Source organism: Panthera leo, chromosome D2, assembly GCF_018350215.1.
Source record: "Panthera leo isolate Ple1 chromosome D2, P.leo_Ple1_pat1.1, whole genome shotgun sequence".
Taxonomy (NCBI): Eukaryota; Metazoa; Chordata; class Mammalia; order Carnivora; family Felidae; genus Panthera; species Panthera leo.
Window position 1 is genome coordinate 49,254,479 of NC_056689.1, and position 60,948 is coordinate 49,315,426.

At 53.4% G+C, this 60,948-nt stretch overlaps 1 protein-coding gene and 1 long non-coding RNA gene across 2 annotated transcripts; one reads left to right on the forward strand and one right to left on the reverse strand.

The window, feature by feature from the left end:
- The first annotated feature begins 21,953 nt into the window (after positions 1-21,953).
- On the forward strand, positions 21,954-55,550 carry RASGEF1A (RasGEF domain family member 1A). Its single transcript, XM_042908640.1, has 13 exons — positions 21,954-22,094; positions 44,850-45,050; positions 47,535-47,657; positions 49,793-49,930; positions 50,798-51,019; positions 51,570-51,644; positions 51,987-52,079; positions 52,539-52,641; positions 52,729-52,808; positions 53,553-53,744; positions 54,552-54,675; positions 55,096-55,168; positions 55,474-55,550. The coding sequence occupies exons 1-13, from the start codon at positions 22,077-22,079 to the stop codon at positions 55,496-55,498; spliced, it is 1,467 nt and encodes a 488-aa protein (XP_042764574.1). The 5' UTR covers positions 21,954-22,076; the 3' UTR covers positions 55,499-55,550.
- On the reverse strand, positions 54,651-56,524 carry LOC122202306. The gene is made up of 3 exons (XR_006194583.1): positions 56,439-56,524; positions 55,468-55,616; positions 54,651-55,128 (listed from the first exon to the last, which is right to left on the reverse strand). It is a non-coding gene; the product is annotated as an uncharacterized LOC122202306 (long non-coding RNA).
- Between the last annotated feature and the right edge of the window lie 4,424 nt (positions 56,525-60,948).

The following is a 60,948-nucleotide window of genomic DNA, read 5'->3' on the forward strand; positions in this document are numbered from 1 at the left end:
TCCATAATCTTCCCTTTCTCGTTCTGTGCACTGCTACCTCCCCAGGGCAAGCCACCCTCCCAAGCATCAAGAGTTACGTGCTCCACCGACTCTGTGGACTCAACTTCATTCTTTTGCATGTGGCTATTCAGTTGTCTCAGCACCATTTGTTGAAAAGACTATTCTTTTTCCAATGAATTGCCCTGCCACCCTTGTCGAAAATCAATTGAACATAGATATATGGGTTTGTTTTTGGATTCTCAACCTGTTCTCTTGGTCTATATGCCTATCTTTGTGCCAGTATCACACTGACTTGATTACTTTAGCTTTGCATTAAGTTTTTAATGGGGGAAGTGTGAGTCTTCCAACTTTTTTCTTCTTTTTAAAGATTGCTTTAGCTGTTCAAGATCCCTTGCATTTCCATGCGAATTTTAGGAACAAGTTATCAATTTCTGCAAAAACCAAAACAAAACAAAACAACAACAATAACAAAACCCCAGCAGCTAGAATTGTCAAAGTGATCACATTGACTCTGAAGATCACTTTGGGGAGTGTTGTCGTCTTAATATTATCTTCCAGTTCATGAACATGGGATGTCCTTCTATTTATTTAAGACTAAATCAATCTCTTCCAAATATGTGCTATAGTTTTCAGTGTACAAGTCTTGCACTGCTTTTGTTAAATTTACTCCTAAGTATTTTATTCTTTTTGATGCTATTGTGGATGGAATTGTTTACATTTATCTTAAAGCATTTAAAAATCTTCCTTGTGATTTCTTCTTTTCCCTGTGGTTATTTAGGAGCATATTGTGTAATTTCTACATATTTGTGAATTTCCCAGTTTTTTAAATGTTATTGACCTCTGCTATTCCATTGTGGTTACAGAACATACTTTGTATGATTTCAGCTCTTTTAAATTTATTAAGACTTGTTTTATGGCCTAACATATTGTCTGTTTTGGAGACTATTCCGTGCATATTTGAGGAGAATATATATTCTTTTGTCTGGTTGATTTATAGTATTGTTCAAGTTTTCTGTTTCCTTACTGATCTACTGTTTAGTTGTTTTATTCATTACTGAAAGCAAGGTATTGAAGTTGAATACTAGTTTTGCTTAAGTGTCTATTTTCCCCCTCAGTTCTATCAGTTTTTCCTTCTTAAATTTTGGGGCTCTGTTGTTAGGTGCATATATTTATAATTATTATATCCTCTTATGGATTGACCCTTTTATCATTATATAATCTCCTTTTTCATTGCTAGTAACAATTTTTTAGCAGTCTTAGAAATATCTATTTTATATGTCTTCATACACAGCTGTACATTTATTACAGAATTACTATCACATCCAAAAACTGATACAACACAGTTCAACATAGTGAGTAAATAGCAATCTTAGAAATAGCTTCTTAATATGGATGCTTTTTTTTTTTTCACCATGAGTCTTAAAACAATGCTGTGGTTGGTTAGAGATTGGCATAACATCTATATACCAAAATAAAATAAAAGTGTTCTCAACTTTCTGAGCAAGTGGCACTCTAGAAACCTCTTTTATATTAGTGACTTTTAACACATCTCTACATGCACTACAGACCTGTAAGCACATCTCTTCACAGAAATAAAACTGTTCTCATCTTGACAAGCCTGGAACATACTTAGAAATGTCTTTTTTTTTTTTTTTTAACTTGTCTGTTTAATCAGTTTTTCTGTATACAATACCAACTGGCAACACATACACCTAATTAAATTACACCCTTCTGAATTTTCTGAGATAGTGGCATTCTTAGAAACATATTTTGCATATGTATTTAAATACTTTTCTAACATGTATTATAGAAACACACTTATTGAAATACTATTCTCAACTTGCCAAGCATGAAAGAATCATACAAACATCTTTTTTTCACATATCTAGTAACGATTTTTTCTTAAAGTCTATTCTGTCTCATAAATTCTATGTTGTCTGATATAGCCTTTCTAGCTTTCTTTTGGTTATTGTTTACACAGAATATCTTTGCCATTCTTTCACTTTCAACCTATTTGTCTTTGAATGTAAAGTGTGCCTCTTGTAGGAAGCACATTATTGAATTATGTTTTTAAAACCCATTTTGCCAATCTCTGACTTTTAACTGGAATGTTTAATTCATTTACATTTAATGTAATTACTAGTAAGATAGGGTTTGCTATTTGTTTTTCATTTTCAAATTTGTCATTTTTGTTCTTCCGTTCCTCCCTTGTTGCCTTCTTTTGTGTTGAATAGATATTTTGTAGTACCATTTTAATTCTCATGTCATTGCTTTTATTATCTATTTTTGAGTTTTTACCTTAGTTGTTGCTTGGAAGATTACCATTATCATCTTAATTTATAACAATGTACTTCAGATTAATACTAACATAATGTCAGTAGCATATAAAAACTTTGCTTTTCTGCAGCTCTGTTACCTTTCTTCTCCTTTGTGCTCTTATTGTCATAAAATTTACATATTTAGATTTGTGTACTCATCAACTAGTATTTATAATTATTGACTGCTGCAGTTTTCTTTTAATTCAGAGTTATAAGCATCAAGTACACTTATACTGTCTTCTATATTTACCTATATAGTTACTATTACTAGTGCTCTTTGTTTTTGCATATAGATTTGAGATTCTAGTAGTTATTGTAGGTTAGTTATCCAAGTGATGAGTTCTCTGTTTTTATTTATCTGGACAATTTCTCCTTCATTTTTGAAAGATAATTGTACTGCATAAAGATTTGTTGGTTGATATCTTTTTTCTTTCAGTACTTTATATACGTTATCCCACTGCTTTCTGCCCTCCATGGTTTCTGATGGGAAACCTACTTGGAGTTTGTTGAGCTTTATGGATGTGTAGATTAATGTTTTTAATCAAATCTGGGAAGTTTCAGCCACTGATACTTCCAATATTCTTACTGCTCCACCCCCCCTCCCACCCGCCGGCTCACTTTCTGGGACTCCCATTATACATATGTTGGTATGCATGATGGTATCTGAGGCTCTTTTTATTTTTCTTAATGTTTTAGTTTCTGTTCCTCAGACTAGATGACATCTATTGACCTATCTTCAGGTTCACTGATTCTTTCTTTCTTTTGCTTTTTTTATCTGTTCAAATCTGCTGTTGACCCCTTCTAGTTAAATTTTTTATTTTAGTTGTTATAGTTTTCAATATAAAAATTTATATTATATATGTATATATATAAATAAATAATTATATATATAATTATATATTATATATTATATATTATATATAATTATATATATATACATATATATAATTTGAAATCTTTTATTGATATTCTCCATTTGGTGAAACTGTTTCCATACTTTTCCTTAATTATTTAGACATGGTTTCTTTAATTTCTTTTTTTAATTCTTTTTTCCCTAGTTTTATTGAGATATACTTGACATATAAATTGTATAATTTTAAGATGTACAACATAATGATTTGATATATGTATATATTTCAAAGTGATTGCCACAATAAGTTTAGTTAACATCTATCACTTCACATAATTGCAAAATCTTTTCCTTGTGGTAAGAACTTTTAAGATACTCTCTTAGCAACTTTTGAATATGCTATACAGTATTGTTAATTAAACTTTTTTAAATGTTTATTTACTTTTTGAGAGAGAGAGAGAGAAACAGAGCAAGAGTAGGGGAGGGGTAGAGAGAGACAGAGACACAGAATCCAAAGCAGGCTCCAGGCTCTGAGCTGTCAGCACGGAGCCCGACATGGGGCTCAAACTCATGAACCATGAGATCATGACCTGAGCTGAAGCTGAACGCTCAACCAGCTGAGCCATCCAAGTGCCCCAGTATTGTTAATTATATTCATCATGTGGTACATTACGTCCTCAGAACTTATTTTGTTTTAAGTTTATTTTGAGAGAGAGAGAGAGAGCATGAGCAGGGGAGAGGCAGAGAGAGAGGGAGCAAGAGAACCCCAAGCAAGCTCCACACTGCCAGCATGGAGGCCAACACAGGGCTCAAACCCATGAACCAGGAGGTCATGACCTGAGCTGAAGTCGGTGGCTCAACCAACTGAGCCAGGCGCCCCAGAATTTGTTTATTTACTGGGAATTTGTAACTTTTGACCACTTTCACCTGATACCCCAGCCCCCCCCCACCTCCTGCCTTTGGAAACCCCAAACCTGATCTCTGTTTCTATGAGTTTGGTTGTTTTAAATTCCACATAAAAGTGAGATTGTATACTCTTTTTCTTTCTCTGCATGACTTATTTCACTTAGCATAATGCTTTCAAGTTCCATCCATGTTGTTGCAAATGTCAAAATTTCTTTCTTTTTTTATGGCTGAATATTATTCTATTCACATTTTCTTTATTCATTCAGTGACGGCCATGTAAGTTGTTTCCACATCTTGGCTGTTGTAAATAATGCTGCCGGATACACGGGTGCAGGTATCACTTTGGCGTAATGTTTTTGTTTCCTTTGAATATATACTCAGAAGTGGAATTGCTGGGTCATATGGTAGTTCTAGTTTGAATTTCTTGAGGAACCTCCATCCTGGCTTTCATATTGGCTACACGAACTTACACTCCCACCAAAAGTGTGTAAGGGTTCCCTTTTCTCTACATCCTCGCCAACATTTGTTACCTCTCATCTTTTTGATGGTAGCCATTCTAACAGGTGTGAGGTGATCTCATTGTGAATTTGATTTGCATTTTCCCAGTGATTAGTGATATTGAGTACCTTTTCATACACCTGTTGGCTGTTTGAATATCTTCTTTGGGAAAGTGTCTATTCAGGTCCTTTGCCCATCTTAGATTGGATTGTTTGTGTTTTACATATGTACGTATGTAAGTATGTGTTTATTTAGCTATTCAGTAGTATGAGTTTCTTATATATTTTGGACATTAACCCCTTATCAGATGTGTGCTTTGCAAATATTTTTACTCATTCTGTAAGTTGCCTTACTTAATTTCTTTGAATACATTTTAAATGGCCTATTTAAAGTTTTTGTTTAATAAATCAAATGTCTGGGGGTGCCTGGCTAGCTCAGTTGAAAAAACATGTGACTCTCCGTCTTGGGATTATGAGTTCGAGTGCCATTTTAGAGGTAGGGATTACTTAAAAAAAAAAAAAAAAAGAAGTCAGGTGTGCCTGGGTAGCGTAGTTGATTAAGCTTCTGACTCTTGATCTTGTCTCACAGTTTTGTGAGTTCAAGCCCTGCATCAGGCTCTGTGATGATGGTGTGGAGCCTGCTTGGGATTCTGTCTCTCCTTCTTTCTGACTCTCCCCTGCTTGTTCTCGCTCTCTCTCTCAAAACAAGTAAACTTAAAAAAAAAAAAGTCCAATGTCTGGAATTCCCCAGGGACAGTTGTTAGTGGATGCTTTTTTGCCCATGGGCCATATTTTCTTGTACATCTTGTACTTTTTTGTTGCAAACTGGATATTCTAAATAATTTAATGTGGCGCCTGTGGAAATCAGATTCTCACTGGTCTTCAGGGTTTACTGCTATTGCTGTTCGTTGAAGTCACTGTTGTTTCTTCAGTGACTTTTCTGAGTTAATTCTGGAGAGTGGCCACTATAGTTTCTTTTTGGTTAGCTTGGTTATCATTTAATGATTGGACAGAGATTTCTTTATGTGCCTGGAACTAATAAGTCTCCCAGTCTCTACCCAAGGCCTCTGTGTGCACGTTGGGGAACACCTTCAACTCACAGCCAGGCAGCTGACGGCTCTGCTGTAGCCTTCACTTCCTGCTTGCACAGAGCCTCAAAGTCAGCCGGAGTGAGAGCAGAGGGCCTCCCCAGGGCTTACCTAAGCATGATGCGCGCATGCCTGGACCTGCATGTGGCCTTCTGGATTCCCAGGAATACATTGCAACTCCTTAAAGCCCCTATGGTCCTCTCATTACTGAGCTTTGTCTTTTAAGCTTTTGAGTTAGTCTACTGTTTGCTCCAACTACTCTTCACTGCCTCAGGCAGCTGTGAAGTTAAATGCCTGTAATTGTTTCTGACAGTCATCCCAGGGGAATAGGCTTTTTGTACAGAGTGAGGTCTGAGGTCAAATGCAGACGTCCTCGCAAATGGGATCTTCCAGGGAACCACCAGTGGGGTCAAATAATGACGGTTTTCTGGGAATGAGGCGCTGTTCTGCACTCCCCAGAGGCTTCCAGGCTGCTGATTTTCATGACAAGTGTGGGGTCTTGTTTTTCAAGGCATAGGGAGCTAATGAGTGGAGGATGTGACTAAGGCAAATTAAACGCCACAAAGCTTACAATTCTTAGTGAGATTCAGTCGTTTTTTTGTGAATAAATGCTTCCTGGTTTTCTCCAAGCCCCTGATTAATTTACAGAGTTCTAAAAATGTTGATTCTGATCATTTTGGCTGGTTTTCCTAGGTTTTATGAGGAGAGAATTCTCAAAGGTGCTTACTCTACAGTTTCACTGACACTTGGCCATCCTTTGAGAGCACTTCTGTGATGTCTCTTTAATTTAAAAGGCACATCATCTTTGATCTGACACATCCCATCTTAGGAGTTTATCAGATATGGTCACATTTTTTAATGAAGACCCTTGACCAAGGATGCTACATGTGGGAATTTTGTGGTGACCACACCCCACTTGAATGCCTTTTGCTAGGGGATCTATCATGCATGTGACAGCCCAGCCACCCGACAGAACGTCCTGCAACTAATACAGAACCTGAGGAGTTGCCCAGAGAAAAGAGCAGGTTGAAAACATTCCCTGAAGTGGGAGCCCTGTGGTCCAGAAAAAGAACCCTGTATGCCCATGTAAATGATTTCATGAACACAGTGATTCTGGAAGGTGACACAAAGACACTGTTAACAGCGGATGTCTCTGGGGACGGCCTGGAGCCTGGGGTGAGAGAGGACTTACTTTTTCTTGTATAGCCTTCTGTACGGTTGGTGCTGGCTGGAAGAATGAAGAACACTTCTCTGCAGGCCACGCCCACCACTCTCCCTCCCACAGGGTCCTCAGGACGGGTGCGGGTCCCCAGAGGGGAAAGGGCATGCACTCTGGTCTCAGCTCTCTGACTTCACTGGGTCTCCTCTGAAGGAGGAGTCCCAGTCCTGTCCAGTCCTGGCCCTGGGCCACCACACAGATAGGGAGGGCTAGGAACTGGGGGCGCTGGTCAGGGGATCACAGCTGTCTGGGGCAAGAGGAAAGGGTACAACAGCATCCTTCCAAGAGCCAGTGATTCTGAGACAGAGAGAGAGCCCTACCAGGAACGTTTGTGTCTGCGCGGGAGTAGGCTTGTGCACACAGAGGTCACCTCATGTCCAGTTGGCACCGAGTCCCTTTCTACCAGCCTGGGGCATTATTCTCTCCCGCGCAAGATAGACTCTGGCTGTGCACAGACACTCATCGGCAGACAGCCGCAGCCCTCCCCGGGGAGGAGGCAACAACTCCCAGAGGCTCACGACCTGCTCACACACCTGTCAGTCCAACCAGCCTCCCTCTGGACGCTCCTTCAGGGTCCCCCAGTGCTCCTCCCCTGCTCAGATGCCCAAGTGGCTGTCAGGGTCTCCCTTTCCATCACAGACAGGCTCTCACCACCCAAACAGAGAGGGCTAGGGGAGAGCCCCCGGGACCTTCACGGTGGCCCCAAGCCTCTTCAGGGTTGCAGAACCTTTGAAGGACTATTTGTAGGTGTGCAGACAGGACAACGGGCAAGGAAATCAGAGGAGGGACCCAAACTCTTCCTCAAACCTATAATAAAGTATAAGTAAACTGTCAAAAAATGCAATGTAACTATCCAAAATATTTGAAGTGAGTGAAGTAAACAGAGAAGCTCAAGCGTAGGAGACCATATGTTCTACTGTGGTTAAAACCTTTTCTGAACGTGGAGCTCAAATGTACCTGCATCAGGCCCCAGCACACCTCTGCCTGTTCAGCCTCTGCTCCCCCCACGGCCCCCCCTCCCCACCCAGCTCAGGGGCTGCATTGGGTCCAGATTGCTGCCCACAGTGCACGAGGGGTGGGTCTCCATGTGCCTTTGCCAAGGGATTCTAGAAGCCTGCATTCTCCTCCAAGAGAGTGACTGTGGCAGACCTGGGTCATGTGTGTACAGGGAAATGTCTTAGTGGCTGGGGGTTAAGCATGCGGGCGAGGTCCCCAAGGACTCCTGTGGGGCTGGGTGGGGCCAGGCACCCTGGCCCTGGTATCGGGCGTCTGGGCTTGGGACCAGGCTGAGGCTCAGCTGTGAGCAGTTACATCTTATTAAAATGGAGGTGGGGTGTCTGGGTGGCTCAGTTGGTTAAGCATCTGGCTCTTGATTTCAGCTCAGGTCATGATCTCATGGTTCGTGAGATCAAGGCCCGAGTCCGGCTCTGCACTGACAGCAAAGAGTCTACTTGGGATTCTCTTTCTCCTTCTCTCTCTGCCCTTCCCCTCTCTGTCTCTGTCTCTCTTAAGACAAATAAATAAACTTTAAAAGAAAGGGGTGGGGAAAGGAGGCAGAGACCATTAGGATGGGGTGTGAATCAGGGTTGAGAATCCTTGCTTCTTCCTCACATCTCAAAATCCACAGTTATGGATGGCAGGAAGGGAGCTTGGGACTACATATTCCTTCTTTCTCTTGGAATCAAGGGAACCACTGTGTTCCCATATCTGTGTCATCCCTCACTCCCAGAAAGATGTCCCAAGATTACTGAGAGTCCCTGCCTCTCTCCTCTGGACCCCAAGCCAGGGTCTGCCTGTTCCCTGAACCCTTCCTCGCACCCACAGGGACTGGCCCCTGGGCTGCTGGCATTTTCTTCTTGGACGGAGTCCAAATGCTTTGCACTATGACTTTGGAAATGCAAGCATGGCTTTTGTGGACTTTGGCTATCTCAATATTTCAAAAATGCTTTTGCAAGAAGAACAAACAGACATTGGAATCCATAAAGAGTTCCTCCTGGCACAAGATGAAGGGACAAGGGGCCAGCCCAGCAACCGTAGAACCCTGGGACAGGTGGCTGCGTGGCCCAGGGATCTGTATTCAAGCAGTGGACTGCACCCCCCAAAGCTGGTCTAAGGCCCCAGGCTTGTTGTGGAGCCTTGGGCGAGCCCTGCCCCTGTGTGAGCCTCCGTTTCCCCAACTGGACTGGTAACCTCTCAAGGCCCTGCAGCTGGCCCCCTCTGATTCTGCAGGATGACGTCTGAAGGCTGGGAAGCAGAAAGGTGGAGCTGGCACTCCAGGCAGGTCCGATGAGCCTGGCAGGGGTGGCTGAGATGCTTGGGCGCTGGCCCGCTACCCTCTCCATGCTGAAGTCTCCCAGGGGACAGCACACCCACTTCACACGCTTGTGGTTTCCAGGTGGGAAGGTTTGGCTGTGCTAATGCTGCTGCCGCGTCCGCTGCCTGGCCCTCCGTCGTTAGGGCCCCCAGTAGGGCCCTCTCTGCATCCCCGGCCTCTGGTTCCAGGGTAGCAGCACTCGTGGGCCGCAGGCCCAGTCCCTCTTCCCTGCCTGCTAGGTGTCCACGGTGCCCTGTTCTGGTGTCCACGCTGACCCCACCGTGAAGATGGCCGGCCTGGGCCCTCCGAGGGGAAGGCGTGGTGCTGCCTTCATCTCCTGTGCCCTCTCTGTCCTCAGTTTCCCTGCCTGGGGCCGGGGCTGGGCCGGGTGGAGGCTGAGGTTGCCTGCCCTCTGGGCCCCCTCGGGCCAGCCAGGTGGGGGTCATCCTGGGTATCGTTCCCAGAGAGGCCCCGGTCACTGTGAGAGCCAGACCCCACACCCTCCATGCTCCGTGGGGACAGCCCCGGAGGCCCGAAAAGAGCTGTACAACTGTAAAGTGCTGTTCTCCTCACAAACACATCTAGGTCAGGCTCCTCATGTGGTTGTTCCAGGAACAGGGGGACTTGCCACGTCTTAGGGATGCCCAGAGAAGGTGTGGTAGGGCCAGATCAGAGGGCTGGGCCCTCTCCTCTCCACAAGGTCACCTGGCTACTGCCCACAGTCCCAGAGGAGGCTGCCAGAGAGCTCACATTTGAGATCCCCTCGTGTGTGTGTGTGCGTGTGTGTGTGTGTGTGTGTGTGTGTGCGTGTGTGGTGAGGGTGGGGTGATGCTCAGGTCCAGCCTGGCCTGGGGGACTCCGAGCTGTCAGCAAATGAGGAGAGGACTCCTTCTGTCTTAGGGGGCCCTTAGTTTCCCCCCGTGCATGGCCAGCCCCCAGCCTCCTTCCCAGACCCCTCATGCTCCTGGAGTCCCTCCTGGCTCCCAGTCCCTGGGGACTCCTGGTCTGCTTTTCCACTTCGCCCTTCCCCTTGGATGGAGCCTCCGGCCATTGTGTGGACCAGTGCTTGGAGCTGACCCTGACCTGTCATGCCCTGTGGCCTTGCCCCCTTGCTCTGCCTCCTCCATCCTTCCCCACTACAGTCTCTCTGTCCCCACCTCCTACCGGCGGTCTCCTCCCACAGTCTCCCTGACCCCACACCCTTCTTGAGCTGTCCTCCAACTTCTTCTTTGCACTTCTAGAAGGAGCAGCCTACATGGGCCACTCCTATTTCTTCTGGTTCTGCACACACTCACAGTCCGGGCCCCCTCCCTTTTTCACCTAGAACAGTCTTCCTGGCTCATCCCTCACTGTCCCTGCCATCCACCCTTGGCACCTGGCTCATGCAGTCCCTCCATTTCAAATGTTTACTTATTTATTTTGGGGGGGGGGGAAGGCAGAGGGAGAGAGAGAGGGAGAGAGAATTCCAAGCAGGCTCCGCGCTGTCACCACAGAGCCCGATATGGGGCTCGATCTCACAAATGAGACCATGACCTGAGCTGAAATCTGGAGTCAGATGCTTAACTGACGGAGCCACCCAGGCGCCCCTCCTTTCCCCCTTTTAAGAAATAAAGGCTTGATCAGAAAAGTCAGCCCTCCACTGCAGGGGATCCTCACGACCCCTGGAGGAGGGCAGGGGCTAGGTCTGGCCTCAGCCCTGGAGGACAGACACCAAAGACACCGTAATGACGCCAAATGACGGGCAGCCCTTATGCTGCACACAGATGGCTAGGCTGGGTCTAAACAGCGAAGCTTCCATCCAGCTGAAAAATAGCTGCTGCCAGGTCAGCCCCAAATGGGTTAAAGCTGACACCTCGGCTGTCCTGGGGCCACTCGGGGCCTCAGGTGGGAGTGTCAGAACCCTGCCAGGCTTTCCATAACAGAAGACGCGAGAGCTTCCCAGCTAGCATGGCCCCCCACCCCACCCCGGCCCCAGACTCAGCCACTCTGCTGAGCTTCTGGGGAATTGCCAGGACAGCCATAAGTGTCCAGGTGTCTCTCTTATAGGCTCCCACACTGGTTTTTCCATGTATTGGATGCACCGAGCTCTTTCTAGCTTTGGGGCCTTTGCACCTGCTGCCCGGCATGCCCCCTGGTACCTTTACAGAACGGCTCCAATCCAGCGTCAGGATCTCTGCCCCAGGCTCTCCTCCCAGGGAGGCCTCCTATGACCCACAGGCTCTGTGTTATTGCCTTTCTTGTCACCAGCTCTATCTTGTTCATTTGTTTACATGTTTACCATGCCCTGCTCCCATGGCCCCGAGAATAAACCCTGAGAGCGGTGACCTCGTCTCTGAGAACTCGGCACAAGGAAATGTTCGTTAACTTTCTAAAAATGAGTAAGTGAAGGGGCACCTGGGTGGCTCAGTTGGTTAAGCATCTGATTCTTGGTTTTGGCTCGGGTCATGATCTCACAAACCGGGAGATCGAGCCCCGAGTCGGGCTCTGTGCTGTCAGCAGAGGTAAGAATCAAGCAGACACGTCCCCAGGACGGTGAAAACCTGCGTGTGTAGAGAGGAGGGCTCTTGTCAGGCTGGCTCAGAGGCCCACTTGCCTGCCCCCGATCAGCTCCCACAGCGTGTCCCTGCCTGCCACAAGTAGAACCTTCTGGTTGGCCAGCTGGAAGGAGAAGCTAGCGGGATGTGTGGATGCAGTGATGATCACTGCTGAGCACACACGCCCAGGGGCGAGGCGGCGTGCCAAACTCTTCCAGGTTCTTTATGACAGAGAGGACAGACTGCCCCTCCGGAGACCCATGAGTCTAGATGGTGCTGCTCCCATGCAGCCGTGCTGCCCGATGCAGCCTTTCCTGATACCCAGCCAGGATGCTCCCCACCCCTGTCCGCCCTGGGCACCCTCCAAGCCTTGGTTATACCCCGGCTGGCTGAAGGAAGTCTCCCTTCTCCAGGAGCCTGTCAGGGAGCGAGCTTGAGCTTCGAGTCTCGGTTTTAGAAAAAGAACTCGCGTTGTGTTCAGCTGATGACAGAGCCGTTCATATTCTCTGGAGAAAATTTGGGAAGCACTTAACGAGGATATATGAAGAGAAGAGGAGCAGTGGCCAGTGTGGGCACACACCCTGATTAACCTTTCAGGGTGTGTGTGCCAGTCTGTTTTATAAGCACACGCGCACACATGTGCACATGTGTGCTCACACAACCCATGTGCACACTCGTGCACAAAGCATACGCGTGCAAATACATGCACATGCACGTCCCCACAAAGTCACGTGCACGAGTGTGCACAAACACACATGTGGATGTGTTGTGCTTTAAACCCGGCCCGCTGTCGAGAAGTGGCTTTTCTCATGTGAGGTGCCTTGTGGAAGCCCATCTCCGTCATCCACTTCTGTCCTTTTCCTACCCTGGCCTTCCCCGTCACATGGGCTAACACTCTGTATTACCTTTAACATTAATTTTGCAGATTTCACCGGTGAAAATTGATTACTCAGGGCCTTTTGTTGCCATGAAGCAATTTGCTCCTTGTTGATGGGTTTTCCTGCTTCTTCATGTGCGGGAGCCTGAGCCCCTCCCCCTCTTTGGGGATGGGAGGTTGAGGCTCCCTGCAGGGTGCACAAGGACATTCATGCCTTGTCCTCGTCTCACGGGGTGCTGGCCTGTTTTCAAGGCAGTCCTCCGTGTAGATGATGGGGTGGGTGTTGAGAGCTTTGCGGGGGGCGGGGGGGAAGGTCTCACTCTTTCCCTGACACCCCCTGCCCTCGCCACGCCCACAGATACTTTCATTAGGCTCCTTATGAGTGCGTGGTTTATGTCATGACCTATTTCATCTGGGGAGGTCACCTTCCCCAGCCCCTGCCTGCCTCGGTAACCCAGCACCCTCCTCCCGGACCTCCCCACCCTCACCCCCAGCCCCCTGAATCTCCCTGGGTTCTGCTGCCCTGTATCCCTGCCCTCTTCTCTGTGAATGACTTCTGGCTGTCCCCTCTGTGCATTGCTCCTCAGTCCCATGGCCCTGGTCTCCAATCCAGGTTCTGATGCTGTCTCTAGGAGCAGCCAGTGCCCACTGACCCCTGGAGGCGGGATCTCTGGGGACTGGGCCTGGCGGGTGCCTCTTCTGCAAGTTCTGCGAGGATTTGTTCGGGTCTAAGAGCATCTGTCTGGAGGGACCTCCCAGCCCTGCATTCCTGCCTTTTCTCCTGTCCCTGCGTCTGCGACAACTCCTTGGTAACCTGCCGTTGGGTCCTGGGATGGGGAGGGCTGGGGTGGACCTCAGGCCTGCAGAGCTAGCGGAGGGGGAAGAGCTGCGGGAGATATCTCATCCTCTTGGCCTCCAGGAGGTGGAAGCAAACAGACAGATTCTTGGAAGCCTTGTGTGAAAAGACATTAGGAATCCTCTGTGGCGCCGTAAGGCATTTCCCAAAGGAATGCATTTGTGCAGGTACAGATTCTGAGTCTCAGAAGATTGAAGAGGGATGCACATTAACAGTTTCCTGCCTGCCAGGGCCCTCCTCCCGGGCAGCGCTGACCCAGGAGGCTGGACTTGGTGGCGGCAGACACCGGGTCAGGGCCAGTGCTGCAGACCCTCACTGGGACCAGGGCTGGGTGGGCAGGCATCCCAGAGTGTCCCACCAGCATGGTGGGGCATTGGAAGGGCCTTCCTCAGCTGCCCCAGGGTCTCCTGGAACATTTGGGTGGAAGCAGTTCTGCGGCCAAATACCTTTGAGAAATGCTCTATCCGCTGCTAATCCAGAACACGGCTGCCACACAAGGGTGACAGGCCCAGGGGCGAGCGGGCTGAGAGCCAGCTCGCTTTCTGCTTATGACCCTGCCCTCCTGGAGCAAGCGGTGCTTTTTTGTAATTCTCACAAAGGCATGGCAAGGACTAGAATTTCCAGCCCTTCTTGGATCTACAAGACACTGAGAAGCCCTGTGTAGAGAGCCCAGTGTCGCCTGGTGTTGACCCTGGAACCCTGCTCTCCCGCAGCCCAGCAGGGAGCACTGCCGGGGGGAGAGGGGGGGCACAAGAGTCTCGGGAGATAGGCTGGCCCCCTGTTGGCAGCACCCCGCTTTGCAGCCTGGAGCAGGTCCCAGCTTTGCCCTGGGCCCCATCTTCTCACCTGTGAGTCGTGCAGAGGCTGTGTCCAAACTGCGTTGCTTTATGGGTTGGTGCAAACCCAGATAGCAGCTCCCCCGAGGGGCCCCTGCTCCGTGCCGTCATCATGGTGACTGACAGGGCTGGGGCAGGTGTGACGGCGAGGTCAGATGAAGAGGGTGGGAGTGACGCCCCGTGACAGATGCAGAGGACAGTGGTCTGGGCCGTCCCGCACTCACGCTCCCCCGGGCCTTCTGTTGCGGATGGATTCCCAGCTCCTGCATTGGAACAGGGCGCATCTCTGGGCCTCTGCTGCCTCCCTGGAGGATGGAGTAAGGGGAAACGCTAGACCAAGTGGCCCCTCCCTCTGCCCTTGCGCCTTCCCCCCACCTTGTCCTGCTTTGGTGTTCACCAGATGCCCCCCTCCCACTGGGCCAATTGTGCCGTCCACACGTCCTGCCCTCACTGCCCTCCCCGGGGGCACTCGTAGAGCCTTCTCGGCCCAAGGGCTGTATGAGAACCGGGGTCCACCCAAATCAGATTTGGCTCTTAGCTCCATCTGGTGAGAAAGAAAGAACGTCATGTTCAGTCAGAGTTGGCGGGGGGGACGGACTGAGGCTCACGGAAGCTGTGACCTGATCAAGGACTGTCTGCTAATGACATCACAGTCCGTGGGCAGCTCGCCATGAGTCCCGGGTACTTCCGACTTCCTCACCGCCCAGAGACAAACCACTGTCCCGGACGGAGTGGCCTGTTCTCTCCCCCAAGGCCAGAGGACTGCCCAGCCCGAAGTCCCGCAGCTCTGGAGGGCCCATCCTCAGGGTCTCTGTCCCTGCCAGCCCCAGGACGCTGCAGGATCCAGAATTCTCACCTCAGACCCGACCTCCCTGTGACGGCTCCAGGGTCAGCTTTCTGGCAGCATGGCTGCCAAACCTAGAGGCTGTATCCCCTCAGCAAAGGAAATGTTCTCTGACGACAACCACCGCCCATTATGGAACCAGGCCCCTCAACGTCAGGGGTGGCCTCTCGGCGGGGCTGAACATCCAGGCCGGAGGAATGGACGCTCTTGGGGTGCAGCTGGCAGGTAGGGCCTTGCCGCTCTGGCCTGGCGGGAACCCGACGGCGGAGAGCAGACGGCTTCCTCTGCAGCTCCTGCCACCGCTGGCACTGGTCAAGGGGGCACGTCTGGGCTTCCTTTCGGGGGTGCTTCTATCCCCGCCTTTCCTCAGGGACGTGTTCTCGCTCCTGTGTTCTCAGGAGATAAATGGTAGCCGCTGGTGTCACGCAGAGACAGGAGAACCACCTCATTCCGTAAGCTGGCCCGGCCAGCGAGTGTCACCCAAAGGGAAGCCTGGCTGGTAAGAAATTAATCTATTTCTTCATGAGCAGGAATCTTGAGTATGACCCCTCAGAGGTCTTTTGTGGGATGAGGGAAAGGGCCAGCGTGTGGCCTCTAACAGGCCTCTAGTCCTGTGGTGGCTCACTCCACCTCTGCCTGGGGATCCGATCTGTGTGGCAGGCTGTGGTCTGTGCTCCGCCCATCGCTGCCAGCCAGGACTCGGGGAGACTCAGTGCGAAGGGACAGCGGGACCCGGGGAGCATGCCCAGGCTGGGGGCACTGCTGGGAACTGACTCCCACCCCTTCCCTGGGAGGACAGGACCCACAGGTGCTCACAGCCAGGCCTGCCTCTTTCCCTCCCTCCTTCCGCAGATGGCCTGGGTCCCACCGAGGTACCTCACCGGGATGGAGAGAGGACCCTCCTACCTGTGTTTTCTCCTTCTCCGGAAGCGGAGGCCAGGCTAGGAGCACAGACTGTTCTTAGCCACCCCAGCCCTCTCTCCAAAGGGCGAGTGCTCTCTCTTTGCAGGAGCAGGGTCCCCTCCGGAGAACCAGGATCTCTGTGTCCCCCCAGCCTCTGCCCTAGGGGCCCCCAGGCCCTTCCCAGCCCCCAGGCCCCCTGGGGAGTTGCGCCCTCCAGATGCAGACCCAGGACACTGGCAGAGTGGATCGGAGGGTGAGTGGGAGCCAGGCCGAGTGGAGGGAGGTGCACCAGGGCCTCTAGCCCTTGGGGGCCTTTCAGTGGCAAGGGTTCTCTGGGCCCTTCCAGGTAACAAACATCCTGTTTCCCCAAAGTGGGTGTTGAGGTAGAGAGGTGTACAGAGGTGAGGAAGCCCCCGGGGACCCCAGCACCACCCCAAGGGTGATGCCCATCCCTGGCATCAGGTCCCCACGTAGCTCGCCTCACCCCTCTGAACTCCTGCCATCATGGATCCCTGTGCGTGGGGAGGGGGCAGGGGCAAGGGCAGGCATGCAGCCGGCAGGAAGGGCTGGGCAGAGGGGAGGGGATGGGAGCCCTGGGTTACAGTTAGTTACATGCTGGGTTACACACGTACTGCACTGTTAGTAACACAGCCTCAGGGCAGGTGGGCAGCTCTCCCTCAATCTGCTATCAGGTCAGGACCAAGGGGAGGGCCACAGTCCAAGGACAAAGGCAGGCTGTAGGGAGGGGCCTGGGAGGTTCCTGCCTGGGGTAGGGGTGGGGTGTCATTTATTTAGGCAGAGCCGTTACCTCTGTTTGAGGGGACATCAGAAGGGTTAGCTGTCCTCCCCAACCATACCCCCACACCTTTTGCTTCAGTGGTGCCTAAATCCATTAGTGATTTGTTTGCTTAGAATATTATTCTTCAAAAGGGAGTGTTAATGGGATGGTTTTAGGGAAATGCAGAGGTCTGAGTGGCTTCCCCAGGGGACATCAAATAGTGCCCAACCTGTCCAGGTTCCTTGGGGATAGGGTCAGCAGCTGAAGAGAATTGGCACTCCCTTCCCCTCCCGGGGTGTTGGGCACAACTGCCATGGAGCTTATGGGTGTGTTTGCGTCTGAACTCCACAGGGAGACCAGTGGCCACTCTAAGAGAGCTGACGGGTCCACAGGTCACACTGTGTCATGCGGGTTCCTGTTAAATGCTCTTAGCAAGGGCTTCTGAGTGTAGACAGCCCAGGCCATCTCCCAGGGGAGGCATAGAGCCTCTGCACAGTGTGAGCCCTTGGAACTAGAAGTTTCTAGAAGTTTCTGGAAGTGCTTGGTTTGTTTTGCTTTGTGTTTTACCAACCACCCTGGTAGTTGAGTGTCACGAACCCTGCTTTGTAACTGAGAGAGTCACATGCCTTGCCCCCCCTCACGCTGAGGATTGGAGCTGGAGCTCTGCCTGTACAGCTGCCCTGGAGGATGAAGGGGCAGGGGGAGGGGAGTCAGTGCAGGAAGCAGAGCCCGACCTTCGTCTGTTCCCTCACTCTCAGTGCTTGCTCCTGCGTGATCCCACAGGTGTCATACAGACTTGTACCCGCGCCTACTGGCAGCTGGGCCTCCCCCAATGCTGGAGCCCAAGCCTTTGAGGTCTTAGCCTCTGCAAGGTCTTTGTGTCCTTATCAACAATCCCGTGGAGGCACTTGGGATCCTGCTTCCTCTGTTCTGCAAGATCAGCCCACCCAATTTAGGCCACCTTTCATCTTCCCAAACCAACATCCCTTTGAAAAGAAGGGAGCAAGTGTTTTCAACAGAGGGGCCTTTGGTCTTGGGCAGATGAGGAGAGGGAGGCCAAGGCCCCAGTGTCCCTGAAATGCACCTTCTCTCAAGTCAGCTTCTTTCGGGTGTGACCCACAGTAGACTCAGAAGGTCCCTGAGCTCAGGTGGCTTCTGCCTGACCTGCATTTATTATTTTTCTCTTTCTCAACTTTTGCAACATAAATAATTTGGAAGTAGAATGTACATACAGAAAAGCGCATGAGTCATAAGTGTGCGGCTCTGGTGAGTTTTCGTGGGATGAAGACATGGGTGACTGGCACCAGCCCCAGCAGCCCCCTCGGAGCTTGATATGCATGGGATCCTGATTAGATGTTCTTTCGTGCCTCGATTTTTTAGCTGCACGTGATGTGGTGGGACTGGTCCTTGTGGGTGGTTGACTTTGTCAAGCTCTTTGCCGGGGGGGGGGGGGGGGGGGGGGGGGGGGCTCCGCCGGATGAGTACGCCACAGCTCACTTGGAGGGCAGCCTGCTTCGCAGTTGGGAGCCATCGTGAACAGCGCTGCTCTAAACGCTCCTGGATGTGCCTTTGGTGTGAGTGTGTAAGCATTTCTGGTGGGGCTACACGCAGGGAGGAAGTCCTGGGCCTGCGTGCGCCTGGCTTTCCCAGGCGCTATCGGACCGTCTTCCCATGTGGCTCTACCTGGTCTTGCTGCTGCTGCCAGTGACTGGGAGTTTCCATTGGGTCACGGTCTCACCGGCACTTGGCCTTTTCTGTCCTTTCACTTGAGCCATTCTGGTGGGTATACGGTAATGTCACACTGTGGTTTTTATGTTCCTTCCCCGATGACGAGTGTAGTGGAGTGTCATTTCCTTTTTCTTACGTTCATCACCATTTTGGAGATCCTTTCTCGTGAAATGCTTCTTCGACTCTCTCGCCCGTTTTTTAAAAATTGGGTCTCTTGACTTTTTTTTGATTTGTATGAGTTCTTTATATATTCTGGGTACAAGGCCCGTGCTGGATATCTACATCTACATCTGCACATACATACACAGTCATACACAGAGACACATTTATTCAACGGATCAGGGCCAGGTGCCCCCATGCACAAACGTCACAGTCACTGGGGCACAGCAGTGAGTAAAACAGACAAAGGCTCTGAACTCACGGAGCCCGAATTCTCTCCCTAGAGGAGACTAACAAATAAGGAAGTGGAAAGGATGTGTGGACTACAGTAAAGTGAGGAGAAAAGTTCAGTGGGGGAGGAGGTGCGGGGGTGGAGGTTAAACACTGTAAATATGTCACCGAGGAGGTGACGTGTCTGTAAGGACCTACAGGAAGAGCACTGCAGGCAGAGGGAGGGCGGGCAGGCCTGTGGGGACCGGTACAGAGTGAGCGAGTGGTGAGTGGAAGGTGGCAGGTCTCAGATGGGGGCAGGTCACCAGGTCACCGGGACTCTGGCTTGCATTTCATGGGGGTTCTGGGCAGGAGAGGACTGGACCTGACTCAGGATTTAACAAGTCCCTTCGCCTTGGGCCACTGTGCTGAGCAAGCGTGGGTGGAAGCGGGGACACTGATTAGGAACCTGTTGCAGTGGGCTCCTGTCCAGCTGTCCCATCTGTCCCAGTTGTCAGCACTTGTGAGCACGTCCAGGGTCAGCATCATCCCAGACTCAGGCTGCCCTGCTCTTTGCTCTGCCATCCTCGGAGCAGCCTCTCATGGTCCCAGGATTGACGTGCTCTTCTTGGCCTCATGTCCGGCCCACATCCACATCATCTGGGGCCTCTCTTCTGTGTGCTTTGTCTTTCCAGAAGCCTCTGGCAAAGGTCTACTGGCCACACCGCACCTGGCTCATGCTCCACGTTTAAAGCCAAATCTGGCAAGGTAACAAGATCCTTCTGTCAGTCCCCACAAGCCCTCCCTACAAGATCTTGCTCCCTGCATCCAGCCCCGCCCACAGCTTCAAGCAAGGGAACACTCCAGCAGGCATCAGCCCTGGCATGCCCATCTCCCTGCCTCTTTGGGCACCAGGAAGGATATAAATGCAGCCCAGGCACACACAGAATGCTGATGTCACACCTGTGAGCAAAGGAGAAAGTGTCCTCTGTGTCTGCAAGGACATTCCCATTGTGGAGACAATGGGCAGAGGGGCCCTCCTTCCTCCCGGGGAAGCATCTACTTTATTGAGGTCCTTGGGGATGCAGGTGAAATCTGTGAGTGAGCACCTAGGGGAAATGGCTCTGTGACTATAAGAAGGTGCCGTGGGGCTGGGTATCAGCTCAGCCACCTCCTCTGGGCTGTACCATCTAGAGCAGCAGAGGAGAAGGCCTGCTCTGGGTGCAGGTGGCAGCAGGGGTGTTAACTGCCCACATGGACATCCTGAGACAATACCATGGCCAGCTTAGGGCCCAGATGTCAGGCAGGGTTGTGGGCTAGAGCTGAGGGCCACAGGGTGCCTGGCAGGCTTCCCCAGGGCGAGAACCTAGGCCTCACCCTCTTGGTGCTCTGAAGCCATCTGAAGGGGTGAGGTGGCCAGACAGGCCCAGGACCTAAAAGCCCAGGCTGGTGCTTGTGCCACAAGTCCCCTGCAGAGGCCACCATGAACTCCGTATCCTCCAGCTGGCCTGAAATGGGATGCAGAAGCATCAGGGGGAAAGGACGGTGTGAAAGCTTGGAGGGCTGCTGCGCCAGTGGTCTGTGGTCCTGGCCTTCGCTGCCTGGTGCTCCTCCCCGCCCCCATTGCCCGCCCACAGGAGCCGCACCAGGCTGTAGTTACCGTGCAGGTGCTAGAGCAGTGGGTGCTGGGCTCCAGTCCTAGCGGAGAAAATGAGGGGGCGGTGGGCAGAGCTCCAAGAGAAAGACACCTGTTTCCAAACTCTTGCACTCACCGAGTGGACCCTGCACAGCCCCTAATTAAACAAGACAGAAATAACTGTCCACCGACACTCAGCCTGGTGGCCAATCTTGGGACTGCTAAGAGAGCAGGCAAAGAAGAAGGGGTAGTGGGAGGAGAGATGGCTGTCTCACTGGGCAGAGGGTAGACATCCAGGGACTGGTCTGGACACAGACAGGGTCACCTCTGCCCATCTGTGCCCCCGGGCTTCCTCATGAGCCCTGTTGGGCTTGTGTCAGCCTCTCTCTGAGCATCCCCTCCTCCTCTCTATAACGTGCAAGCTGAGAATGTCCCTGTTCCTCTCTAGTGGTGACTCCCTCAGAGTCCCACCCCAGCTTGGTCTCCCAACTCAGCCTCTGGGCTCTCCAGTTCCAGATCTCCCAGGAAGGGTGCTCTCTGCTCAGTCCATCTTTTCCATACAGATTCTGAGAGCCTGGGTTGGGGTCCACGGCAGGCACACGGTGGAGGGGGTGACCTGTCACCTGACAGGATTTCTTCCGAACGCTGTGGCTTCTGGGGGTGGAATGACGCCTGAATCTGCCATGTGCCAGGCCCAACCCTAAACCGTGTTTCAGATTAGTCCTCCCACAAAAGCAGCTGCCGTGTCCCCTGTGTTCACGCAAGGAAATGGAAGAACAGAGTTACGTGTGCCGCTTGGGGCCAGAGTGAGCGCCCCGTCAGGGGAAGCACTCAAGCCAAGTGCTGGCCGAGCACCTGCCGTAGCTCTGTAGTGAATATCTACGATGAGGTGAGGTCGCAAAGGTCGCGGAGAGGCTCAAAGGGAGGAGATGGGGTTCCAGTGGGGCCTCCCGGGAGCGGGATCTCACCAACACTGCTCGCGTCCCGCACGGAGTCTGGACCCACAGAGCACCGCTTCGCGCGGTGGCACACCGGCGCCACCCAGCACCGACGCGCTGGTGCGGCCGCCCGACTGATGCCTCGCTCCGCGCCCGAAACCCAGCGCCGGGCCCGCGCGAGCTGCCCTCGCCGCGCCCCTCGCGGTGCCCCTACCCCTGTCCCTTCCCCACCACCCTCCCAGCGGCGACCCGCCGCTCAGGCCCTCTCCCCTTCCCCGCCCCGCCGCGCCGCGCCACGCCCCACTCCCGACGCCCCCGCCCTCCCGGCCCCGCCCGCGGCCCAGGTTCCGCCCCGTTTTTGGCCGGGCCAAGAGGTCCTCGGCCCCACCCAGCCCCTCCGCTTTCCCCGCCCCTGGCCCCGCCCCGCCCCGCCCCTCGGGAGGCTGCGAGCCGGAGGGCAGCGGGTATGGAGAAGCCCGCGGGCGGGGTCGGGGGGCGGGAGCTTCCCGGGCGCTCGAGGAGAGGAGCGGCCGCACGCGGGGCGCTTGCAGCGCCAGGGCACGGCGCGCGGTGTAGGGAGCCAGGATGTTTCTGGAGCCCCAGGTAGGGATGCGGCACGTGGCAGGTGCGGGGCAGCGGGTCGCGAGGCGGCGACGTGGGTGAGCACGCAAGGCAACCCCTTGGTTGCAGCAAGACCGGGGGCAGGGGGTTCTTGCGCCGCCGAGAGCTCGGGAAGAGGCGCTGACCTTCGGCAACTAGTGAGACCATCCGGAACATCTGTGGCCTGGCTCGGCTCAGAAGGAGGCTGCCCTTGGGAACCACTCCCTCTGCGTGTCCGCAGTGGGGCACCTGCTGCCAGGTGGGCGGCGCCCAGGGCTCGGAACCCATGGGTGGCTCAGGCTGCCGCTGCCCTCTTTCAGGTATGGCTTGCTGATGCCAATGGTCATCTATGGCTGGGGGGTTCCTGCAAACCTAGTGGGGGCCCCTGTGGTGTGAACAGGGCCAGAGAGGCAGGAGACAGCACCCCCTGGCAGCAAGGCAAGGAGCGGGATGGCTGCCCTGGGACTGGCAGGCAGGCTTGTTAGAGCCAGGACGACCCTGGATCCTTTCCCAGGCTTGACGGGCACAGAACCACCTGTTTGCCCTGGAGGAGGTGGGGGAGAGGAGGAGGTCTGTGATGAAGTGGGTACGTGGGAGGTGTGTCTGTGTGTGTGCCATGTGTGGGCGAGAGTGAGAGTATGCGAAAATGCAGGCATGTTTATATATGGGGAGTGAGAGCGGGAGAGGAGGAGGGAGAGGTGTGTATGCGGGCAGGGTTGTGCCTGTGTGGGCACATGAATGCCTGCGTATTTAAGGAGACTGAGCTGGGGCTGGGGGAGGGGCTTCAAGGAGCATGGGCTCCAAGGTGAGGGGCAGCTTCCTTTCTGGATGGCTCAGGTAGGGAACTGAGACTTAATCCTGAGCATGAGGCAATGTGATGCATTTCTGTGGCTCTTTGTTGGAAGCCACCCTTTGAGATGGACTGGCGGTGTGATTCAGGTACAGGGTGCTGTCGCTGTCCCAAGCCCCCTCAGCGTGTAGCTGACCGCACAGACCTGGGAGCTCAGGCCCAGTGTGGGTGAGGGCACGGAAGAGGGCCTCAGCTGAGCTGGCTGGCCCTGGCTGTGCCAAAGATACGGGACTCATTTGTTGCTTCGTTAATTCACCTATTTGGTGAATTGATTAAACACTTGTGTGCGGGTACTGTGAATTCAGCAGGGGAACAAACACACGACAGTCACTGTCCTCATAGAGCTCACCTTCTAGCGCTTGAGGATGGGGAGAAAGCCCCGTCAATAAATGCAATGTGAGTGGCACCTGGCTGGCTCGGTTAGAAGAGTGTGCAACTCTTGATCTCGGGGTCATGGGTTCAAGCCCCGTGTTCGGGTGTAGAGATTTCTTAAAAAAAATAAACTTAGGAAAAACTTAAATACAATATGGAATGTTGCATGGTGGCTAAGTGATAAAGAGAAAAAGTGAAGCAAGAAAGAGGAATAGGATCTAGGGCGGGAACATCAGTCAGAATAGTTTAGGTTATCTGCAGAAACAAACAAAAAAAAACCCACGGAATCTAGTGGCTTTTAACAACACAATGCAAATTGGACTCTGCTCCAAGCCTTCTTCACTCAAGGCCTCAGGCTGACAGGTTCCGTGGCAGAGGGGGAGACGGTCTCCGGCACTAGTATTTTAATGCCCCAGCACAGACCGCCACCTGTCACTTCTCCTTGCTGCTCTTGAGCCGGACGAGTCATGTGGCCTCACTCAGTCTCACTAGGACCAATAGTGACAAGCCTGCTTGGCCTGGCAGGTAGGGCCCAGTGTAGGGACCACCACTGAGGGGGTGCTGTGTGTACCTTGGGTAGGACAGTTAGGGGAGGTCTCTGCATGTGTGACGTGTGCATGAGGACCTGACAGAGGGCAGGGAAGGAGGTAGATGGCAATGGGAGTGGAGGGGCACACCAGGACAACACCAGGCGGGGCTTTGAAGAGGCCTGTGTGTCCAGAGGCCGACAAGAGGCTGGATGTCAGGAGCAGAGCAGGTGAGAGGGAGAGGACAGTGGGGCCAGCACAGTGGCCCAGGAGCTCAGACCAGGGAGGCAGGGGTGGGGGAGAGAAGGGCCGATCCGGACACACTCTGAATTAGAGCAAGAGGCCTTGCTCGTGGCTGAGATGTGGTGCTGGAGACGGGGAGAGGCAGGCTGACTCCAGGAAGGAGGGCATTGGTCTCAGCGAAAGGTGGGAAGGGATGCAGGTGGAATGGTGGGGGGTGGGCAAGAGGCAGCAACAGTTTGACATCCCCTGGGGAGAGGTCACCTAGCAATGGGGTGGGCAGGCGAGAGAGAGAGAGCGCGTGGGCAGAGGTCTGGCGCAGAGTGCTAATTTGGAGCCCCAGCTTGCCCTACCCTGTGGGTCCCTTGCTGCCCCCTGGCCACACTGCTACCCCTGTGCCTGCTGGCTCAGGACAGCCTGGTCCTGGGCCCATGCTGCCCCAGGCACCACACCACCGTCTTGCTGGGCCTGCCTGCTGGGCCGGGGACCCTTTGTGTGAACTTCACCAGGGGCAGCAGGACGGACTGAGGGAGCTGCAGAATCTTGTGTTGACCTGGCTGCTGTGGGCCAGGGGGCTGGCCAGGGTGCAAGAGCACTGGGTTCAGCACTGCTGGCAGGTCCTGTACCCACCAAGCACAGGACCACAGTGGTGCTGTCTTCAAGGGCTGGGCGGTACGGAGGGCTGCTGGGGGGAATGGGTAGGGTTTTGCTCAGGAATGACGCAGCCTGTGTTGGAGCTGTATCTGTGGAAGCTGTCTGCACCCTCCGTACCTCGGGGCTTCTTGGACCTCACCCTCCAGGGCAGCCACTGGTGAGTGAGCAGAGGAGGGCTGTGTCGGTCAGGAGAGCAGTTGTATCTCCTTGCTCTTCTCCTAAGCTGCTGGAAAACCTCTGGTCATCCTTGGAAGCCCCTCTCAAAATCACCTCCTCCAGGAAGCCCTCCTTAACCTCTTTCTACAGAGTTAGTCCCCCGACCCTTGTGCTTCCTTGGTATCTGGCACGGACCCTGGTCCTGAGTTGCTCGTACTGCTCTGTGGTGTTACATCTGTCTGCCCTGGCAGATGCTGAGGTCCGTGGGTTCTTCCATTTCCAAGGGTGCAGCCCAGGTCAGTAGGACTTCATGGATGTTTGTTGACTGACTAAGTGAGGGAAGGAAGGAACAAATATGAAGGCTGGAAATGGCCTGTGGAGACTGCTTAGTTCTGTCTCCTTGTTTTACACATGCGGAAACTGAGGCCCACGGGGTCCTGGCTTACCTGAGTTCAGCCCGGAGGTCAGGGGCAGAACTGGCTCCCAGACCAGGATGCCTCCACTGTGCCAGGTTCAGGGCCGGTTGGTCCCTGTGGGGGATCCCAGAGGCAGACAGGTTGAGGGGCCCTGGGGTGAGCAGTCGGGTGGGAGCGTATGGCCGAAGGCACCGGGGTCTTGGGATCTCAGGAGAAGGAGGGCAGCCAGGGGCCTTTACTGGGGTTCTTTGCCCTCCCCCCTCTGCAGTCCTGCAGCTTCTGGCCCTGTGGCCTCCTTGTCATAGGCAGGGTTTCTCTGACAAACCCACTGCCCTGCACCTCTGCCTCCGGTGGAATAACCCTGCCCTCGCCATCCTGCTCACACCCGCCTGCCTGGCTGGGGCCAAGCCCACGGCATTTCCCAAATGTCAGTGTGGCTGCCGTACTAGCCGCCCCTGCCTGAGGTGGGGCTGGCAGGTATGAGTCAGAGGACTTGGGGGCCAGCTCATGGGTCTCCCTTAACCCTCAGGAGGTCGCTGTACTAGCGACACAAGTGGAAGCCGAGGCTTCAAGGTCTAAGGCTGCAGCAGCACCAGGAGGCAGGAGGAGCTGACATTCATCACAGAGCCTGGACTTCCTGTGAGTAGCAGGGCTGTGAGCAACATCCTTAGAAGAGGCCTGGCAGGGGGCGCCTGGGTGGCTCAGTCGGTTGAGCGTCCGACTTCGGCTCAGGTCATGATCTCACAGTTCGTGAGTTCGAGCCCCGCGTCGGGCTCTGTGCTGACAGCTCAGAACCTGGAGCCTGTTTCAGATTCTGTGTCTCCCTCTCTCTCTGCCCCTCCCCTGCTTGTGCTCTGTCTCTCTCTGTCTCAAAAATAATAAATAAACATTAAAAAAAAATTAAAAAAAAAAAAAAGAAGAGGGCTGGCACGGTCCCAGAGGAGGGTGGAAACAGGCAGCGCCCAGCCCAGAGGGCACAACGGTGCAGTGTCATGGGTGTGTGGCCAGGAAAGCAGGCTGTGGGCCAGGCGGCTGACTTGGGTGGACATTGTGTCCCTGGCCAAAGGCTGGGACACCTGCTGAGCTGGCGGGTCCCAGGGCACCTGGGCGTGCTCACACACACCTCTCCCTACTGCTGCCGTTGGAACGAATGTCACAGCACCTGCTCCAAATAGACTGAGTGAGGATATCTTTGGGGTTAGGGACACTTGCACCAGGGAGAGGTAGATAGGCAAACTATTTTTTAAAAATGTATGTTAAGTAATTGGTAGTTGAACACTCTTATTAGTTTGAACAGATTTTCAGTGTGGCTTCCTAGAAAACCTAAGAGATTAATCATATTACCTGCACATAAGGAGCATTCTGCCTCTTCCTTTCTAATGTATCTTTTATTTATTTTCTTATCTTATTGTGTTTTCTGAAAGATCCAAAGCAACATTAAATAATCGCAGTTGTCCTTGGCTTGATCTTCATTTTAATGAGAAGGCCTCTAATGTTTTTACTAAGTCTGAAATTGGCCCTAAATTTCAATAGATACTCTTCATCATGAACAGTATGCTCCTCTGCATTAATTGCCAAGAGTGTTCACCAAGAATGGATATTAAATTTCATTGAAAGCTTTCCTGTATCTAGCAAGATCATCAAATTCCTTTCCTCCTTGGACCTATTAATGTGTTGACTTACTAGCTTTTCTGAGCTAAATCATCCTCATGTTTCTGGAATAAATCCCACTGGGTCAGAGTCAATTGTGCTTTAAAATGCTTCTAGGTTCATTCGACTGATAAGTTGCTTAGGGTATTTTTCATCTATATTCATAAGTAAGAATTTATATGTACTTTCTATTACAGGACATATTTGTCACATTTATAAATCATGGTTGTGTCAGCTTCGTAAAATGAATAGGAAAGTCTTTCAATATGAATTGTGTAGTTGAAATACTTTAAATATCGTATAAAATTATCTTATTCTCCAAGGCTTGAAATAATTCATTTTGGAAACTGTCTCAGCTAGGAGTTGGTTTAATTTTTCCCTAAGGTCTGGTTGGCTGTCAGCTTACCTTAATTTGCACCATGGTTATTGGTCTTTTGGGGTTTTAAGCGTTTTTAGTCTATTTTGGTTATTTATATTTTCTAAATAATATCCCAGCTCAAAATGCTTTCGGATCTTTTAGCACAGATTTATAGAGTCGATTCTTTTAAAGTTTCTTGTCCCTGTCTGTGGCCAGATTCCCGTTTTCATTCTTAGGAGCTGCATTTTAGATTTCCTCTCTCCCCGCCGCCCCCACCTCCTGCTTTCCTTCCTCCCTCCCTTTCTTGCACCCTTTTGTTGATTAGAACTGCCAGAGGTTTACCTTTTTATTTTGTGGTTTCTAAAGAAAATCAGCTATTAAATTCAACCAGCAAATTCCACTCTCTTTCGTTAAATATGCTTTTAGTAATTCCTTCTTCCAGTTTACTTTGCTGCAGGTCTGCTTGTTGAGAAGCTCTTTTTGAATCTTAGTTCATTTTCGTTGTTTCTTGTTTACTTAAAATATATTGAAGTGTATGAATTTTTCTCCGAGTATAGCTTTGGACATAACAAATTTCATGAGGAGTTTTTTTTTTTTATAAGGGTTATTTCTCTAATGTATCTGTAATTGGAGGGGTTTTTTTTTTTAAAGCTTTTATTTATTTATTTTTGAGAGAGAGAGGGAGAGAGAGAGAATCCCAAGACGTGGGGCTCAGTCTCACAACCGTGAGATCATGATCTGAGCCGAAATCAAGAGTTGGGTGCTTAACTAAGTCACCTAGGAGCCCCTGTAATTGGAGTTTTCATTCCTTCTTTAGCAAAAACATGTTTTAAGGAAGTTTTTTAATCAAGCGGGTAGACTTTTGGTTCATCCTTTGTTTATTAATATTCGGCTGTTGCGTTGTGTCCACAACATTCTGTCACCTGTACATTTCTGTCTGGAGACTCTGGGGGCACATTTGTGGCTGGCCCTGGGGCCCTGGCCTGGCACCCTCCCCCCTGCCGACACCGCTGCGGTGCTGAGTTCATCGGGCCCCTTTGCGCACACTCCAAGCAGGTGGCTCCATGTGGGCCGGGCGGTGTCCATCTCGCAGGGGCCTGGCTGGCTCCCACCTGCCTTTGTCGTGCACCTGCTCTCCCTTCTCCTGAGCCCATGCAGGTGGCTCTAGGGTTTATGCCGGATTGTGGTGGTTACACCCATCAGGCTTCAAATCTCAGCCCTCCACTTTGGATCTGTAAGGTCTGGGCTGATGACTTACACCCTTTTAGCCTTTGTTCCTTCATCTGGAGAATGGGACAGTGGCTGCCTGGCTAGCAGCAAGTGCCTTGTGTGGGCAAGCGTGCTGCCCTGGGGACGGGTAGAGGCAGCGGTGCCACTCCTACTCCTGGGGCCTGGCCAGGTTCTGGCTACTTGGTCATGAGCCCCCAGCCTAGGGGAAACAGGGTGTGTGGCGGGAAAGCTGCTGTGTCCAGGGAGTGGACACAGGAAGTGGGAGCTTTTTGTTGGAGGGTCAAGACATGTGCCTTGGTCTTTCTGAGATGCTGTGGCCCCTGGCCAAGGCCGTGGTTCCCTGGCCCACCAGAGAGGCTGGGGCACAGAACCCTCCTGCTCCTGGAGCGCAGCGGGGTCCCAGGGGCGTCACTCTGGGCGTTTGCCCGGAGGATGACAATTCAAGCAAAGAAAATTGATTTTTATTTGTTTTTAAACACAAAGGAAAATCATTGCTCAGCCTAATTAGATGTCATTTAAAAATAAAGGAACTGTGTGTTCTTTTTTTTCCATACCCCAGCAACCCCAGGCAGCCTCGGAGGTGGAGGCTGGCACTCACTCCTGAAAGGTCTGAGCCGTGGCCTGTACCCCACCGCACCCATCCATTCTGAGGGGCCCAGACTCCCTGCCTCTCAAAGACCCCCAACTCTGATGCGGTTCCCTCACTGTCCCATTCCCTCCTGGAGCCGGGGCTCTTCCTGCCTGATGGCCGGAGCTCTCTCTAGTGACTATGCAGGCTCTGAGTAGCAGCCCCGCAAGTGGACCCTCCACATAGAAAGGGGGCCCTAGAGGGTGATTTCAGGTGAGGTGGGGGTCTGTGACCTGGTCCCCCAGCCCTCCTCCTTCGGGGCACATTGAGTGGGCTCCCAGAAATGACAGGACTGGCTCCCAAGTTTATCTCCGTTTGCATTCTCTCCTGTCCCAGCCTGTGCCCCACTCAGCCTCCAGGAGGCCAAGTCGCCCGCCCATGTGCAGAAGTGCTGGGGTGACCCCTGTGGAATCCGGTGGAGTCGGCTCAAGAGGGAGGGATGCCAGAGGGGAAGGGGCGGGGAACGCGGGGCCCGAGTGGCCTGAGTGGGAGGCCAGCATGCCAGCCGCCGCCCTGCGGGAAAGGGCAGGGATTCTCTGAAATCCTACCTGCTCTGTCCTTGGGCCTCTCCGGCCTCAATAATGGGACGGTTATTGGTGGACAATGACATTCTGTCCCTTGAGCAGCCACCAGAAGAAGCTGACTGGACAGAAAGGGAGAAAAGAAGGAGGAAAAAAATGAGGAAAACAGCCGGGCTCGGCGGAATTTGTACTTTGGAGTGTGAAGAGGAGACGGCAAGATTCTTTCAATCAATTCGAATAGTATTTGGTGCTAGGAAGGAATCCGGAGGGAGAAAAATGAATCATGCGTCCGTCCGTAACAAAGCTTTAATTATCAGCATCGCTCCCTAGGCCGGGCCTTTGTCGAGGAGGCGCCCTGCGAGGTGCTGCCTCGCTCTGGTTCCCATGGCAGCCGCCTCCTGGCAGGGGTCTGGCCTGCAGGCCTCCACCGGGCCCCAGGGCCGCCTTGCCAGGCCCAGAGGGTCCGCCGAGGTAAATATAGCCCTTCCTCAGGGCATCTGTGAAGGTGATTTCTTGAAGCTTGGTTTATGTAAGGAATGTCACTCGTTGTCCTCCAGGAGCTCCAGATGCCCACCCGGCTGGGAGGATCCAGAGGTGGGAGCTGCAGGGTGCTCCCTGGCCCGAGCTGCGGGGAGGGGACAGGCCATGTCCTCCCAAGGACTTCCGTGATAGAAAGTCCATGGGGGTGCAGAGGGAGGAGGGATGAGGACCTGTCCACAGGGGCGTGTCACCCCTGCCACTTCCCACCCTGGGCAGGGGCCAAGCAGCCTCCCCGAGGCCAGAGCCAGCTCAGAGCCCCCTCAGGCCAGGGCAGGGCAGCGCAGCCAAGTCAATGGGTCTGCCTGCCTGGAAGCAGGGGGTAGCTTCTCTCCACTTTCTTCCTGTGTGCAGGAGGGGGCCTACTGGCTGACCTGGGCATGAGGAGGTGAGAGGGAGAGGTGAGATCAGGGAGAGGTCAGCACCAGGCCCCACCCACAATCTGTGTCAGGAAGGAAGCGGGTAACTGACAAGTCCACCCAAACCGGCGAGTACTGAGCATGTCCCGAGCACGGTGGCCTCATGGCGCGCTTGCTACCACCTGTTGAAACAGGTGCTGGAGGTGCCGGTGTTTTACAGAGGAGGGTGGGGCTCCAGCTGCCAGTGTCCTGGACCCCCAGCTCATGCTTGCAGCCAGACCCCAAGTATCTGCAGCGTGTGGCCCCAGCGGACAGGACCAGAGCTCTCTGGTGCTTAAGGGAGACACATATCAACTCCAAGTTAGGGAGATCTGAGGGCTGGGGTTTGAGGAGGGGAGGACAGCCCCCAGGAGGGAGGTTCCTGCCTTAGGAGTACCTGAATTCGGGCTGGAGGCTGCTCACGCCCTTCTGCTGTGGTGGGTGGTCCTTCATTCCTGGGGCTGGGGGAGCCAGAGACGAATGGGTAGCAGGTCTGCTCCCCAGTGGCCCAGGATCCAACCCCCTAAGCCAGAGGGCAGGCCTGGGGTTATTGGGGGGCTGGGACGACGTATGGCTTTCAGGGTCCTGGCTCCTGGAAGCTCTTGCACCCACCAGAATCTCTGGAAGTGACTGTGGGCTGCAAACACAGACTCTCTCAAGCAGGTGTGACCTGTGCCCTTTGCAGATGATGCCCCGAGGGACCTGTGGCCACTGGCAGGTCCCTGGGCAGCTGCCAGTGCCACGTGGCCCCTAGTGGGGATGGAGACTGCCTGAGACGGTTTGAATGCCCAGTGCAGGGGTGCAGCTCCAGCTCCAAGGCACTGGAGGGGGAAGGGGAGGTGCAGAGGCGGGGACACTGAGCTTGTCATGAATAACAGGTGTTATCGGAGAAGTGCGGAGAGGAGGGAGGCCTGGAGAAGGGAGGTGGCTGCGCTTGGGGCAGGCACCCCTCTTCCCCCTGTCTCCCTTCAGACCCCCCACCGCTTCTCACTCCCTGGCTGTGGGCGCTACGCCCTCTGGGCTTCCAGCCCCCAACCACCCCCCACCTCCGCCAGCCCAAGGGTCTGGCACGCAGCTCCCCCAGCTAGTCTGGGCTCTCCCACTAGGGTTTTCCGGCCAGTTAGTGGGATCCAGGAGGTGGGGGGAGGGAAGGCCCTGCAGGTCTCTCCCCCTCCCCCAGCACCCAGCAATGAAGATAGGACTCCAGAGGCCACGGTGAAGTGACCTGCCCACTGCTGGCCCTCCCGCTTTTGCTGCCATTTTCTGGTCTGTGATACTAGTTGGGAGACAGCAGGATGGCAGGATAGGGAAGATTAAGATTAAGATTAAGATTAAGGTGGGGGAAATGAAGGAGGCACTGCCTCTGCCACCTGACCTGTCCTGCTTGAGTTGGGGGTGAGGCCTTAGTTTTGCTGGGGAAGGGAGGAGGCCCCAAGATGCTGGCTGTTGCCTCAAGGCACAGAATATGCAGACACAACGCATGTGAGTCCCTGAGCCTCTGTCCTCACCAGGAGGGCTCCTGGACCTCTCCCCACTCCCTTCGCCCCTCCCCAGTGGGCGACAGAGCCAATAGGTGAGTTGGGCCCCTTGGTTCACTCACCGAACACACAGCTTCCTACTCTTCCCCCACCCCCAGCAGGCAGATTCGTAAGTTAATAACTTAGAGTCACAGCGTTCTGGAGAATCCAGGCCACCTTCAGCATCCTGACGGCCTTCTCTTGGCAGGGGTAGCCCCCTCCCACTGCTGGCCCCCCACTTAGGCGGTGTGACTTGTGAGGGTCCAAAGAGTAGGCCAAAATCTTCACGGCTGCCAAGGACCCACTCAAGGTTTACCGGAAGGTTTTCATATGCACCGGGAATCCTGTAGAAGTGGTTGGGGGCGGGGTGGGGGCATGCACTGAAACAAGCGTTTCATTCACAGATTTGCCTTGCAACCTCCTGCTTAGAATTCCCTGCTGTGTAAAGTGAAGGTCCCCTCAGCCAATTCCTCTCCCTGGTCTGTGCCCCAAGGGGGGGTCACTTTCGGATCCCAGGAGGGCCTCCTGGAAGGGGTGCCTCATCCTGGACAAAGGCCAGAAGAGTCTCCCTGGAGACCCACATAGGCAGTGGAGAAGGCAGGGAGGGCACCCCGCCCACGGCAGCCCCGCATGGCTGAAAGATAGATGATCAGGAAGTATTTGTTTGGAAATGAGCAAGGAGGACATGCTCCAGGGAAGACTCTCCAGGGGGCAAGTGGGATGGAAGGCTCCAGAGGCCTTGGCACCAGCCCTTCCCTCTGCTCACAGTGCTCTTCCCTTTCCAGAAGTCTCCTTCAAGTCTGCTCAGACCTCACCTCCTCAGGGAGGCCTGTCTCTCCGCCCGGTTAGGTTACCATCTGCTCTGTCCCCACACTCCTGACCCTCTTCTCTTCCAGAGCACTGATCCCCGGCTGACCTCTAATATCACAGCCACAGATATGGATCATCATGCATGGCAGCCACAGCCTGCTCCGGGGGGGCTTAGTGGGGACAGAGAGCCTTGTTTCCTTCATTGGTGGGTCTACAATGTCTAGGCAGGTCCTCGTTAACGTTTGTGGGTGGGTGGGTGGCTGGCTGGCTGGCTGGCTGGCTGTGTAGATGGATGGATGGATGGGTGGGTGGATGGGCAAGGAGGAAGGGCTCTGTGGAATACCTCACCTCCTCCCCCACCCCAGTGCAAATGATTTCAGAGAACCAGACAGCCCTAGAAGGGTGATGGGGTCCATGGTGCTCCTCCCCAGCCCTGGCTGTTGCTGGCCCTTGTCCAAGTAGCCAGCATGGTTTTCTCCCCAGATGCGGCCTCTGAGTGCCAGTGGGGCTCCTGCCTGCTCCCACTAAGGCTGGATTTTTCTGGAGCCAGGATGTAACCCAAGATAGCTCCATGAATACACTCGTTCTGAAATCTCTGCCAAATCCTACCCTCTTGGTTAAGTGGCCCACCATTGTGGGATCACAGGCTGGACCCAGCTCCCTCCAGGAGCACTTTCTCTTCCCCCACCCAGTCTCTCTCTGTCTCTCTCTCTCTCTCTCTCTTTCTCCTCCAGCCAAAAGAGGGGAGACTGGCAAGATGTGTAATTTTCAGTTGCTAATTGTGATGCCCTGCAGCTTGCTGAGCTAAAAATAGGCTTCATTTTTGTTGAGTAGGTTAAAAAATAGAAGCCCATGTGCTGCCTCCAAAAGCAGCACCCCTTGCAAAGCCTGGCAGAGGCAAGGGCCGATCGGGGTCCCTCTTCCACCTCCTGGCAGATCCCTGGGGACTCGTGCAGGATGGGCCCTGAAGGCCATTTTTGTCCCCATTTTCCAGGAAGCTGCGATTCTTAACTTTGCATCCATAGATGAGCTTCTGGGAACCCATCAATCCCTGGAATTATATGCAGGATGCCGTGGGAATGTGCATTTATCCATGTGTCCGGGGTGAGGGCCTCAGCCTACATCTGATGCTCAGGGGGTCATGCCCCAGACAGGGACACTGGTGAGCAGAAGTGACAGTCCTGAGAAGGAACAGGGCTGTGGGACAGACATACTCGCCGCTGCCTACCTGAGCAACATTATAGAAGTGCTGTGAACTCAGTGTCCTCATCTGAGAAATGGGTGTCTCTGTGCTGCCCCACCCCCACCCCCTGCCCCACCCCACCGGGTTAGGGGGCATTGCATCAAGTGAGACACGTGATGCCCGGCATGTGGCCGGCCTCCAAGTCCCGATGACAAACACTTGAAGTACAACAAGGTTAGTCAAAAGAAAGCCTGTTTTTGCTTCTGTGTTTCTCAGAAATTTCGAGAGTGGCAGGCTCCAGGATCTGGAAGAGGTCCTAAAGTTCTGACTGCCCTGGGAACCTGCCCCAGTTCTTCTCCTTCAGAGTTGAATGGAGGCCTGACACTGTTCCTGTCCTGTTATGCAGGATACCGTCCCCCCCACGGGCTGCCGTCCCCACTATCGACTGGGGCGAAGTTGGCTGTGGCTGAGGGTAGCCAGTTATCTTTGGCGGTCTTCTGTTAGGCCCCTCTTGGGCTGAAGGAAGTGCTTGTTTCCTGCAAAAGCCCTGGGTCGGGGTTGAGCCCTGCCTCCTCTTTCCCAGAAGATGCCTTTTGGGGCAGAGCTGGTGTTGGGAGCAGGTAGCTGGATATCAGAGGCCAGGAGGCCTGAGAGCCCCAGGGCGCCCAGCGGTGGGACAGGCCATGGCCCCTCCTGTGATGAGGCTCCTGCCCCCACCTGGCCGCCCTGAGTCCCTTCCTGCCCAGAGCTGGGAGGGTAAAGCCCCTGTGGGATGAGGCAGTGAACTGGAGGCTCCCTCCGGGGCTGAGAGGCCAGGGATGAAGGCCAGTTCGGATGAGAGCAGACCCTGGGCATGAGAACACCTCCAGAAGGTGCACAGCACTTCCGGGACAGTTGCAAACACGGACACCTCTGCATACGGTTACTGCAGCAACTGGATGTTTCTCTAGAGTCAATGTCACTTATATTCCTTACTCAAGTATGTTCAAGTAAATTGTTTGTGACATCAGCTCATCAGCTGTGGGAGTGTTTTACAAGACCATTGGGCAGTGTGACCCCACCCCCCCACCCCCGTTCCCCGGGCCTTGCTGGGCATCTCAGTACAGAAAGCAGGAAAGGCACTCAGGAAGGAGTGTAGCCCTTACCCAGGCCTGGGCAGACATGACAGCATATGGAGGCGAGGAGCGATGGGCAATTTGGGTGCTCACAACAGGTTCTGGGCCTCCGTCAGAGCTGCAGCTCCCAGGGGCCGGGAGAGGTCGGGGGGAGATGTGAGTGGGGTGCAGGGTCTGGGAAGGCCATCTTGTGCCCAGCTGGAGAAGATCATCTGTGTCCCAGGTCACAGAAGGTATGATGTGTGCGTCCCTCCCAGGGCGCATCTGGCTTTTGCACTCGTGTGGCTGGAAACAGATGCCCTCCTTTGTTTTGCTGCCCGATGGAGGGGCGTGGAGCCCTCAAGGCCCGAGTTTGCTGCTAGGGCCATATTGAAAAGCACTGTGGCAGCGAGCGGCATTCAGATCTCTAGCTAACGTCTCTTAGGAGGCTGCAAAAGGGAATTTGATTCATAATCTTCTACAGAAAGCCCCTCAAAACCCTTTCCCCATCTCTGCCAGGTCTCTCGTGGCCCTGGGGCTGCCTGCGTTCTTGCCACTTATTCTCTCGAGGTCTCTGAGACCGTCTGCCCCGCTCACTCTGCTTCTGTCTTCTCCTGGGCCCTCCGTCCAGGCAGCATCCACGCTGCCGATGCTTTTGTCAGTGTGTTCCTTAGAACGTGTGTGTGTGTGTGCGCGACACGCGGGGCAGCTGCGAGTACTCAGGAGCTGAGTACTTTGGCTGAGGTGCACTGATGCAGAGCTCCAGACTGCGCTGTGGGAAGGTACCCAGGGATCGAGGACCACGTGCAAGCAGTCCTCAGCCAGGCTGAGCAGAACCCAGACAACAGCGTTTACTTTCTGGACTCTGACTGCCTGGTGCGTGAGCACTTGCTCTGGCCTGGAAGCCGTGTTCCATGCGCTCTCCCCTCCTGCACTCCCACACCCTCGCTGTGAAGTTCAGAGGCCGGTGTCCTCATCTGACAGTCGGCCACAGGCGTGTGCCTATTGTAGGCATGGGAAGGAGGCGCAGGAACAAGACAAACAGATGCTCTCCTCCAAGCCCGGCTTCCGTAGAGATCAGAGCCTGAGCCAGAGCGGATGTGCCAGCACTTAGTGCGGAGTGTGGTCCCAGGGAAGCACGAGCGACGGAGGGGGTGAATGGATGCGGGATGCCTTCCTGTAGGAGTCGGTCTCACTGATGTCTTTGGGGAGCCTCTGTGAGGCTTCTGTATCTCAAACAGTCCATCTGGGGTAAGGCAGGGGAGCTTACCTCTGCCTCCCATGTCCCATTGGTCCAAGTTCGCCCCTGGGGGGTAACCTGGCTACACCCTGGCTTCTGAGCTGTTCACAGGGCCTGGATGGATCCACAGCGCATGGCCTCAGCGCAAGCCCACAGCCTAGGGCAGGAGGCGTGTGGTCTGCTGATGGCCGTGAGGCCCCAGGCCAGAGGGAGTGGGTTCGAAGCCATGGCAGCCAGCGCTGGGCCACTCCGGCGTCATCGAGGCAAAGCACAGATGTGGTGGCCCACAGTGGCATCAGGTGCCACTCACAGGATGGTAGCTGCCATTTCCTCCTTTGAGCCTCCTTCCTTCCTTTCCTATGAGCCTCCATGGCCCTCACCACTGCCCTGCCAGGGACCTGGAACAAGAAACTACACACCGAATCGACAGGGGAGGAAACTGAGGCTCAGCGCAGCTCAGAGGCTTCCCCATTGTCGTTGAGACAGTGCGTGCCTCCCGACTCCACTCTGGACTCTCGCACTGTAGTCCCAGACCTGAGCCCACATGAAAGGACTCTGGTGGGTGTGGGCGGGGGTGCAGACAAGGAGCATTCTAGGGATGGAGTTGCAGGGGGCTGGGGGTCCCCCAAGGTCGTGTCCCTTACTGGACCGTGGAGGGGCAGCAGGTGTGAGCCCTGAAGCAGCGGCAGCTCCGGGGCCCCTCTGTAGTCACTTCCTGTTTGGGGAGCAGCCACAGATGTGCTGGATGGAACAAAGTGGTAGGGGGCGTGGTGGGAAAGGGCAGGAAGATGGAAGAAGCTTCCTGAGGCCAGGCCCCGGGGGAGGGGCGGGGAGGATGGAGCTGGGCCGGGCCAGATGCTTTGCCCCAGCGCTTTGCCCGCCTGGCCCACCTCACCTACGGCCAGCCTGCGGGACACTGCCGCTGGCAGGTAGCGAAGGGGCCCTCGGACTCTGACTCTCCGCCCTGCTGCCCCCATCCCACGCCAGCCCCCAAAGTGCCACTCTGCCCGGGAGGGGCAGTGGCCTGGCCTCTCCCCTGGCACCCCGGCACCCTTGAGACTTGGGGCCCAGAGGCAGGCAGGACTCCCCTCCTCCATAGATGGTGCCCCCAGAGAGCCAGCTAAAACCAGGCATGGAATGGGCAAGCGCTGGCACGTGGCTGCTGTCTCTAAACTCAGGGCCGGGTCTCCCCTGAGCAGGAGCACCTGGGTACCTGTGCACGTGGGCCTGCCCTTGTGCCCACCTGGCCCTGTGAGGTAGGTGGGAAGCTCTCAAGGCCCAGCTTCCAGGAGATGGTGAACCGCTTTCACCTGCCTCACGGGGAGCTGAGCGCGGCTATAACTAGAAGGTGCTCGCCTTCCTGCCTGAACAGAGGAGGGGCTGCAGAGAGTCGGAGGAGGCTGGGTGTGAGTCCGGGTTGGCCCCAGCTGACTGGGAGCAGAGGTGCGGGTTCCAGTCTCAGGACCTAGAGCTGGTGTGGAGGAAGCTGGTGTGGAGGAAGCTGGTGTGGAGGAAGCTGGTGTGGAAAGCTGGCCGGGCCCAGCTCCATCCTCCCCACCCCCGGGGCCTGGCCTCAGGAAGCTTCCAGAGCTCTCCTCCCAGTGTCCACAGCCTCCAGCCATGTCTGGACATAGCCACGGGCAGCAGAGGTGGAAGAGGGGCTCCCTGTGCCTCCTGCTCCCATATTCACCTGGAAAACTCTGAAAAACCGCCAGTGCGTGGACCGTACCCCAGGCCAGTTAAATCTGTATCGTTGGGGCGGAGGGTGGGCTGGGCGAAGTGTTTTTTTTAAAGACCCGCGTGGTTCTGGTGTCCAGCCGCAGCACTGACCTAGGGGAAGCTGGCTCACCTGCAGGCTAACGCTCTCAAAGGGACAAGTGTGTCCTCAGGAACGTAGCCTTGAGGGGCGCCTGGGTGGCTCAGTCGGTTGAGCGTCCAACTTCAGCTCAGGTCGCGATCTCGCGGTCCGTGAGTTCGAGCCCCGCCTGGAGCCTGCTTCCGATTCTGTGTCTCCCTCTCTCTCTGCCCCTCCCCCGTTCATGCTCTGTCTCTCTCTGTCTCAAAAATAAATAAAACGTTAAAAAAAAATTAAAAAAAAAAAACAAAACAAACCGTAGCCTTGAGCCGGCAGGCCTGGGCTGGGATTCCAGGTCCTACATCTTAGTGAGCCGCCAGGTGAAGGTCCTGCTGGTTGAGCCCCACTCGAAGCAGCGGCGATACTTTAGAAGAGGATCTAAATCTCCCGAGAAAGGGTGAGTTCTGGCTCAGGATGAGCGCACTCCCACAAGCCCCCCGGTGGTGCTGACGCGCTGGCACCCGCTCTCGAGCATCCGTGTAGGCCCGGGCTCTCTGGGGGCCTGCGTGTCTACAAGAATCCAGTGCTCCTTTGTCCCAGACGACCCACATGGCCTGTGTGGGGTGCTGAGTAGGCATATCTGGGGAGGTGGCTCCTCCGGGATGGGGAGGTGATCCCATGTCTGCTGTGCGATGCTTTACCCAAGTGCCCATTTCATCCTCCCAGCAAATCTCTGAAGTAGTGCACCCTCTGCCCATTCCACAGGTGGGCAGATTAAGGCTCTGGGAGGTCGAGGATCCTGACAAGCTGCAAGTGGCCGAGCCAGGCTCAGATTCAGGTCCCCTTGACTGCCTTCGTTGCCATCCTGGCCCTGCGGCAATCCAGCTGTGTGACCTGCGCCAGTTGCTTAGTCTCTCTGTGCCTTGTCCTCTTCTGCCGCAGATGGAGAATAACGGGTTTTGTGAGGCTTGTGAGGATTAATGAGCTGACTTGGTGCTGGCATTAGTGTCCCTGATGGCTCGTGTGAGGTAGTCAGAGCGTATCGTTTCTTATTATGGTTGCGCTTGCTGTGTGTTCCCCACTGAGACAGGAGCCCAGGTATCCTGGAGGCTCCACTCGGGCCCTTTCCCGAGGAGGGGTGCGGAGGACACACAGGGGTGTGGCCAGTGATCGCGATGCCTGCTGGTGCTGGGATTGGGAGGAGGAGCCCATGGGCAAGAACAGAAGGGACCACGGGGCCAGGTGGGGGTGGCCGGCAGAACTGAGCAGGGGGCTCGGCAGGGGTCGCCCTCATCCCCATTTAATGGCTGGAGAAATTGAGGCTAGGGACACTTGTCCAGGGGCCAGGAGCTGGCCGTTGAAGAGTGGGATTCAAACTTGAGGGTGCCCTAAATCCCTGCCCACTCGGCACAGAGCCCAGAACCCCCTCAGTGCCCAGGGCTGGTGGGGGAGGCTCCGCTAGGGACTGCGTGGGGGCAGAGAAGGGGCTCTGAGAGGCCCACGGACTCAGGGCACAGAGGAGAGGACAGAGGAGGACACGTGGGCAGGACACCAGGTCATGGAGACCCAGCCCCAGGCAGCGTCTCTGGGCGGGTCCCAGGGCAGGGTAGGCGCTGGGGCCATCCCACGCAGCCCCTGTGGGCCCTGCCTGGAAGGTGCCCCGCGGCAGTGACCGCTTCCATTCACAGGCCCAGCCTCTTTAACATGCCTTTATGAAAACTGCTGATCTCAAAACTCAGCCTCTTTGTACTGAAAAACAAAGTTGCTTTAACACTGACAAAATAGATGTGCCATTTAGAAAAGTTACCAAATAGTTTACAAATGTGTAGAAGGAAAGTGGAAGTCTCCTCCTTGTCCAGCTCCCTTGCAGTAAACTCTGTAACTAGTGTGGTCATGGACGGCCACATGTTTCTGTGCATTTACGTACACTTATATTGATGTCATTGAAAAATGAGCAATATGGGATCTTGTGTAGTTGGGGAGTCCAGTTATGGGGTCCTCAGCCCAGATGCTGCAGGAAGGGCCACCACCCCAAGCCGAAGAGATGGGCCCCTCCTGGCTGCTCCTTCCTGTGGCCTTCTGGGCTGTGATGGGCGGGACGTGGGTGGGATGCAGTCACTGGAGGACTGAGGCCCCCATGAGGGCAGGGAGCCCTGGGGGAGTAACGGTGTGATAATTCCTGGGCTGGCCAGGGTCGGGGGGAAGCAGAGTCCAGCGGCTGCCTGGGACACATGGACTGGGACCCACCCTCCTGGGGCAGGTGACCACCCTGAACTTCTGTCCCTTACCTGTCCATAGTGACAGTGAGTGCTGAGGCTCCCCAGGGTGCAGCTGTGGACTGCTGTCCAGCAGAGAGCTCAGCACCCTGGCCTCCTTGGCTTGCTGGTCCGTCTTGGGCAGCAGGGGGTGGTGCTGAGTCCCCAGGCTGGCTCGAGGCAGCATCCCTAGCACTGGGGTGGGTCTCCCTGCAGGCTGGACACAGGGTGGCCTTGCTTTGTGTGGGATCTGGCACCGGCCGTGAGAGTTAGTGGAGTACTTGAGCATGCCTGCCCATAGCCCGTCCTGGCCGGAGACCCTGCTGCCCCCAAGGTGGGAGGGGCTGGCGGCTCAGGAAAACGCCATCTCTGTGACCAAGAATCTTGGGGCCCAACTCACCAAGGTTACCATTGTTGGGTCACCTTTTGAACCCGGAACTGTGTGATCTTGGGGAAGACCCCCCATAGTGCATGGGCCTCAGGTGAAGGATTGGCACTTAGGTCCCCTTGGGAGCCAGCAATGGCACAGAAGAGCAGCTGAGGGCGTCAGGGTGCCTGGGGAGCCCACTTTTTTTTTTTTTTTCATGTTTTGTAGCAAAATTGTGCTTTGAAAATATACTTAAAAATTTTTTTAAATTATTTATTTTTAAATTTACATCCAAATTAGTTAGCCTATAGTGCAACAATGATTTCAGGTGTAGCTTCCTTAATGCCCCTTACCCATTGAGCCCATCCCGCCTCCCATAACCCCTCCAGTAACCCTCTGTTTGTTCTCCATATTTAAGAGTCTCTTATGTTGTGTCCCCCTCCCTGTTTTTATATTATATTATTATATTCCCTTTCCTTACGTTCGTCTGTTTTGTATCTTAGAGTCCTCATATGAGTGAAGTCATATATTTGTCTTTCTCTAATTTTGCTCTAATACCCTCTAGTTCCATCCACATAGGTGCAGATGACAAGATTTCATTCTTTTTGATTGCCGAGTAATACTCCATTGTATATATATATATACCACATCTTCTTTATCCATTCGCCCATCGATGGACATTTGGACTCTCTCCATCCTTTGGCTATTGTAGATAGTGCTGCTATAAACATGGGGGTGCATGTGTCCCTTCGAAACAGCACACCTGTATCCCGTGGATAAATGCCTAGTAGTGCAATTGCTGGGTTGTAGGGTAGTTCTATTTTTAGTTTTTTGAGGAACCTCCATACTGTTTTCCAGAGTGGCTGTCCCAGTTTGCATTCCCATCAGCAGGGCAAAAGAGATCCTCTTTCTCCACATCCTCACCAACATCTGCTGTTGCCTGACTTGTTCATGTTAGCCATTCTGACTGGTGTGAGGTGGTATCTCATTGTGGTTTTGATTGATGATGAGTGATGTTGAGCATTTTTTCATGTGTCGGTTGGCCATCTGGATGTCTTCTTTGGAGAAATGTCTATTCATGTCTTTTGCTGACTTCTTCACTGGATTATTTGTTTTTTGGGTGTTGAGTTTGGTAAGTTCTTTATAGATTTTGGATACTAACCCTTTATCTGATATGTCGTTTGCAAATATCTTCTTCCATTCCATTCGTTGCCTTTTAGTTTTGCTGATTGTTTCCTTTGCTGTGCAGAGGCTTTTAATTTTGATGAGGTCCCAATAGTTCATTTTTGCTTTTGTTTCCCTTGCCTCCGGAGACGTGTCGAGTAAGAAGTTGCTTCAGTCAAGGTCAAAGAGGTTTTTGCCTGCTTTCTCCTCTAGGATTTTGATGGCTTCCTGTCTTACATTTAGGTCTTTCATCCATTTTGAATTTATTTTCATGTATGGTGTAAGAAAGTGGTCCAGGTTCATTTTTCTGCATCGCTGTCCAGTTTTCCCAGCACCATTCGCTGAAGAGACTGTCTTTGTGCCATTGGAGATTCTTTCCTGCTTTGTCAAAGGTTAGTTGGCCATATGTTTGTGGGTCCATTTCTGGGCTCTCTATTCTGTTCCTTTGATCTGAGTGTCTGTTTTTGTGCCAGTACTATACTGTCTTGATGATGACAGCTTTGCAATACAGCTTGAAGTCTGGAATTGTGATGCCTCCAGCTTTGGTTTTCTTTTTCAAGATTGCTTTGGCTATTTGGGGTCTTTTCTGGTTCCATACAAATTTTAGGATTGTTTGTTCTAGCTCTGTGAAGAATGCTGGTGTTATTTTGATAAGGATTGCTGGGGAGCCCACCATTGTCATTCTAGCCCACAAATGGTTAATGGGCTGGGTTCTGGCTAGGCAGGAGAGCACGAAAGCAAATGATCAGTCCTGCAGTCAGCAGTCTAGGGATTAACCCAGGGAGGCTTCCTGGAGGTGGTGACACCTTGGCTGCACTTGGGACTCTTAGGATTTCCTCAGTTGAGTTCTTCCCACTATTTCATTATCTGAAAAATGAAGGGTTTACCCAAGTCAGTAGCTCTCTGACTGACTCGGGCAGCCTCAGAAACCCCTCAGACAGCTTGTCAAGGTACAGATCAAGGGCCATCCCTGAGTTTCTGACTTGGCAGGGCCTGAGAATCTGAATTCTAACGTGTTGAGGAGAGTGTTCTGTGAGTCTGAAACCCCATCCCCAAGTGAGGCAGCTGAGCCTGGGGACCACGGACACCTCAACCTCAGGGGCTTTCCTTGAGTTCTTACTCTCCTTATGAAGGATTTTTGTGAGAATTCCAAGGCAACCTTCAGGTGTGTGTGGCAGGGAAGCCAGGTCATCTGGGCCGAGTGCCCCTTTTCTCTCACGTGAAGCACAGCTGATGTGCTGTGGCCTGGAAGTCAGATCTGCTTGTGTAGACACCTCACTGCCCCTCTCATGGCAGTAAAATAATCAGGGCTACTGTTTGCTCTGCACAGTGGGGAAACTGAGGCCACAATGGCTCAGAAGCCTGCCCCAGGTTGAGTCAGAAAGCAGGCTAGGGCTGGGAGCAGCCCAGCAGCAGGAGCAAGGTGAGTGCTCAGGGCTGCGGGAGCCCAAGGAGAGTGTGTGCACTTCCCAGGCCCCTAAGCACGAGGAGGTAGCCTCCGCCCCTGGGAGGCAGGGCAGCGTGGTGGCCTGGGGATGGAGGTGCTGGGGTGGTGGTGCCTGCTTGCCAGTGCTCTCCCGACGTGGGAGAGGGCGCAGGAAGGCCCTGCTCTATTCCAGCCTAGCCTGCCCTCTAAGTGGGGAGAGGATGAGGCTGGTCAAGCTAGCAGGGCAGGCTACTCTGGCCGGCAGGAGGGAGAGTAGACTCGTGGGCACTAGCTTCGGAGGCCTCAGGCTGGCAAACGCTCCTCACTCTGATCCCCACGCAGCACCTCCCAGGTGCCGCCCCCTGGGCAAGGGGAAACTGAGGCCCAGGAGGGCTGCAGACTCTTGTAGACCTCCTGAGGACTTCCACTAAGAGGCTCTGCTGCAGGGTGAGGTGGGCACCCTCAGCCTCCTGGCCATAACAGGCCAGGCCACTGTGGGACCACTGAGCACCCCCAAGACTGCTGTCTGACATGTGCATCTAATGGGCACTTCACACGTAGCATGTCAAAATGAAGTTCCAGATCTTTCTCCAAACCCCACTCTCACGTCCTTTCCCGTGCTGATCAATCACTCAGGCCTGAGACCATTTTTTGCAGCATTTGGAGTTGACCCTGCTCCCCTCCTCTGCTACCCCCTGACCTGAGCAATCCCTCCCTGGGTTATGGCAAAACCCACCAGTTGGTTTTCCGATCCTTTCCTTGCTGGGTCTCCGCATAGCAGAAATAGTGACATTCACCCTGAGTCAAGTCATTCTTGTGCTCAGAGCTTCCATGCCTCCTGTCTCAGAGGAATAGACATGGCCCCCTGGCCCACACTGTGCAGGGTCTGGCTTGTTACTCAGACCACTTTCCCTGCTCCTTCCCTCCACACACACTGGCCTCAGGACCTTTGCACCTGCTGTCTCTTATACCTAGAATGTTCCTTTCTTATTCCGGGCGGCTGCATGACTAACACCATCTTACCTGAGGCTGCCGTGACCACCCTGAAATGCTCCAGATCCTTCTCCTACGGGCATTGTTTTTCTCCATAGTTTCTCTTCTTCCACTGGGATGTGACCCCAGGAGGCAGGGTTCTGTGTGTCTAGGTTCTAGGAATGAGACCTGGTATGCGTGGAGCAGGTGTTCAAGAAATATTTCTCAGACACTCAGTGAATGTAGGGCTGCTGAGGAATCTGCCTGCCCATCTGAGCTGCCATTCAATGCCCACCCTTGGGTGGGGTGCCCCTCCTGGCCCTGCTGGGGCTCTCACTGTGCACCTGCACTCAGGCTGCGGGTGACCAGGCCTGTGACGCCTCTTTCTTCTCTCCCAGGAAACTATGCCCCAGACGTCCGTCGTCTTCTCCAGCATACTTGGGCCCAGCTGTAGTGGACAGGTGCTGCCCGGCATGGGGGAGCGAGGAAGTGGGGCCAGCAGCTCCGGGGACCTCGTCTTCCAAGAGGGACGCCTCATCTCTGGGTCCCTAGAGGCTTTGATGGAGCACCTGGTCCCCACAGTGGACTATTACCCGGATGTAAGTGCCTGGGGCCTGGAGATGGGTGGGACTGTTCGGGGTCACCTAGGTTCCAGGGGCAGCTGCTTCGGGGATGGGAAGGGAGGCCCAGACAGAGCTGGACAGAGCAACAGGGGAGAGGCAGGCCATCAGGGAGTCTCAGCCCTACCTCCTGCTCTGCCCTCCTGCCCCTGCAGGGGAGAGGAATCTGCAGGGATGTCCCTGCTGACCCCAGGCAGCTGGGAGATAGCCTTGGTGGCACAAGGAAGCAGATACACAAGGGGTGGAACAGGGGTCAGAGTTCTGAACAGGGTCCTTAGGGAAGAGTCTAAGGAGTAAGACTGGAGCCTTGGGGTCCTGGTGAGGGTCCACCCAGCTGGGAAGTTTGTTTTGTGCATGAAATGCCATGGTCCAGAATAAAGAGGGACAGCCCCGCGATGCCCAGCCAGCATGCAGACCCCACGGCACATGCCTGCGTGGGCAGGACTGGCCTTCCGCTACAATTCGGATCCCCCCTCTTCATTTCAGGATGCCACTGGTACATTCTTAGAACAGGCAGAAAGAGTTCCCTTGTCATGTGTGGCTTCCCTTTTGCCTCTGAGAGGTCACATCTCTTAGCAGCAGTGGTCTTGGGCCTGCCTGCTCCCTTTGGAGGGCCAGGCTGCAACAGTCCCCTTCCAGGTGCCCCCTCCCTCCTGAGGACAGAGCTGTGCTTGCTGGCCTTGGCGTCTGACACAGGCTTGCATGGGAGGGTCGGGGAGGAATTGCCCCCATCCACTCTCCAGCTTTTATCCAATGGTGCTGGAGCCAACTCAGTTTCTGGGTGTTCCTGGCACAACCCCCCCAACACGTCAGGCCTCCTACCTTCCTCCTGGGGCTGTCTACTCCATGCTGCTTGAAAACCCTCCCAAAGCTGGGCTGGGGCTGGAATTGGTGGTGCAGACACTGCAGCTGAGGGTCAGGTCTCCTGAAGAAGCCTAGGGCAGAGCATCAGCCTCCCAGGGGCTGGCACCTCCAACCCCAGAACTGTTCTGTGGCCTTGTGGGAGGAGCTACTTCTCTTTTAGGTGTGTCCCGAGGGGCCTCCTCAGCTGTTACCCAGTGTTCTCCCCCAGACACTATGCCCTGGGATCACCCCCTGCTTTCCAGGAGAGAGTAAAGGGGTGCAAGTGCAGAGATAGGGCCGGCAGAGTACAGCTGGGCATCAGCTTCTCTGCCAAGCTCCTGGGTTCCCTCCCTCCCCCCACTGTCCCCCTCTCCTGTGTATGTGGGCAGCTGGGGATGCACACACACACCAGCGAGTCTCTGTGCTCCTTGGAAATGCACAGCTCCTCCCTGGGTTCTCTTCTTGCCTTGGCTAGGAACTCCAAGGTGTGATGCCTGGGTGACATCACACTTCTGAGCCATCTGTTTAGAAGGGGGCCACCACGCAGCTGGGATCCCTGAGCACCCATGCTACACAGCCTGGGGACAGGGCATGGGAAGTCTGTTGGGGGTTGGAGGAACCCCTGCTGTTCCCAGGAGGATCTCCTCAAGTGGCATCTGAAGGCTGCAGGGGGGCAGTGAGGACCTGAGGCCTTGAGGCCTGATCTGCAAGGCCTGCGCTTCCCAGCAAACATGGCCCACTTGCTTTGGGCTGGAACAAGGAAGACCTGCCCCTGGGCCCAGGGTGAGGGCAAAGGGTCCCAGGCCCCCCAGCCTGCAGCACCCATGTAGGGGTAGAGTCCCCAGAAGAGCTTCAAGCATCTTGCCCCACTCCTAGGTCCAACCTGTCTGCAGGCAGGAGCCGGTATGAAGGTCTCCCAGGTGCTGACCCATGTCAGACAAAAGGCCTCAGAGAACCCTTGGCCCTGGGCCCTGTTCCCTGACACCTTTTAGTCCAGATCATGAGGGCCCTTCAGAAACTGTACCACACAGCCCAGGGACAAGGGCACATGGATGTGGGCCAGAGGGGCTGTGGTACAGCAGGTGGACATAAGGCCCAGAGCTGGTTGTTAGCACAGGGGCTTTTGACAGTCCCTGACGCTGGGTGCTGGGTCCAAAAATGCCCCACTCTGCCCGCCATTGGCAAGACCAGTAAGGATCTGGATAAGAAGGCTTGGAGACTGACCCTGGAGGCCCTGTGGGCTGGGCAATGGGCTCACACAGGCTGGGAGAGTCCCACCAACATCTAGGTTTGGGTGTTAGCTCCCACCGTGGGGTAGGACGGAGGGTGGGGGAGAATCCCAGCAGAGCAAGACTGCTGGGAGCTGAGCTTGTCTGGGGAAGCCTCCAGGAGCTGCAGGGAAGTGGGGTTTGATCTGTGCCTTGCAAGGGAGGCAGGAATTTGGGTGGCAGTGAGAGAAAAGGAAGGACGTTCAAGGTGGAGTAAACCATGCAGGAGAAGGCATGGCTGCTGGATGGTGCTGTTGGGCCCGGCAGGTGGCTAGACAGGCTGTGACCATAGCTGGAGGGGGCGGCACAGGCCTGACCTCCTCTTCATCCCCTCTCCCTGTCTCTTCTTCAGAGGACATACATCTTTACATTTCTCTTGAGCTCCCGGGTCTTCATCCCCCCTCATGACCTGCTGGCCCGCGTGGGGCAGATCTGCCTGGAGCAGAGGCAGCAGCTGGAGACCGGGTCTGAGAAGGTAAAGGAGCAGATGGGTACTGCCTGTCTCCGTGCTTCTGGCAGGTCAGGTCTGGCTGAGCCCAGCAGGGGGCCCTCCCTGATGGGGCAGATTGGCTGGTCTCTGGCCTCCTTGGCAGAGGAGCATGGGGTGCATGCGCCTGGGGCATGGCGCCCCATTCGGCATGGGGTGCACACAGAGCCGGGTACTCCTCATGGGATGCTGAAAGTAACTGCTTTTGGTGGGCACTCACACCCCTTTCCAGGAGAGAGCCACGGCAGACAGCTCTGCCAGCAATCCTGGTCAGTGCCGGGACCCCCCGCTGGAAGAAAGGCCGCAGTGGGACCTGGGTCACTGACCCCTCCGGGGTGGGGGTCAGGTGGCAGCACTCGCAGGCTGACTCCTGCTCAGAGTGGTTTGCAGTGACTCAAATGGGGCTCTCTGCCCCTGCTGTCTCTTCTTGAGCCAGGCTTTGGGCAGCCGGGATAGTCAAGAAACCATAGGCTGTCCCTGGGGGCATGTGCTTCAGATGAGACTTTTAGAAGCCCAGGGTCCGGTGCAGAAGACCAGGTGGTCAGTGTGCCATCAGAGAGCTGGCAGAGCCTAGTCTGGGCTGTGGCAGAGCATGTCCCATCCCTGTTTGCTGGTGACTTTCCCCTCTACCTTCCCTTTACCAGGCTAGGCCACCTGCCCCTGCAGGTGTGCAGCCCAGGCCTGTGAACCGAGTCTCCTTGTTGGAGGGATGCGGGGATGCGCTCCTGGAGTCCCTGGATACAGGAAGACAGGCACTGAGCACAGCCTGAGGGTTAGGAAAGGCTCCTGAAGAGACAGGTGGAAATAAGTCCAAGCGGGGTGGCTGGATGAAATTATAGGCTGAAGGTCAGCATGGAGACAGAAGCTTAAGAGGAGCCTGGCATGAACCCGCCAGCCTGTGTTCATGGTGACATGCACCGCAGGGCCTCTGAGGGGCTTCAAGGCTCTAGCTCCTGCTGAGTGTGGGGTGTGGTCCTCTGGGGAAGTATCAGCAAGGCCTCCTGGATGCCGTCTGCACTGGACTCTGGCCAGGAGGAGTGGCTGCAGGGAGTGAGGGGCCAGCTGGGAGAGGCTCCCCAAGGCATGGGAAGCCATCACTAGGGGACCAGCTGGGGACATGGCCAGAATCAGGCAGGTTGGAGGCAGCTCAGCAGGGGTGGGGGCAGATGTGGGCAAGAAGAAGTGGGGGTGGAGGGTGGTGAGAGGCCCACAGGGCAGCTAGAACAGTCCAGGTTGGGCAGGCAGGGAGCTGGTCAGTGCTGGGAAGCTGTGGTGGGCACAGGAGGGGTGTGGACACATGTGTGTGTGGGGGACAGTGTGGGGCTGGACCCTGAAGACCCGCTGGGATACTGCGGCCAAGCATTTGGCACATCCTCCTCAGGGCTTACCGGTGTGTGGACCCAGGGTGACGGCAGGGGTGCCCAGCCCATCTTTAAGGATAGGAGGTCCAGAGAGGGATGCCTCTGAGTGTCTGCACCCCTTCCCGGCACTTGCCAACCTGTTGCTAACTGAGAGGGGGCAGGCAAGAATCTCTCATTTAAAAAAAAAAAATTTTATTTTTGTTTTTGAGAGAGAGATACAGAGCAAGTGGGGGAGGGGTAGAGAGAGAGGGAGACAAAGCCCCAAGCAGGCTCTGCGCTGCCAGTACAGAGCCCGATGCGGGGCTTGAACCCACACACTATGAGATCATGACTCGAGCAGAAATCAAGAGTTGGATGCCCAACCGACTGAGTCACCCAGGTGCCCTGAGAGTCTCTGATTTTTAATAATTTTCCTTGGTTTTCATTGTTGTCATTTTAAATGGCTAACTTCTAATTACAGCAAAGGAAACTAGTTTTCTATGTCATGGTTATGAGAGGACAAGTTTTTTGAAAATAAATTTAAGTGAAAAAGAATGCTGACGTAAGGGGGAATATGAAACCAAGCAGGTACAACACAGCCACAGGTAGACAGAGTGGGGATGTCCTTCTCTAGAACCCTCGCCCCAGCATGGGGCTGGGGAGCAGGTCCCACGAGGGATAATGGGGGTGGGGGTGTTGCAGACCTGGGGGAGATGGGGAGGCTTGTACCACTGGTCATCTTGTGCCCACTCTGGAGGGTGACTTTACACCCTGCCACCCCAGGCCAAGCTGAAGTCCTTCTCAGCCAAGATTGTGCAGCTGTTAAAGGAGTGGACAGAAGCCTTCCCCTACGACTTCCAGGATGAGAAGGCCATGGCTGAACTGAAGGCCATTACCCACCGGGTCACGCAGTGTGATGAGGTGAGGTCTTCCTTAGACCCTGGCAGAACCCCTTGGGTATGTGTCTGGGGAAGGGGGGTCTACTCTCACAGGAGGATAGGTCTTCAGGGACAGCTCTGTATGTGGTCCTCTATGCGGTCACCCTCCCAAGACAACTGCTGGATGGCTCCATTTTTGCCCCTCCCCACAAGACTGCTCAGCTGTCCAGCAATGGGCCAGACTTGCCCTTGGCATCTTCTGCATGTGGGAAATCCTGTGTCCCGAGTGACGGGCTGGAATGAGCCCAGGCCCCACCTTTCCTGGGCTTGGGGTGAGTGGAGTGGGGACCTAGTAAGAGGTTTTAAGAGCCTGTCTACATCTCTGGCTCCCAGCTCCCTCCTGGCCTTCTGTGGAGACAGGAAACCTGGCTGGCTGGGCCTCCACAATGAAAGTGCTCTGTGTGCTCAGCAGTTTCTGTCTGGCTGGAGGGCTCAGAAAGCCCAGGGAGAGTTCGGGGGGCTGCTCCCACCCAGAGAACAAAGGTTCCTGGTCCTGGAGGAAGCCCTTCCAGATGCTCTCCTCCCTGCTGTGGGGAGGCCAAAAGTATTTCAGCTAGAGAGCATTAGGAAAACCATGGTTTTCAGACCCAGAAGACTACCTCTGGCCCTGCCCTGGCCCTCCGTTCCCATCCCCACAGGACAGCCAGCTGAGCCACCCTCCTCAACGGTACTCAGAGAAGCCCACACTGTGTTCCATTCTACCTTCAAAAGCCCAAACACTCATGGCAGGTTTTAGTAGGGAAGTGCATTCAAAGTCGGGCACATCCCTGGAGAGGAAATGGGTTTCTCTGGAGAGGTGGTGGCCTTGCCGGCCCACACCTGCACCTTTGTTGTCCCCTGACCTCCACAGGAGAATGGCACAGTGAAGAAGGCCATTGCCCAAATGACACAGAGCCTGCTGCTGTCGCTGGCTGCCCGGAGCCAGCTTCAGGAGCTGCGGGACAAGCTTCGCTCACCGGCGATGGACAAAGGGTCTGTCCTCAAGACTAAGCCGCCAGCCACTCAGAAGGACATCCTGGGTGTGTGCTGTGACCCCCTGGTGCTGGCCCAGCAGCTGACTCATATCGAGCTGGTCAGTGCTTCATTGTGCCCTGCCTGGCATGGGGGCGGGGGTGCACTCACCAATGCTGGACCCCCAGCATCTTTCTCAACATAGTGCTGCAGGGCCTCCCCTGCTGGTCAGACTGGGGTGTCAGGTGAAGCTCACTTGTCAGCTCCTGGGTCCCTGGGATCACAGCAACCCCACGTATAGGGGAGGGGCTGGGATGATGGGGACTGGCCCAGGAGGTGAAAGGCTTAGAGGGGGAGGGCCTGTTCCCCTGCCCTGTCACCTCATCTTGCCTATGCCCTGGGCTGAGAAGGTACCCTGCACCTAGGAGCCACTGCCCCCAAGACTTCCACCTCATCCCATGAAGCCCTGGGAGGGGAGGGTCTTGCAGACCCCTGGGGTGCATTTCAGGGCCTGCCACTGGCTGGGTGCTCTGATCAAGGAGGGCCTGCAGTGCACCCCTGCAGAAAGGTCTTCACAGGTACTCTAAACATGGCCTATACCCCGAGTGTGGGGCCTGCCGGAGAATGGCAGGTTCATCACCCCTCCTGTGCTACCTCCTCGCCCATCCTAGGAGAGGGTCAGCAGCATTCACCCTGAGGACCTGATGCAGATCGTCAGCCACATGGACTCTCGGGACAAGCACCGGGTGAGGGGCTGCTGTGTGCTCTGTGGTGGCCTTAGGGTGGGCCTAGCACCTATACCTATGCAGGGTGGGGGCCTTACAACCAAATGTTAGGGGTGTGGCCTGGTGCCTGCCCCAAGGGGTCAGCAGACAGCTATTCAGGGTGCTGTATACTGGAAGGGGGCCACTGTTCCCAGGAGCCTGGGGATGGGGCATCCTGGGAGACCTGGACCTGTCAGCTGCCCACACCCCACCATCACTTTGTCTCTTTTGGCCATGGTTCCTGCTCATTTCTGGGGTTAGGGCTGGGGCAGCACCTGCTGGCAGGGTCCTCAGGTTCCCTGTGACCTGTTGTGTTTCTCCCAGTGCCGAGGGGACCTGACCAAGACCTATAGCCTGGAGGCCTATGACAACTGGTTCAACTGCCTTAGCATGCTAGTGGCCACCGAGGTGTGCCGGGTAAGTGCTGCAGGGCCCATATGGGTGGGGTGACACTGTCCCTTCTCTGGACCCACAGTGCTTCCTGAGGCTCTGACTTCTACACCCCTGAGATGATAAAACTTTGAAAGTGGAGACAGACGTCTCCATTGCTGGGGCACCAACATCCCTGTTCCCCCCTACCCTCCAGCCAATCTCACAGTAATTATGAGACACCCATCCATGGAGTGTACCTGGCATGTTCTGTGAGTTTATCTGGGACTCCCTTAGTACTCTCAGACTGCGCTCCTGCCCCTGTGCCCAGCACCGAAAATGCTACAGCTGCGTTTCCTGCCTCTGCAGCCAATGAGCATCTCCCCAGCCCTGGGTCTGACAGCTCTGAGGGCCCAGTGTAGCTCCTGTCTAGGCTGCTCTTCAGGGACTGGTTGGGGGGTTACTCCTGTAGGGGGCTCACCCTGAAGCTGTTTGGCTGCTCTCCAGGTGGTGAAGAAGAAGCACCGGACCCGCATGCTAGAGTTCTTTATTGATGTGGCCCGGGAGTGCTTCAACATCGGGAATTTCAACTCCATGATGGCCATCATCTGTGAGTGGCCAGGCCCCAGGGGCTTCCTATCCAGCTTCTGCATGGCCTACCTAACCCCACCCTGACTCCACCTGCTGTTCCCTGCAGCTGGCATGAACCTCAGTCCTGTGGCGAGGCTGAAGAAAACATGGTCCAAAGTCAAGACGGCCAAGTTTGACGTCTTGGAGGTAAGCACCTCAGCCATGTCCTACATTGGCCTGAGGAGGGGTGAGCCTCATCCACTCTGCCCCCTTGCTCAGAACCCACTGCCCACAGTGCCATCTGGTGTAGGGCATGTTGAGCTGGCCTGGCTGCTCTAGGAGGTGGGTAGCTGAAGCTCTCCTCGGCCCTTGGAACTTTAGGCAGAACTGGCATTGCCTAAGGCAAGTTCTAGAGAGTGGTTAGGAAAGAGTTTGACAAAAGTGGGTCCCAGGGTGTTGCTGGGGTGTTGGGTGATGCTGACGAAGCAGAGGCTGGCCTTTTCCTGGCTTGAGTTCCTGCGGTCCTGGATCATCCGGGTGGCCCAAGAGTGGGTAGGTTCACCTGCAGCCTTCCCTGAAGTATTTGATCACAGAATCTACTTTCTGCAAATGTGTCCTACAGAGCTCGTCAGTTTTGGGAGGTGTTGGTCCAAGTAGAAGGGCAAAGGAAGGTTTTGAAAGGAAAGAAGTGAGACCCAGGCTTAGCAGGGCAGGGAAGAGGTGTGTGTGAGCTGTGAGACTTCTCTGTAACTTTCCTCATGTTTGGATCCAAACCCAGTACTCAGCTAGGTGCTCACTCCCAGAAAGGAGGTCTCTTCTGGTGACAGTCCAGGGCTGCCCAGCAGGGAAATGCCTTCCCCATCGCTGTTTCCTGCTCTGCGAAGGGGCATTCTGAACAAGTCAGGGGTACAGGGAGAACACAGCCAACCAGGTCCTCCTGTCTGCCCACAGCACCACATGGACCCATCCAGCAACTTCTGCAACTACCGCACTGCCCTGCAGGGGGCCACTCAAAGGTCCCAGATGGCCAACAGCAGCAGAGAGAAGATTGTTATCCCTGTATTCAACCTTTTCGTTAAGGACATTTACTTCCTGCACAAAATCCATACCAATCACTTGCCCAATGGGCATGTTAACTTTAAGGTGAGCTCAGCACCCTTGTGGCCTGAGGGGAGGGGGGCCAGACTGTCCCAACACAGGGCAGAACAGACCTCTCAGCCTTATCCTAGGGCAGGTAGAATCTGCTACTAGAGCTGAAAAGCAGTGGCCCTTTGCGGAAAGGCCTTTAGGACTGAAAGCTCCAGGGTGGGTTATGTGTGCTGTTTGTGAAGTATAAGGGTGGCCCCAACACTGACCCCAGCAGGGAGACACAGAAGGGGCTACTTCTGGGGGTTTGGGAGTGAGGAAGGCTTTAGGCAAGAAGGTACTTGAGCAGGGAGGAGGCAGCAGAATTCCAGATGGAAACCAAGGGTAGCTGGCCAATGGTGGGAAGGTAGGACAAAGGTTATGGGGGCCTGTGTAAGAATCCACAACTCTTTCCTACCCCTTACCTGTGTGAGGTAAGTACTGGACAGCCCCGTTTCCCCTACAGCTCCCCAGAGAATGAGATCATGACACGTTCAGGTTGGTGGTGCTGTGCTGGGTATGGCTGGCATACCTGCCTCAGCCTGGAGTCCCCGATGGGGCCCTCTTGGGGTCTTGCACGGGGGAGGCACAGACCCTGCTGCAGCCTCGGGCCTAGGCAAAGTGCAGGACCGAGTGGTCTTGGGGACACTTACTGGCTCTGATGCTGCATAAAGTGCTGCCGTGGCCACAAAGTCAGCTGAGCAGGGTCACCGTCCCATCTTGCTGGGGCACAGAATGAAACCGGAACCTACATCCCCTGCCCAAACCAAGGATTTCAAGCTTAAGGTGACAAATGAACATCCAGTTGGTCTTCTGTGCCTTCAGAAATTTTGGGAAATCTCCAGACAGATCCATGAGTTCATGACATGGACTCAGGTAGAGTGTCCCTTCGAGAAGGACAAGAAGATTCAGAACTACCTGCTCACGGCACCCATCTACAGCGAGGAAGGTGAGGCCCGGCTCCCCAGGGCAGCACATCCACCTCCCTGCACTGTACATGTCACCTGACTCCCCACGTCCAGGGCCTCTCCTCTCATGGGGGGTTGCCCTGGGAGGCAGGCCTGATCACAGGGGAAGCTGAGCCCACAGGGCTGAGTACGTGAGGGTGGGCTGTGGGTAGGTGACAGGATGAGAACAAGGAGAGATGTGGCTCTGGAAGCCCCCTGATAGTGTTGCATAACCAGGAAGCTTCTCAGTCGCCAAGCTGCGAGCTCTAGAACCCCAGGGAGCAGAGACCTGTGGACAGGTCCAGACCAGAAGTCACTGTCCCTTCCAGGCCCAGTTGTACCTCTAGAAAGGAAGGGACAACTGGTGTGGTAGGCAGACTGACTGCATGTGGACGTGGGTTCTGAGGGGCTTCTTCTCTCAGCTCTCTTCATCGCCTCCTTTGAAAGTGAAGGTCCTGAAAACCACATGGAGAAGGATAGCTGGAAGACTCTCAGGTAGGAGAACCCCCAGGACGGGCCTGTGAGCCCCCGAGACCAGTCCCGTGCCCAAGTCTGCTGGAAGGGAGAGGACTGGGGAGCGTGATGGATCTGCCCTTCTGAAAGGCAGCCAGGGGTGTCTCTACACAGGCTGCCAGTCGGTGGGAGGCTGAGGACTTGGGTCTGAGTGTCGCTGACGCTTCCCCTCTTGGCCGGATCTTTGAATCCAGGCCGTCCCCAAATAGCGTGGCCTGCCTTCTGCCTGCTCAGGGGAAGGGCCTGCCAACCACCTGACCATTTCTCTGTGCCCTGCTTACCTTTAGGACGACTCTCCTTAACAGAGCCTGAAGGCACGGATGCAGCCTGCAGACGCGGGACGAAGCACACACATGCACTGAGTTTTAATCTTGATTGATAAGGGTTGAGATGAGGAGGCCTCACTGGTTGGGGTCCATTTTGTATATAACTTTTATGAAAAAAAAAAAAAAAAGTAATTATTTCATGCATCAACCTTTGGCACTTACAAAAGTTTTTTTGTTTGTTTATTTTAAATAACAGGGCAGGGCCCTGCTTCGGGGAGGGTGGGGAAAGAGTATCATGGGAGATGGCATCCATGATAACATCTTATTCTAATGAAATGTAGATTTTTATTTTCTACTTTTGATTATTAACATCTTACGAAAAAATATTAAAAAAAAAAAAACCCAACCAAAACCAATGTGAGCCCTGCCTGCTTGGACGCCCTTCCAGCCAGTGTCTCTGATGTCGGGGTTAGTGCCTTAGAGAGTACTGGAGGGCTGGTCTCCCACTCTATTCTTTTAGCCCTCAGCCAGCCAGTGCCAGGGAAATGCCAGGAAAGCTCTGCCCTGGGCCACAAAGTACCTGCCCTCAAAACCTAGGCCAGAGAGGTTCTAGCAAGAAGGGCTTGGCTGGCCAAGGGGCCTCATTTGCATACTTCTAGAAGCAAACCCTGAGTACAGGCTTTCCAAAGTTTACATTTTCATTTTCCTTTATCAGGGATTTAGGGGGTCGGGGAGGGGCAGGGGGATATCTGGCAGCATATTTCCATTGGAATATGTCTGGCAAATTGTTCTTCAACTACATTTTAGGAAAAGAGAAAATCTAAAATAAATGTAAGGGGGGAGGGTGTGGTGGAATTGTCTGTTTCCCAGGCTATAACGGAAAGGTACACTGAGCTGTAATGAAGAGGGTACAAAGTAGACTTGAGGATAGGGACATTTAAAGCAGTTCCTGAAACTCCAGTACAAAATGAAAAGAAGCAACTTACAAAGCGGTATTCTAGCAGACTGCCTCCTCCTTCCCTCTGGGTGGGGGGGCTCCCCTAAGGGAATCTGAAACAGAATATTAGCCAGACCAGACTGCTGGAGCCCACTCACAGAAAACTGCCCAGCATTTGGAGGTATTTTCCATACCCAAACTTGAGTACACTCCATTTTCTGTCTTTCTGGCTATGGGAGGGCAAGTCCTGATCCCTCAAAAGCCAGAGGTGGGCCATCTGCTCTGACTCTCTCTCCCTCACAGCAGGGCTTTCATTCTGCACAAGCAGATTCAGAACTACTCACCCTTGTTTCTCTCCGTATGCCTGGCTTCCCAGGAGCCTGCAGCCGAGATGCCCAAGTGAGGATGGGTCAGTTAGTTGCTAATTCCCAAAGCTCCTAGGAGAGCCTGGAGATGTGGAGGTGAGGCCTCAGGAAGGGGTGGCTCCCCAATCCGATATGGACGTCGCCCTCAGCCCTGGGTGGAACAAGATTATTTACACTGTATTGTCACAGTGTTTTTGCACTTTTCAGATGTTCTAGATAGTACATATTGTATCTTGGTAGTACATATTGCTTTGTTTATGTATTTGAGATACAGAAAGGCTAAAAACTTGAGAATATATATTTGGAATACAACGTTAGAACACTTTGTCTTGCGAGTTAAGGAGCTTTCATGTCAGTGTGCACTCCACGGGGTCATCAGTCCTAGTACCTACCTGATACAGTGTCTATGTTTGCTACTTTATTTTCCTGATTTGATACACACCTTATGATGTTTTGGTATTTTGAGATGAACTCTGAGTACAAAGCTGTACCGTAACACAGGATGTCAGTTGTTGGTGTGACTGGACGTACTTGCATCAATAAAAGAACATGTTGCTCCCCTTGCATGCCTGCTCTCTGCGTGTAGCTGGTGAGGCCTGATGGCTTGGCTGCTGACAAAGAGGTGTGAGGATGTCTAGGTCCTATACGGCCCTTCAAAGAAGGAGCAAGGGTCTCCCACCTACACAACACATTCTGACAAAGGGCTTCAAATAAATAATGCAAAACAAGACCAAGTTGTAGAAGAGTTGTGTTCTGGTCCTGCTTTCCTCAAGGAAAGATCCAAAACTGTATCACTAGTTGATTGTATCACATGGTCCTAAAAGTTTGGCAAACTTAACCCATGTAAGACTGTAAATGCTCCTTTACTACAGGACTAGTCAGAACTGTCAGTGGGCTCTGTGGGGCTCTGCTGGGGCAAGGGAAGTTGGGGGCACCTGCTGACATCTTTCTGTAGAACAGTTTGCAGAATGCAGTTCTAGATGGGGGCTCTTTCTGTTGTGATGAGTCACCTTCAAGACTACTAAAGAAAAGGGATTTGTTGAAAGGCACATGAGAGTTTGTGGAATTGAAAGAAAAGCATTGAGACACCGGAATGGAAGCCAAACTCCCACCTGTCCCTCTCCAGCCTATCCCACTGCCACTCTGTCAACAATGCCCAGGCTGGACGAGGTCTGCTCTACAGTTCGCTGAACCTTACCCTGTTCCCTCAGAGCTAACTCGGGCTCATTTTTCAACGTGTACAGTGTCTGTCATCTGCCCAACAGAAACCTTTCTGTGATGGGCGTGCCCTCTACCTGCATTGCTGCTGGTTACATCTGTGCACTGAGATGTGGCCAATACAACTGAGGAATGGAATTTCTAATTTGAGGTGTAAACACCTAGTGGCCACTGTACTGAACGCTAGGCCTGTGGGGCTTTGTCACCTGCTGTCCTTCCAGTGGCCTATGGACAGCACACAATAGGTGCTTAGGTGTTTGTAGAGCAATGAGGACACCTATGAGGATGCACAAGTGAGTTTTGGGGAAATGACACTTTTTCAGTCTTTATGATTCAATGGAATTCTTCATTTCCTGGTAAAGTCATTTTTGAACGTTTCTACCTACCTCAGCTGAAGAAGGGGCAGCACATCCTTCAGTGTGTGTCTTGGCCGTGGAGCTTGAGCTGGAAGTGCATGGCGAGCTCTCTTGGCTAGCTGTGGTGCTCCTGCACCCACAGAGTAGTCCCCCTAGGGCATGCTTCTCAAGGTGTGGCTCTTTGACAGCAGCATTAGCAGCACTGGGCACTTGGTCAAACCGATCTCACAGTCCCTCTGCAGGCTCGCTAAAGGGGAAAACGGGGTTGGGGAGTCCAGAGTGTTTGGGAAGCTCCTCTGCTGATCCTCACAGCCTACCTTTCCCAGGTACAGCCCACTTCCCCCAGTGCACTCTGCTTTGCACACATCAAACCTCCACGTCACTAGTGCACGTCCTTTAATGTACTATGGTCCTGTGCTCGCACACATTCTTCCAGAGTCCCCTTACAGCTTCTCTGTAGGGTGAGTGGTGCTCTGTGCTCCTCCGGGCCCCATCTGTTTTCTCACCTTATACCATTGGCATCCGTCTTGCCCACGAGTCTTGGCTTTCTGAGTAGGAGCCACTTGTGTAGCTGTGTGGCCAGCGATCAGCAAGGTGTGCAGCTCCTACCACCACCATATGACGACTGAATGCTGCCTTTCACTTCACACACACATTTCAAGAACAAATCTATGTTACAGCATCATGTGACAGGAAATAAGCTAAGGATCTCTCCTAAGGCCATAGAGACTTCTGTGACAAAACAAAGATTATTTGTGAAATATATACCCATTACACCTATATATAAAAATAATGTCCTGTTCTCCAGGGAGGCAAGACAGGATAAGCATAAGAGCAAGGAATCAAAAGTTAAACTATTAGGATTCGAATCCTAGTTTCCAGTTCTCAGCAGGGCATACTTGGAAAAGTTGTTTGTCTTTTAAAGCTTCCATTTTCTTAAGATTGAGATGAAATTACAATACTGTCTCATGGGGTTGTTGTAATGTTACACGGCAGAAAGTGCAGTGCCTGGTTCATTAGAAGCAGTCAGTGTTAGCTGGGTACTTGCAGTGGCACCCCTGATGAAACTGAACCCCACTTCTCCCACAGAGCAGAATCTCCTGGGAAAAGTGACACAAGAATTATAAGTGACCTTCTCAAAGGGACAACTGATGTTCTGGTTAATATATTCTAACATTACTGAAAAGTCACTTGTGTTAAATTTAATCAGTATATACATATATGAGGAAAAATCCCACAAATTGGGGATTCTGAACTACTTTCTAAATGAAAAACCTATTACCCACATACAGGCTAGTGACCTTATATCATACCAACACGATTTCTGTTTTTATTCCCAGAAAGGAAGTCATGATAATGTGAGGAAGGTGAAGGGCTACCAACCCCTCTCCCCTAAATATCTATCTTAACATACCCCAAACTCTTACGTATGGATCTTAAGCAACACTGTTGAGGAAACAGTGTTGTCAAGTATATAAAAAACATGGGATTTAAAAAATTCATTTTCATTTCTTAAAGAACGAATAGAGGCCCTTCTCCAAATTTGTTGGTCACAATTCTGAAGAAATTACGAGAGTGTAAGATTGGAAAATATGAAACAAGAGACATAAAGGGCACGGAGAATATAACAATAGGTCTAACATGTTATTGGAGCTTTTGAAAGAATGAGGTAAAGACAATGAAATATAATAGCTGAATATCTTTCAGAACTGATAAAAGACAATAATAATCCAAGGGGCCCAAAGAATCTCAAGCAGGATCAGAAAAAAAAAACAAAAACAAACAAAAAAACCCCCAAAACCCTACAAACACACATATCATAGTGATACAGAACAGAGATAAAGAGGAGATCCTGAAGGCAGCCAGGAAAAAAAAGTTGATTACTTTCAAAGGAGTATCAACCTTAAGCTGATAACTTACTTATGAGGGAAATAACTGAAGCCAGAAGACAGCAGAATAACATCAATGTGCTAAAAAAAAATTCCCAACCTAGAATTCTATACTCTTCAAAAAATATTTTTTAAATGAGATAAAGATATTTATGAACCAAAATGGAGTTTGCTATCAGCAGACCTTCACTGAAATTTTAAAGATTGACTCTTGACTCCCACACTATATACATAAATTATTTCTAGATGCATCATAGATCTAAGTATGAATGGCGCAACAAAGATGAGAAGGGAAGTTATAAGCAATCTTAATAAAGCATCTAAAAGAAAACAGGAAAATTTCTTCTTTACTTTGGAGCAGGCAAAGGTTTCTTAAATTGGATACCAAAATCACTGGCTATAAAAGAAAGAAAAATGATAAAATGGACATTAAAATTAACAGCTTTTGTTTACTAACAGATAACATTAAGAGAATGAAAACAGTCCCCTGCCTCGGGGAAGGTATTTGCAATACATAAACCTGACAAAAGACTTGATCCAGAATACAGAAGTAACTCCTACCAATCAATTTAAAAAAAAAAAAAAAAGGCAATTTAAAAACAGGTAAAAAAATTTTACTAGGCATTTCAGTAAAGAAGATCTTCAAGTGGCCAATAAGCACATGAAAAGATATCATTTCCCTAGTAATAAACTAATAAAACCAAAATGAGAGAACTGTACATACTCAATAG

What these genes read in the sequence shown, in the direction of transcription:
- RASGEF1A (XM_042908640.1), top strand. An exon ending in AGCTGACTCATATCGAGCTG is followed by an intron (nt 51,020 to 51,569) that starts GTCAGTGCTTCA and finishes CGCCCATCCTAG; the next exon opens with GAGAGGGTCAGCAGCATTCA. An exon ending in ACCCATCTACAGCGAGGAAG is followed by an intron (nt 54,676 to 55,095) that starts GTGAGGCCCGGC and finishes TTCTTCTCTCAG; the next exon opens with CTCTCTTCATCGCCTCCTTT.